At 43.5% G+C, this 72,089-nt stretch overlaps 2 protein-coding genes across 2 annotated transcripts; one reads left to right on the top strand and one right to left on the bottom strand.

Annotated features, from left to right (window-relative positions):
- Nucleotides 1–2,354: 2,354 nt before the first annotated feature.
- On the bottom strand, nt 2,355–5,783 carry LOC124688892 (lactoylglutathione lyase-like). Its single transcript, XM_047222510.1, has 9 exons — nt 5,651–5,783; nt 4,894–5,014; nt 4,677–4,801; nt 4,385–4,449; nt 4,090–4,305; nt 3,929–3,976; nt 3,691–3,798; nt 3,460–3,612; nt 2,355–2,609 (listed from the first exon to the last, which is right to left on the bottom strand). The coding sequence occupies exons 2-9, from the start codon at nt 5,010–5,012 to the stop codon at nt 2,568–2,570; spliced, it is 876 nt and encodes a 291-aa protein (XP_047078466.1). The 5' UTR covers nt 5,013–5,014; nt 5,651–5,783; the 3' UTR covers nt 2,355–2,567.
- A 34,696-nt stretch (nt 5,784–40,479) lies between these two features.
- LOC124688880 (pentatricopeptide repeat-containing protein At3g59040-like) lies at nt 40,480–47,094 on the top strand. The gene is made up of 7 exons (XM_047222499.1): nt 40,480–40,636; nt 41,365–41,680; nt 41,811–42,101; nt 45,097–45,345; nt 45,450–45,574; nt 46,009–46,107; nt 46,188–47,094. Exons 1-7 carry the CDS (start codon nt 40,575–40,577, stop codon nt 46,870–46,872), a joined length of 1,827 nt encoding a protein of 608 aa, XP_047078455.1. The 5' UTR covers nt 40,480–40,574; the 3' UTR covers nt 46,873–47,094.
- Nucleotides 47,095–72,089: the final 24,995 nt, after the last annotated feature.

The following is a 72,089-nucleotide window of genomic DNA, read 5'->3' as shown; positions in this document are numbered from 1 at the left end:
GCTGCTGCCAAGCTTTTACTTTGTCTGCTACAAGCACCATATTGCAGGATAGATTAGTAGCGATCATCAATGGAATGTTAGATTATTAGGCAATTTCCGTGTGAGTTTAATTACCGAAAACAACATTACAGATGCACAAACATACTTAACCACACACATCAGACTAAGCACATGCATCAGATCTGAACATGGAACAAGTAGCAGTGCAAGGTAGGAGAGGAAAAGCACGTACATCGCGACCGGAAAGGTCGCACCAACAGCATCACCACCACCATGGAAATTGTTGATGTCGCCCATGGTGTAGTCGGAGTCATCGATGAAGCAGTCGAACCGGAGAAGAAGAGCATGAACAACAACGAGTAGTCGCGCCGAGACGCTCCCCAAAAACCTTATCGCCCGTCTCCCGGTGCAGGATCTCAACGGACGGGGTTTCGGAGGCCTGCTCTCCCGGACGGCTGTGCACGCAGTCGCCGGGATGGGGAAGACTAGAGAGTAGCGCAGCAAAAGGAACTTCGTGAGAGAGACGGACTAGAGAGTTCTGAGAGCAGGCTTCCTAGAGTGTGTCTCGAACTCGAACTCGAGTCACGAAACGCAACGTGCGTGCCGTGCCGAGCCAAGCCAAGGCGGGGCGGGCGGAGGAGGAGGAGTGCGCGAGGGCTCCTTCTATTCTCACTCACTTGGAAGGACTAGAAGAGCAACCCTTATATACCACTCCAACTTACTCCCAATTAGCAATGTGGGACTAAACTTTGTCCCCTAAAGCTGTCCCAAGCTGCCAACTTGATGGGCCTTGAGATTTCAGGAATTGTAGACTACATAGGCTGCCTTACTGGGCTGCAGCACATCTACATTCAACATGGAACATCATCATCATAAGAGTTCATAAACATAGCACATGGTAATTTAGCAGGGGCGAAGGACGGCTGTCCTATCTATTTTGCCCGGCAGTGTATGCTCGATATCGAGTATCTGCCAGCAGGTTTTCTGATGGTGCGAGGGTGGCCTCTTTCACGTCTCCTTTTGTTGCGTTGATGCTGTTGTTTCAAACGACTTTGTATTTTCGTTATGTCGCAGTAATGGAAAGGGGTAGCCCGTCTGGAAAATAATTCTAGGTTCAATGTGAATAAAATTGCTTGTCTTGGAGCTATTATCATGGATCTTACTACATACTACAAGATACATTAAGCTATTCATGATTCATAGGTGGGGAATTAGAAATTTAGAGATTTCTTGGTATCTAAAAGACACTTTCGACGATATTATCACCTCGCGTTGCTTTTAAATGTGGCGGTGACAATAATTGAAAAGGATTTCCTGCTGATAAAAATCATCAACACCGAGGTGCGCATCGAGCGACGGATATTCAAGTCTTAATCCATAGAATTATAAAAGATCTAAATCTTGATCGATAGAACTATAGAACATTTTCATTAAAAAAGGGCCAAGCCTTACCATTGAGGTGACATTATTGGTATGTTTTTATGTTCTACTCATGACCAAATATATTTCTATTTTTATTTTACTAAGTGATTGTGTTAGAACTATATGTAGAACATTAATGTTTCAAGGCTATTTTGATTTTTTATAATTTTTTTACATTTCGTCCTAGCTCAAGTTATTTTCGTCCTCCACCACTACGCAAAAGTGAAACAAGATAACAGTAAGGCTACTAACAGAGAGTGCTTATTTTTAGAGCACGGGCGAGATGAAGCTTGTTTTCTTAGCAATTCTGGCGTTTTGAAGTTTTTTATAAAATTTGAGGAAAAAATATAGATGTAGAAAAAAATGTAATTTACTAACCCGAAAAAATAGCACCTCAAAAATTATTTTAGGCGGTGCGGAAAGAACAGTATCTATGATTACTGCAAATTTTCAATCATGATTTTGTCATTTGTTAAGCCAGAATTTAAGGTACTTCGTGCTGAGCTTTTGGATTTATAGGGTACAATATCATCTATGTCTAGATTGTTTTTAGAATTTCTCTTAGAACTTTTTGAAACTTTGAAATCATGTTTCCAAATTTTCACCAAACTCCATGACACCCGCGCTCCAGTGAACCCTCAGAAAAATATCATTTCTTTTCATAAATAGTTGGTGTCAAGTGTGCTGGTCTACAGTTGAAAAGTTTCATCAACTGACTTGACTGTTAATCCATGCCTTTCAGCTCAAAAGGTAAACGAGATGGAATGGCATTGGCAAAAATCTGACGAGAAGCTGGGAGCGTCTAAATTGCCAGCCATAGCATCAGCTGAACGCGTAGTATGTGCAGTCTCAAATAAGCACCCACACACAACAAAATCAGCAAGACCAACTCATCTCAATAGCGAGAACATATCAGAAGAAACCACTCAGACTGCGCAAACTGATACACTTAATACTCACGTTCGGCGATCATAGCACATACATACCAAGTCCCAAACACTCGATTCTAACCAGGCCAAACTCGGCATCGGTACTACGACTTTTATTTTGCCTGTCCAGCGGAAGAGAACCGCTGTTTTATTACATCACAGGCCTGCACTGCTACGTAAGGCTGGCCTCCTCACAACACTCTGACCTGCTGATATTCAGTGGAGCTCCTTGAGGAAGTCCGCGTGATCCACCAGAACCTACAGCACCAAGAATAAGCATCAATCACATCCTGATACTGTGGTTAGCTAATTGCCAAAAATAATTGATAACCTTTAGGAAATCATGCTCAGTATGACACCGATGCTGCACACAAAATCTGAGGTAAAGTTCTATCTCATTTCCTTACTTTGCTAACCTAGGATGCCAACTTTCTTCCACTGTGTTGTGCCAATTAAGTACGCCATGCCTCAAAGTTTATGCAAATAGAGGAACTATAGTTTAGGGCTTGTTTGGCAACACAGTTTAGTTTTTTGCATTTGCAAGATACCAGTTTCTCAAAATACCATATTTTGGAATACTCTGAGTTGTTTGGCTACAATAAAATACCGCAATTTTGAAACCGTGGTATTCTAAAAACTGAGGTATTTTTAGGCTATAAAAGAAAGAGGTTTAGACCTCTTTCCAAACACTGTAGTATCCCTTGTCAGGCAGTGAAATACAATGGTTTTGTATACTTTGGTTTTTACAAAAACCAAGCTGCCAAACATAGCCTTAGAATATTATTAAACCTCCTTAAGATGATCCCGCTTTATAATATTCTTTACAACATACTGTATTTGTAGGTGCTAATCCAAGAGTACACTTTGTATACATGTACCAACTGGCAATAATTGGTTTCTACAAATGAACAAGGAATACTCGAACTTTGTGAAGCCAATTGATTTTTTTGTATTGTTTGGAATTGATTCATTTAACTACCAATAGCTCTTCAAATTTAAACAAATAATTGTTTACAGTAAACCTATTTCTTTTGTTGTTCACCATTAGTTAATAGTCCCCTAGATTGAAATAAAGTAGTGTTATGCACAAGATAGTCAGAAGGCATACCACTTTCCAGCCATCTGGGTCAAGGAAAGAGGTGATTTTCGTGTTCAGCCCCGGTAGTGGCCCCGGCTGCCTTAGAATCTTCCCCCCTAGTTCTTTGGTAACCAGCTCGACAGCCTCAGCACTCTTGTACACATCGTCGGTGCCAATAGCAATCTGCACTTAGGTAACACAATCATCGGGAAATGCCATAACTTCACAAGGAAATAGGTGCAGAAATCAACTTGTCAAAACCTGAGCGTATGCACTGCCCGTGCTATATTGTGTGACACCATAGTTGTATGTCAACTCCAGAACAGTGGTCTTATCCTCATCGGCATAGCCCAACATGGCGATAGTGTACTGCACAAATTATAAACATGCTCGGTCTATCAAAATTCAAAGGACAGAAAGCATCGAAACAATAATGGCCATGTCTCTCAGTAGTTCCGATCTAGGAAAATGCGTCTAGTTCCAATTAGGTCCATGTTACCTTATACTGAGGCACATCCTTCTTCCTTAGAACCTTCATCCCGAGGGCCTGCATAACATACGAAACATCAGAATATCACACATATGAACTGCAGAATATGCAGAAAAGGTACTTTAGTGTTTCTAAAATTTCAAACAATCTTCCATTTTACAAGGAAATACCTTCTCATAGAACGAGATAGAACGATCAAGATCACCAACACGAAGCATAACTTGACAGAGAGGCTCGGGCGTTGGACCTCTCTGGATAAGCTCGAACATGTAACCATCTGGGTCTTGTGCAAAGGCAATCACAGTGGATCCTCCCTTTACAGGACCAGGTTCACGAGTGATCTTACAGTCAGAAGATGATTTAATTTTCTCAGCCAGCTTGTACACCTGCATTGCATCCATGACATCATATAAACACGAGTCTGCAAAATGAACGGTAAGACGTTGCACACAAAACAACACATACGTCCTCAGTTGCGATGGCAAAATGTCCAAAGCCCTCTCCAAGGTCATACTTGTCAACACCATAATCTATTAAACAAGGAAAAACATATTAGGACTGTAGGAAGTATAAAGAATGACACTATTATAGTTCAACAAAAGAATTTGCCAGTTCAGATGTAGAGAAGAATAACGCCCCATCAGTTTTGTCAGTTTTCTTACTGAGGCTGACAGACATGTTATGTCACCAAAACATTAACTGGAATATCAAATCTGTTGCGTTACAAAAAAGTGAGTGAGTGGGCCAGTGAACATACTGTAAGTCAGTTCAAGTGCAAAATTAGTGTCCTCAGGTCCAAACCCAAGGAACGCGTTGGTGTACTTCTCTTCAGGAACATCTCTCTTCCTCAACAGCTTCATGCCAAAGCATTCTGTGTAACACCTACGAGAATTAAATCAACCGCATTAGCACAAACATAGTAGCAACGATATTCTCAATATCACCATTTAACAAAAGTATAGCTAGGCACATACTTAATGGTCTTCTCCAGATCTCCCACACGGTACACAGCATGCAGCATCCTCTTCTTGTCCTGCTTAGGCCACTCCAGCACGGCCTCGGCAGACTTTCCAGCTTCGCTACCGGTCGCCATCCCTGTCAACAGAGTTATACATTTGATGGTTAGAAGAAAGAGGTAAACATACTGCTAATCATGAGAAAAAACAATGAACAAACAAAGCATGAAAACCTGGAGCCCCCAACACGAAAGTAAGCCATTCACGCCGTCAGAATTATGGTAAAATATCAGAATGCTTCCAAAGCATAACAGAGCATGTCTCTATCCACGGCCTACCATACAAATTGCAATCGTTTCGAGAACAAAATAATGTCAAAACAGTCACTCATCGGAAACATTACTTCGCAGCTACAAAATAAATCAGCGCTTTCCCAACGGAGTTCAAGATCTGAAAGCATCTCATCCTCTTGCCCCCTGATATAGATTCCTACTAAGTGTACGGAATCTTTCTCTCTAGGTACGCAGCAAGGGTCTCTGCTAAATCAAACTAAAAGAAAAATACCTCCAGCAAACTACATACACATAGTTGGACTTGGGGGTGGTTCCCGAAAGGCTGTAATGGGAGTTTCCCACGATTTCTACCGTATTTGCGAAAATCCTGCCCATCCGCAGTGCTTGAACCAGATCAAATTACACAGATCTGGTCTAGACCGGCGCGTAATCGGAAGCAAGCGGAGGTGTTAAAGAAGGGGATTTGGTTTGGTGATGCTTACCTTGGAGATTCGATCGGGCCGAGTCGACTCGATTAGGTTTGGTTCTGATTCCGCGCTGAGGAGCTCACACTCTCGAGGCTTCTTTGTTCCACTTCAATTTTCCAAGGGGACGAGACGACGGGGACCTATCTATATAGTACAAATACTCACATCACGTGTCACGTTGTGTAGCGGTGCCAGGTAGTGGAGTGGATTTCGTGCACGTACATGTTCTCTTGAAAATGCCGAAGAAGAGTTAGCTGTTGTGCACCTAGTTCTTTTTAAGAAGAGTACATTTCACTTTTCATTCAAACAGGAAGAATATATTTCACTTTGTACATCTAAAGATGACTCAAATGATAATGAGTACCCAACTATAAACTCGGTCACCAACCCATACGTTTAAAGAAAATAGCGACAAAACACATCTGGTGCCGCAAGAGCTACAAAAAAAATGTACTTGTCATATTCTAGATCGACTTCTCTTATGCTTAAATAATCGATGAGACAAATCGGTTGCCTTTGCTTTTTTTAAAAATAGATCCAATTTCCGCATACCTGCCTTTAGTAATCACCAAAGCTGTGGGGCGGAGAGGCGGAAGAGACTCTTTACTACCGTAGAGTGCATAAAAAGATATTTTTTATTTGGTTAGTGTAGCGGCATCATTGTTCGGATAGTAATAACAGTGTTGTCACAAATAAAAATTCATCGGCACCAATCAGATCTAGGTGATGCTTGGTAAAGCTTATGAGTTTATTCCATGTTAGAATTCATGAGCGACTGGTTGGTTGTTGTTGTGTGTTGATGTTGCTCTATGGTCATCTTTGACGACATACTCTTCATTTTTAAATACCCTTTCTTTCGAGCATTTGTGAGGAAGATCGACATCCTAATCTACTGATGTGGGCCTTTGTACCTGATCTAGGTGGTGCAATCATTGATATGGTTGGCACGATTGGTAATCTCCATCGTTGCGGTGATTTACTATCCTATTTAGATGTCTGTGTGTACGTTGGTGGCTAAATTATCATCCTTCAGTGAGGTTTGTTCCTCGTTTTTGGCGAAAACGTAAAAGCCTTGCGTTTAGATGCATTGATAGAAAAACAAGGTTATATGTATAAGTCCAAGGGAGGATCAATACCACGCCGTACAAACTCAACCCATAAAACCTAATCTAAGGGAGAAGTTGGCTTGTTCCTCGTTGAATGTCTGCACAAACTTCACTAGCTTAATTTATCGCCAGTGAGCGCCATTGTGGCGTGACCGCTAAGTGTTCGTGTTGGGCCTTCGATGATTCTTGATCACATTTGTTTAAATTTTATTTGGTATATGGGTCTAGTTACCATTATCTGATTGTATACAAACTCTCTTTTATCTATATAAGCTAGATTTACTTAAAAAATTAGTGACCAAGCAACTACGTTATGATTACATCAAAACTGGTTAGACGGCCAAGTATGTGCATTGGATTAACGTGTATGTTGGAGTGATGCACACATGCATGTTAGTTAGGGAAAGGTCGTAGTGCAGGTCTAAGATGAACCCCAACCTCCTAATCCCTGAAAATAGGACCCTGATCTTTCTTATCCCGGTTAATCCCGACCAATTCTCGCTATGTGCTTGTTTGCCCCGTGTGTTTACTCACATGGCGCTGGTCAACCAGGATTAAACACCACGGTGGGCTGGTCAATGGACTGGATATTTTAGGCCCATAACTTTGGCATGCAAAACCCTTGGTCCCCGACGTGCTCTGTGCTATAACATACTCCTCCTCCTTCTCCCCAACGCGACGGCTGATCGCTAATTCGGCGGCGACGGCGACAATGGCATTCGGCGACTGATCGCTAATTGTGGAGGACAGAATGCATCCTCTTCCCATTGGGGTTTGAGAAGAAAGCCATCTTTCATTCCTCACGGTAGGGGACGATCACCAGTATACTAGGCAGATTGGATCAGGCATAGCTAGGCAGCTAGCTACCTTTGTAATGAGAAAATGGTAGGTAATCAGATTGGATCAGGCATAGCTATGCACCTAGCTACCTTTGTAATGAGAAAATCGTGAGTTGAGTAAACAAATCACCAAGGCACTCGTGAAGTGCCTTTCGTCAAGCGCTATTAGCCAATCATCAGTAGGTAGGAGATTATCCTTTTATTGCAAAGTTGGTATATATCTTTTCAAAGCTGTATAATGCATGAAAAAAAATCTTACTTGCTTATCCTAGGTATGACATATTGATGCGGCAGTACATAATATATTTTTCGGGTGGTTTTTTTTGCTGCAGAAGTACCGACTGATTGTGCATGATGCTTTAGTTTTATGGCTATGATAATTTGACATCACTAACTGAATTTTGTTCGCAATGTAGGGGATTTTCTTACCATCATGGATCCGGCTGAAATGGTTAACCTGCATTTTCACTTTGGCGGGGAGTTCATTACTGGCCCTCGATTAGAGTACATCGGGGGAGATGAGGCAAAATCTGTTGTGGAAAGGGATAGACTTTCTTTGGCAGAGATCAAAGGCTATCTCAATGAGCACACTGTTGTGAAGAATTCGATGAAATATTATTTTCTTCTTCCTGGTAAAGAGCTAAAGAATGGACTCATATTTTTATATGAGGGCAGTGGTTGCACGAAAATTTCAGATCACATCAATGTTGGAGGAGTGGCTGAGGTGTTTGGGAATGGTTTTTAGGACCAAGAATCAGATGAGAAAGGCAATTACAAAATATGGACTGAAAACTTATAGGAGTATCATCTTCACGAAGTCAGAGGATGATAGGATCAGGGCTAAGTGTGCATGGCCTGGATGTCCATGGCTTATCTATGATGCAAAGAGAAGTAGGTGTTCTAGGTTTCAGGTTATCACCTATGAAGATGATCACCATTGTGCACCTAATAGAGACAATAGACTTGTAACTGCCAAAGTCATCGCTAAGAGGTATGAGCACATTATATTAGCCAATCCCACATGGAAGATTGATAGCATTAAATCTACGGTGCTCAAAGATTTCTTTGCTGATGTGTCAACATCAAAGTGCAAGGCTGCAAAGAAAATAATCATGGATAAGTTGTTAGAAGGGATGAAAGCGGAGTACACAAAGGTGTTTGACTACCAGTTAGAACTTCTTAGGAGCAATCCAGGAAGTACCATTGCTGTTTGTTTGGATCCAACTAACATGGATCAAAATATCTTTCAAAGATTCTATGTTTGCTTTAATGCTATGAAGATGGGATTTAAAGCTGGATGTAGGAGGGTTATTGGGCTAGATGGTTGCTTCTTCAAAGGAGCATGCCAAGGTGAGCTTCTTTGTGCCATTGGAAGAGATGCTAATAATCAAATGTATCCAATAGCTTGGGCAGTAGTGGAGCAAGAGACAACAGAGAATTGGAAATGGTTTCTTGGCCTTCTTATCAAAGACTTGAACATAAATGATCAAGGAGCTGGTTGGGTCTTTATTTCTGACCAACAGAAGGTTAGAAATATTAATTATTTTCATCAATTATCATATCAATTATATCATCTCTATGTTTTTATAATAATAAAATCTCGTGTGTAGGGATTGATCAATAGCATGAGAGCATATCTGCCAAGGGCAGAACATAGGATGTGTGCTAGACACATCTATGCTAATTGGAGGAAGAAATACAGAGATCATGCTCTACAGAAAAAAAAATTGGGCCATTGCGAAGGCTTCAAACAGAGAAGAGTTCATGTACCATAAGGCTAAGCTAGCACAATTAACTACTGAAGGTGCCAAAGACATCATGAACACAGAGCCTAAGCATTGGGCCAGAGCGTTCTTTCCTATTGGATCCATGTATGAGTCAGTAGATAACAACTTATGTGAGTCATTTAATCATGCAATCATCGAGTTGAGATTTTATCCTATAATCTCTATGCTAGAAAAGATTAGATATAAAATGACAGTAAGAGTTCAAGAAAACAGGACCAAATGTGAGAAGTGGCATGGTACCATTTGCCCTAACATATTCAAGAAGCTCAAGGTTAGTATAAAAATGACACAATTTCATGATGCGCTCTGGAATGGCAAGGACGGGTTTGAGGTGAAATATGTAAGTGGTAGAGGGAGGCGTTACACTGTTGATGACGCATAAAGCACACGCCCGTTGGGAACCCCAAGTGGAAGGTGTGATGCGTACAGCAGCAAGTTTCTCTCAGTAAGAAACCAAGGTTTATCGAATCAGTAGGAGTCAAGAAGCACGTCGAAGATTGATGGCGGCGGGATGTAGTGCGGCGTAACACCAGGGATTCCGGCGCCAACGTGGAACCTGCACAACACAACCAAAGTACTTTGCCCCAACGAAACAGTGAGGTTGTCAATCTCACCGGCTTGCTGTAACAAAGGATTAGATGTAGTGTGGATGATGATTGTTTGCAGAAAACAGTAGAACAAGTATTGCAGTAGATTGTATTCGATGTAAAAGAATGGACCGGGGTCCACAGTTCACTAGAGGTGTCTCTCCCATAAGATAAATAGCATGTTGGGTGAACAAATTACAGTTGGGCAATTAACAAATAGAGAGGGCATGACCATGCACATACATGATATGATGAGTATTGTGAGATTTAATCGGGCATTACGACAAAGTACATAGACCGCTATCCAAGCATGCATCTATGCCTAAAAAGTCCACCTTCGAGGTTATCATCCGAACCCCTTCCAGTATTAAGTTGCAAACAACGGACAATTGCATTAAGTATGGTGCGTAATGTAATCAATAACTACATCCTCGGACATAGCATCAATGTTTTATCCCTAGTGGCAACAACACATCCACAACCTTAGAACTTTCCGTCACTCGTCCCAAATCTAATGGAGGCATGAACCCACTATCGAGCATAAATACTCCCTCTTGGAGTTAAGAGTAAAAACTTGGCCGAGCCTCTACTAATAACGGAGAGCATGCAAGATCATAAACAACACATAGGTAATAGATTGATAATCAACATAACATAGTATTCTCTATCCATCGGATCCCAACAAACACAACATATAGCATTACGGATAGATGATCTTGATCATGTTAGGCAGCTCACAAGATCCGACAATGAAGCACATAAGGAGAAGACGACCATCTAGCTACTGCTATGGACCCATAGTCCAGGGGTGAACTACTCACTCATCACTCCGGAGGCGACCATGGCGGTGAAGAGTCCTCCGGGAGATGATTCCCCTCTCCGGCGGGTGCCGGAGGCGATCTCCTGAATCCCCCGAGATGGGATTGGCGGCGGCGGCGTCTCCGGAAGGTTTTCCGTATCGTGGCTCTCGGTGCGGGGGTTTCGCGACGAAGACTATATGTAGGCGGAAGGGCAGGTAAAGGGGCGTCACGAGGGGCCCACACACCGGGGCCGCGCGGCCGGGGCCCGGGCCGCGCCGCCCTGTTGTGTCGCCACCTCGTGGCCCCACTTCGTAAGTCCTCCGGTCTTCCGGAAGCTTCGTGCAAAAATAGGACCACGGGCGTTGATTTCGTCCAATTTCGAGAATATTTCCTTACTAGAATTTCCGAAACCAAAAACAGCGAGAAAACAGACAATCGGCTCTTCGGCATCTCGTTAATAGGTTAGTGCCGGAAAATGCATAAATATGGCATAAACTATGCATAAAACATGTAGATATCATCAATAATGTGGCATGGAACATAAGAAATTATCGATACGTCGGAGACGTATCGGCATCCCCAAGCTTAGTTCTCGCTCGTCCCGAGCGAGTAAACGATAACAAAGATAATTTCTGGAGTGACATGCCATCATAACCTTGATCATACTATTGTAAGCATATGTAATGAATGCAGCGATCAAAACAATGGTAATGACATGAGTAAACAAATGAATCATAAAGCAAAGACTTTTCATGGATAGTACTTTCAAGACAAGCATCAATAAGTCTTGCATAAGAGTTAACTCATAAAGCAATAAAACAAAGTAAAGGTATTGAAGCAACACAAAGGAAGATTAAGTTTCAGCGGTTGCTTTCAACTTATAACATGTATATCTCATGGATATTGTCAATGTAAAGTAATATAACAAGTGCAATATGCAAGTATGTAAGAATCAATGCACAGTTCACACAAGTGTTTGCTTCTTGAGGTGGAGAGAGATAGGTGAACTGACTCAACATAAAAGTAAAAGAAGGGCCCTTCGCGAGAGGAAGCATTGATTGCTATATTTGTGCTAGAGCTTTGGTTTTGAAAACAAGAAACAATTTTGTCAACGGTAGTAATAAAGCATATGTGTTATGTAAATTATATCTTACAAGTTGCAAGCCTCATGCATAGTATACTAATAGTGCCCGCACCTTGTCCTAATTAGCTTGGATTACCGGGATTGTCATCGCAATACACATGTTTTAACCAAGTGTCACAAAGGGGTACCTCTATGCCGCCTGTACAAAGGTCTAAGGAGAAAGCTCGCATTGGATTTCTCGCTTTTGATTATTCTCAACTTAGACATCCATACAAGGGACAACATAGACAACAGATAATGGACTCCTCTTTAATGCATAAGCATTTAGCAACAATTAATGTTCTCATATGAGATTGAGGATATATGTCCAAAACTGAAACTTCCACCATGGATCATCGCTTTAGTTAGCGGCCCAATGTTCTTCTCTAACATTATGCATGCTCTAACCATTAAATGAGTGGTAAATCTCCCTTACTTCGGACAAGACGGACATGCATAGCAACTCACATGATATTCAACAAAGAGTAGTTGATGGCGTCCCCAGGAACATGGTTATCGCACAACAAGCAACTTAATAAGAGATAAAGTGCATAAGTACATATTCAATACCACAATAGTTTTTAAGCTATTTGTCCCATGAGCTATATATTGCAAAGGTAAAGAATGGAAATTTTAAAGGTAGCACTCAAGCAATTTACTTTGGAATGGCGGAGAAATACCATGTAGTAGGTAGGTATGATGGACACAAATGGCATAGTGGTTGGCTCAAGGATTTTGGATGCATGAGAAGTATTCCCTCTCGATACAAGGTTTAGGCTAGCAAGGTTATTTGAAACAAACACAAGGATGAACCGGTGCAGCAAAACTCACATAAAAGACATATTGTAAACATTATAAGACTCTACACCGTCTTCCTTGTTGTTCAAACCAATACTAGAAATTATCTAGACCTTAGAGAGACCAATTATGCAAACCAAATTTTAGCAAGCTCTATGTATTTCTTCATTAATGGGTGCAAAGTATATGATGCAAGAGCTTAAACATGAGCACAAAAATTGCCAAGTATCAAATTATTCAAGACATTTTAGAATTACTACATGTAGCATTTCCCGATTCCAACCATATAACAATTTAACGAAGAAGATTCAACCTTCGCCATGAATACTATGAGTAAAGCCTAAGGACATATTTGTCCATATGCAACAGCGGAGCGTGTCTCTCTCCCACACAATGAATGCTAGGATCCATTTTATTCAAACAAAAACAAAAACAAAAACAAACCGACGCTCCAAGCAAAGTACATAAGATGTGATGGAATAAAAATATAGTTTCAGGGGTGGAACCTGATAATGTTGTCGATGAAGAAGGGGATGCCTTGGGCATCCCCAAGCTTAGACGCTTGAGTCTTCTTGAAATATGCAGGGGTGAACCACCGGGGCATCCCCAAGCTTAGAGCTTTCACTCTCCTTGATCATATTGTATCATCTCCCTCTCTTGATCCTTGAAAACTTCCTCCACACCAAACTCAAAACAACTCATTAGAGGGTTAGTGCATAATCAAAAATTCACATATTCAGAGGTGACACAATCATTCTTAACACTTCTGGACATTGCACAAAGCTACTGGAAGTCAATGGAACAAAGGAATCCATCCAACACAGCGAAAGAAGCAATGCGAAATAAAAGGCAGAATCTGTCAAAACAGAACAGTTCGTAAAGACGAATTTTATTGAGGCACCAGACTTGCTCAGATGAAAATGCTCAAATTTAATGAAAGTTGCGTACATATCTGAGGATCACTCACGTAAATTGGCATAATTTTCTGAGTTACCTACAGAGAATTAGGCCCAGATTCGTCACAGCAAAGAAATCTGTTTCTGCGCAGTAATCCAAATCTAGTATGAATCTTAGTATCAATGACTTTACTTGGCACAACAATGCACAAAACTAAGATAAGGAGAGGTTGCTACAGTAGTAACAACTTCCAAGACTAAAATATAAAATAAAAGTACTGTAGTAAAAACATGGGTTGTCTCCCGTAAGCGCTTTTTTTTAACGCCTTTCAGCTAGACGCAGAAAGTGTATATCAAGTGTTATCAAGAGATGATGCATCGACAGCGGGGTTTGGAGTTTTCTCAACCATGCATAGTATTTTGGATACATAGGTTTCAGCGGCTCCCTTTTCATTAGTCTTGGGCTTGCTACTCTCATCAAATAAATTTTCAGGAACAAGCCAAGCATAATTATCATCTAGAGCTTCATGTATCGCTAGGAGCTTACATGGTATTGGTGCTTTAATCTCCCCACCATCATTAACACTATTAGTGTACTTAATTCTATCCATATCCATTTTTTCAAGTGTTCTTTTAAAATCGGTGATCGTACCAAGCCTCTCATGCTTACTAAAAACTTTTCTAGCTTCTTTAGCTATATCCGCAAATTCTCGCACTAAGACTTTTAGAACAAAATCTCTCTTCTCTCCCCGCTCCATATCGGAAAGTGTAAGAAATATGTGTTGTATCATGGGGTTGAGACTAATAAATCTAGCTTCCATCATGCGTACCAAACAAACGAGATGCATCTTCATAAGTAGGGACAGCTTTTACAAGGGGTATATCTTTAAGATCTTCATGCATACTAACATGGGTGAAAAATTCTTCTATATTATCTCTTCCAATTATAGACCCTTGTCCCACAGGTATATCTTTTACAGTAAAATTAAAAGGAAACATGTTGAAATAAGTAAAGCAAATGCAAGTAACTAATTTTTTTTTGTGTTTTTGATATAGAGAACAAGACAGTAAATAAAGTAAAGCTAGCAACTAATTTTTTGTGTTTTGATATAATGCAGCAAACAAGAAAGTAAATAAAATAAAGCAAGACAAAAACAAAGTAAAGAGATTGGATTGTGGAGACTCCCCTTGCAGCGTGTCTTGATCTCCCCGACAACGGCGCCAGAAATTTAGCTTGATGACGCGTAAAGCACACGCCCGTTGGGAACCCCAAGTGGAAGGTGTGATGCGTACAGCAACAAGTTTCCCTCAGTAAGAAACCAAGGTTTATCGAACCAGTAGGAGTCAAGAAGCACGTCGAAGGTTGATGGCGGCGGGATGTAGTGCGGCGCAATACCAGGGATTCCGGCGCCAACGTGGAACCTGCACAACACAACCAAAGTACTTTGCCCCAACGAAACGGTGAGGTTGTCAATCTCACCGGCTTGCTGTAACAAAGGATTAGATGTATAGTGTGGATGATGATTGTTTGCAGAAAACAGTAGAACAAGTATTGCAGTAGATTGTATTCGATGTAAAAGAATGGACCGGGTCCACAGTTCACTAGAGGTGTCTCTCCCATAAGATAAATAGCATGTTGGGTGAACAAATTACAGTTGGGCAATTGACAAATAGAGAGGGCATGACCATGCACATACATGATATGATGAGTATTGTGAGATTTAATTGGGCATTACGACAAAGTACATAGACCGCTATCCAAGCATGCATCTATGCCTAAAAAGTCCACCTTCGAGGTTATCATCCGAATCCCTTCCAGTATTAAGTTGCAAACAACAGACAATTGCATTAAGTATGGTGCGTAATGTAATCAATAACTACATCCTCGGACATAGCATCAATGTTTTATCCCTAGTGACAACAGCACATCCACAACCTTAGAACTTTCTGTCACTGTCCCGGATTTAATGGAGGCATGAACCCACTATCGAGCATAAATACTCCCTCTTGGAGTTAAGAGTAAAAACTTGGCCGAGCCTCTACTAATAACGGAGAGCATGCAAGATCATAAACAACACATAGGTAATAGATTGATAATCAACATAACATAGTATTCTCTATCCATCGGATCCCAACAAACACAACATATAGCATTACGGATAGATGATCTTGATCATGTTAGGCAGCTCACAAGATCCGACAATGAAGCACATAAGGAGAAGACGACCATCTAGCTACTCGCTATGGACCCATAGTCCAGGGGTGAACTACTCACTCATCACTCCGGAGGCGACCATGGCGGTGAAGAGTCCTCCGGGAGATGATTCCCCTCTCCGGCAGGGTGCCGGAGGCGATCTCCTGAATCCCCCGAGATGGGATTGGCGGCGGCGTCTCTGGAAGGTTTTCCGTATCGTGGCTCTCGGTACTGGGGGTTTCGCGACGAAGACTATATGTAGGCGGAAGGGCGGGTAAAGGGGCGTCACGAGGGCCCACACACCGGGCCGCGCGGCCGGGGCCCGGGCCGCGCCGCCCTGTTGTGTCGCCACCTCGTGGCCCCACTTCGTAAGTCCTCCGGTCTTCCGGAAGCTTCGTGCAAAAATAGGACCCCGGGCGTTGATTTCGTCCAATTCCGAGAATATTTCCTTACTAGGATTTCTGAAACCAAAAACAGCAGAAAACGAGCAATCGGCTCTTCGGCATCTCGTTAATAGGTTAGTGCCGGAAAATGCATAAATATGACATAAAGTATGCATAAAACATGTAGATATCATCAATAATGTGGCATGGAACATAAGAAATTATCGATACGTCGGAGACGTATCAACTGTCAACTTGGAGAAAAGAACATGTTCATGTGGATACTTTCAGCTGGCAGGACTGCCTTGTTGCCACGCTATTACTGCCATATATAAGTGTGGCAAAGTTATTGGTGATTTTATTGACAAGTGCTACTCCATTGAAGAATTCAAGAAAATATATGAACACTGCTTGGAATCAGTTGAGGGGGAGGAGAAGTGGCCTATTTCGCAGAATCCAAGGCCAGAAGCGCCAGGTTATGTTCGAATGCCTGGTAGGCCTAAGAAGAATGACCGAAAGAGGGAAGAGGGTGAAGCACCCAAATTAAAGAAAATGAGCAAGCATGGAATGAAAATAAAGTGTGGTCTCTGTAAGACGCTTGGCCACAACAAGACAACATGCAAAAAAAATCCCGAAAGAGGAAAGAAAAAGAATGCTTTCCTTGGTAAGACGGGGAGAAAAACAAAGGCCTCGGAAGTGAACTGAAATTTTTTATTTACATACTTTTTTTCACTTGTGTAAATTACTGAATATTCTGGGAGGTTTCCCCCTACATTCTCAACCTTATGCATTTTCTTTTGTTTATGATCTCTTGTTGTCCAGCAAGCACATACTGATGCCCATGCCAATGCAAGCCAGCAGGAGCAAAGACAAGGGAAGAGGAAGGGTGCCAAGGAGCAGAATATACAAGCCAAGAAGAAGAAGGCAAATGAGTGATCCTTTTGGTCCCTGTACTGGATGTATCGTCCTTTTGGTTCATGTTCTGAAATTATGTCCTTTTGGTTTGTGTCCTGATTGTGATGTATTCAACTTGGTGTAGTGAACAGTTTGTCCTCAGTTTGGATTATATATCAAATTCATGTACTAGTACTTTTGGTTGGCGGCATTTTGCTGGTTAGTGATTACTATCTGCTTTTGCTGATTACTGAACATATTTATTGCTATCAAATGCCTTGTTGTTTTACAAGTTGCTAACTTGTGTTAGAAACTTAGAATGAAATAATAGATAATAGTAAGAAACGGTCAATAATCATCATCATATTGGCTAGCAAATGCGTATCTCTGAAGAAATGTAGCTGCAGTGAGTGCTCACTGGTTGTTTGTTTTCTCTTTTGCTATTATGTCATTTTGAGCAAGCCGAAGCACTCAAATGCATGCCTGTAATCATCAAGAAATTAGCTCAACTCAGCAGATTGATGCAAATATTATTTTTGAAAATATACAACATCTAGATTACTTCAGAGCATTATCACACAACCAAGTCTTGAGAGATAAAAAAAAATTCAAATGCTACAACAGAGATTGCCTACAGTAGATTCTATAGCATCAAAAAATGCAACATCCAGATACAACTTCAGAAAAAGAACGCACTACATAGCCAAACTTCAGTGTCGCACTTCAGAACGTAAGATGGCTCGCGCGCCGCCATTGCATTGGGAAGCACCAGGACCGCCGAGTCGATGTCACGGGGGGCAGCGTCGAGGACGCTGGGATGTCGACCGACGCTGAGCCGCCGTCTCGTGGGGTAGGTGCGCAGCGCCGCCGAGCCGCCGTCGTACTGGACTAGGAGCCGTCGGGGACGAAGGGGCTTGGCTGCTGGAGTTATGGGCCGAGACAACCAGGTCCATCTTGGACCAGCCCACTGTGGCGTTAAATCCTGGTTCACCAGCAGGCAAACAAGCAGAACGCGATAGTTGGCCGGGATTAACCGGGATTAGAAAGGTCAGGGTCATGTTTTCAGGGATTAAGAGGTTGGGGTTTATCTTAGACCTACACTACAAAGTCAAGGTTTGTTTCAGACTTTTCTCTTAGGGAAACCAGTGATGGTGCAATTAATTTTCTCTGCAAACAACATTTTGCTTATATATGAATGGTGAGGAAATCGGCAATCGTTAACTACTCAGACGGCTTGGGAGTTCGATTAATCAAAATTTGGTTCACTTATTTATTTCATCGGTCGGGTATTAATCGGTACAATCTATATAAATTAACATTTAAAACATGTGTATGTAAGGAAGACAGAAATAGTGTATGTGCATCTATATGCATGTCCCTACTTCTTTAGAGCCTAAAAGAACATTAAAACATGTACGCTTATCTTACCTGACCTAATCTTTAAGGTCACAAGTGACTTAAGAACCACCAGCCGCCACCACGATCCTTCCTTCCCCTTCTCCTCCTCTGCAGTTTCTATTCTCCCACCACCTACCCAGGTATGACCCCTCTTGGATCTAAACCATCTACCGACTAATGGCAGCCTCAACCTCCTAGGCGAGCTCATCAAGACGGTTGAGCTCCTGTATCCAAGATCTGGAGGGCAACGGAGAGGAACTGTTCATCGATGGCAACATAGAGGAATTAAGCGGGAGCTTCGCAAACCTATTTGATTTGGGCGAGGTAGCGGCTGGAGGGGCAATCTGCGTTGAAAATTTTGCAAAAAAAAAAAAAAACCAAATGTTGCATTTAATTGCGATGTCAAAGCGATTAGTCGGGCTAAAATTAACACAAAGGAAATTAACACGGTTAGATCCCATGCCAAATAGCGATTAACTTATTAATCAATGATTCAGGTGATTTTTGAACAATGGTTATGATTACATCCAAACTAGTAAAACGGCCAAGTATGAGTATTAGATTGTGCACGTTGGAATGATGCACACATGTTATCCAGAAAATATTGTGACTTATTTTTCTCTGCAACTATCATGCCACTATTTTTTAGTTATTTTCGAAAATTTCACTCAACTGTTAGTTTTATTTACTTTCCTGCCAAGTGAGAGCCTTACCCTTAGGGTTGAAAGAATTAGTTTATCTGAGCGACAAACATCCGCTGCATTATTTGGATTGGACCATTTCTTTCATACATACTTTTCTTATGAAAATGAAGAATTGAATACTAATTTTTTTTACCGACTTATACAACCAAAAGAGAACTAGAAAGAGAGTGGTGCATCAATAATCATGCACATATCTTAGGGTTACTTAATCTACGAGTTTGAGAAAAATCATGGTAGTAATATAAATAGAGTATATGCACCAGCAGATCTCATCAAACAAACATAACCATTTTATCTAGAGTAAAAACAAATGATGTGTTTTTGCAGGTATTGATAAGTGCAGCTGTAGACGCTCCAACTCTACCTACCAATCAAATAAAAATATTAGGACCAACATCTTTTATTACTAGTGTACCTCTCACCCCCACCCTACCACCGGCTTTCTCTCTCATCCCCCGCTTTGAGAGTCGCCAGGTTGCCCCTCCTCTCCCTCTCATCTCCGATGGCTTTGCCAGCCAAAGGCGACGAGGAAGAGGAGGTCAGGCCCCTATGCAGCTTAGTCTAGGCCTGGCTTTATGTCAGTCTAGCGATATGCCATTTATAGCGATATGCCATTTATCTAGGGATTTGGTGGTCGACTCCCCTGTCTGTGGTGCTTCTGGTAAGATACGGAGGCGGAAGGTAGGGACGGAGCTGCGGTCGGTGCTACCGGCGCTGTAGCACCGAGTCCAGCTGACTAACTAACGGAAATATATACTAGATTCTGCTATCAGGTACTGAATTCGCAACATTGCATTGCCCGTACCACTTCAGCTAAGCTAGCACCGCTCTTCCTGTGGTTCTTTCTTCTAAGGGCATCTCCAAACATAAAGTGACTGATGGCATCCACATAGAAAAAAATGGGTCTACACCCCGGCCCAACGCAAACGGACCGACCCGTCCGTGGAGACACAACCATGGACCAAAGTTGGGGTCAAAATGCATCTGGGCGGACGCTACGACCAAGTCGCACGCTTCCTCCCCTACGTCCTACGTGCCCCGCCCGCTAGTGGCATAGAAGCCACTTCCACTCATGCCACTCTCAAAAATCGTATTCGGGTGGAGGCAAAAACCGTACCTAGCCATGGACGCCCTCGACGTCGTCGCCACCTTGGAAGCTGAGGAACCCACCACAGTCACCACCCCTGCCGTCGACGAGACCTTGATACGTCTCCGACGTATCGATAATTTTTTATGTTCCATGCCACATTATTGATGATATCTACATGTTTTAGGCACACTTTATGTCATATTCGTGCATTTTCTGGAACTAACCTATTAACAAGATGCCGAAGTGCCGATTCTGTGTTTCTCGCTGTTTTTGGTTTCAGAAATCCTAGTAACGAAATATTCTCGGAATTGGACGAAATCAACGCCCAGGTTCCTATTTTGCCCGGAAGCATCCAGAACACCCGAGAGTCGCCAGAGGGGGGCCACACAGGCCCCAGATGATAGGCCGGCGCGGCCCACCCCTTGGTCGCGCCCCCCTATGGTGGCGTCACCCCGTGGCCCCTCCGACTCCGACTCTCGGCCTATATAATCGTCCCTGACCTAAAAACATCGACCAACAAGACGGAAACAGAGAAAACCATCCAGAGCCGCCGCCATCGCGAAAGTCCAATTCGGGGGACAAAACTCTCTGTTCCGGCACCCTGTCGGGGCGGGGAATTGCCCCCGGAGCCATCTCCACCGCCGTCTCCACCGCCATCTTCACCGCCATCGCTGTCTCCATGATGAGGAGGGAGTAATCCACCCCTGGGGCTGAGGGCTCTACCGTAGCTATGTGGTTAATCTCTCTCTCTGTACTCCAATACAATGATCTCGTGAATTGCTTTGCATGACTGAGATCCATATGATGAGCTTTGTATCGCTACTAGTTTATGTGTTACTCATATGATGTTATTAAAGTAGTCTATTCCTCCTGCATGGTGTAAAGGTGACTAGTGTGTGCACCGTGTGGTTCTTGTCGTAGGCTATGATTATGATCTCTTGTAGATTGTGGAGTTAATTATCATTATGATAGTATTGATGTGATCTATTCCTCCTTCATAGTGTAATGTGGACGAGTGTGTGCACTATGTTAGTTCTTGGTTTATTTTGCAATGATCTATTATGCTCTAAGGTTATTTAAATATGAACATTGAATTGTGGAGCTTGTTAACTCCGGCATTGAGGGTTCGTGTAATCCTACGCAATGTGTTCATCATCCAACAAAAGAGTGTATGTAGCACATATGAGAAAGAGTTATTTATTATGCGATCAATGTTGAGAGTGTCCACTAGTGAAAGTATGATCCCTAGGCCTTGTTCCTAAATACTGCTATCGCTGCTTGTTTACTGTTTTACTGCATCTGTACTTCCTGCAATATTACCACCATCAAGCACACGCCAGCAAGCACTTTTCTGGCGCCGTTACTACTGCTTATATATATTCATACCACCTGTATTTCACTATCTCTTCGCCGAACTAGTGCACCTATTAGGTGTGCTGGGGACACAAGAGACTTCTTGCTTTGTGGTTGCAGGGTTGCTTGAGAGGGATATCTTTGACCTCTTCCTCCCTGAGATCGATAAACCCTGGGTGATCCACTTAAGGGAAACTAGCTGCTGTTCTACAAACCTCTGCTCTTGGAGGCCCAACACTGTCTACAAGAATAGAAGCTCCCGTAGATATCAAGCTATTTTACGGCGCCGTTGCTTGGGGAGGAAAGGTAAAAGGTACTCACACTCCGGATCTCGGCTACTAAGCTATTTTCGCCGTTGTAAGTACTCGAAGCTATTTCCTTTAGATCCTGCAATTGCATCTTTTTGTTTCTTGTTTACACTAGTTTGGCATAATGGATGACAATGAGCTTCTTATTCTATTTCCTGATTTAAGACATGGATGGTTTGATGTGAAAATTAAAAAACCCATGGAACATATTAGCATGAATACTTTGAATACCATTGTTGCTAATGATATGGAAAATTCTAAGCTTGGGGAAGCTGGTTTTGATGAGCATGATATTTTTAGTCCCCCAAGCATTGAGGAGAAAATTTACTTTGATGATACTTTGCCTCCTATTTATGATGATTATAATGATAGTAGTCTTTTAGTACCGCATGTTATGGAGGATAAATTTGATTATGATTACAATATGCCTCCTATATTTGATGATGAGAATAATAATGATAGCTAATTTGTTGAATTTGCTCCCACTTCAACTAATAAAATTGATTATGCCTATGTGGAGAGTAATAATTTTATGCATGAGACTCATGATAAGAATGCTTTATGTGATAGTTATATTGTTGAGTTTGCTCATGTTGCTACTGAAAGTTATTATGAGAGAGGAAAATATGGTTGTAGAAATTTTCATGTTACTAAAATGCCTCTCTATGTGCTGAAATTTTTGAAGCTACACTTGTTTTATCTTCCTATGCTTGTCACTTTGCTCTTCATGAACTTGTTTATTTACAAGACTCCTATGCATAGGAAGCATGTTAGGCTTAAATTTGTTTTGAATTTGCTTCTTGATGCTCTCTTTTGCCTCATACTCTATTTTTCATGTGAGCATCATTAAAACTGCTGAGCCCATCTTAATGGCTATAAAGAAAAAACTTCTTGGGAGATAACCCATGTGTTTATTTTGCTACAGTACCTCTATTTTATATTTGTGTCTTGGAAGTTGTTACTACTGTAGCAACCTCTCCTTATCTTAGTTTTATTGCATTGTTGTGCCAAGTAAAGTCTTTGATAGAAAGGTTGATACTAGATCTGGATTACTGCGCAGAAATAGATTTCTTTGCTGTCACGAATCTGGGCCTAATTCTCTGTAGGTAACTCAGAAAATTATGCCAATTTACGTGAGTGATCCTCAGATATGTACGCAACTTTCATTCAATTTGAGCATTTTCATTTGAGCAAGTCTGGTGCCCTTTTAAAATTCGTCTTTACAGACTGTTCTGTTTTGACAGATTCTGCCTTTTATTTCGCATTGCTTCTTTTTGCTATGTGGGATGGATTTCTTTGTTCCATTGACTTCCAGTAGCTTTGGGCAATGTCCAGAAGTGTTCAGAATGATTGTGTCACCTCTGAACATGTGAGTTTTTGATTATGCACTAACCCTCTAATGAGTTTGTTTTGAGTTTGGTGTGGAGGAAGTTTTCAAGGGTCAAGAGAGGAGGATGATATACTATGATCAAGAAGAGTGGAAGCTCTAAGCTTGGGGATGCCCCGGTGGTTCACCCCTGCATATTTCAAGAAGACTCAAGCGTCTAAGCTTGGGGATGCCCAAGGCATCCCCTTCTTCATCGACAAATTATCAGGTTTCTTCTCTTGAAACTATATTTTTATTCGGTCACATCTTATGTACTTTACTTGGAGCGTCGGTTTGTTTTTGTTTTTGTTTTGTTTGAATAAAATGGATCCTAGCATTCACTGTGTGGGAGAGAGACACGCTCCGCTGGTTCATATGAACACATGTGTTCTTAGCTTTTAGTATTCATGGCGAAGGTTGAATCTTCTTCGTTAAATTGTTATATGGTTGGAATCGGGAAATGCTACATGTAGTAACTCTAAAATGTCTTGAATAATTTGATACTTGGAAATTGTTGTTCTCATGTTTAAGCTCTTGCATCATATAATTTGCACCCATTAATGAAGAAACACTTAGAGCTTGCTAATTTGGTTTGCATATTTGGTCTCTCTAAAGTCTAGATAATATCTAGTATTGAGTTTTGAACAACAAGGAAGACGGTGTAGAGTCTTATAATGTTTACAATATGTCTTTTATGTGAGTTTTGCTGCACCGTTCATCCTTGTGTTTGTTTCAAATAACCTTGCTAGCCTAAACCTTGTATCGAGAGGGAATACTTCTCATGCATCCAAAATCCTTGAGCCAACCACTATGCCATTTGTGTCCACCATACCTACCTACTACATGGTATTTCTCCGCCATTCCAAAGTAAATTGCTTGAAGTGCTACCTTTAAATTTCTATCCTCTACCTTTACAATATATACCTCATGGGACAAATAGCTTAAAAACTATTGTGGTATTGAATATGTACTTATGCATTTTATTTCTTATAAGTTGCTTGTTGTGCGATAACCATGTTCCTGGGGACGCCATCAACTATTCTTTGTTGAATATCATGTGAGTTGCTATGCATGTCCGTCTTGTCTGAAGTAAGAGAGATCTACCACCTTAATGGTTGGAGCATGCATATTGTTAGAGAAGAACATTGGGTCGCTAACTAAAGCCATGATTCATAGTGGAAGTTTCAGTTTTGGACATATATCCTCAATCTCATATGAGAACACTAATTATTGCCACATGCTTATGCATTAAAGAGGAGTCCATTATCTGTTGTCCATGTTGTCCCGGTATGGATGTCTAAGTTGAGAATAATCAAAAGCGAGAAATCCAAAATGCGAGCTTTCTCCTTAGACCTTTGTACAGGCGGCATGGAGGTACCCCATTGTGACACTTGGTTTAAACATGTGTATTGCGATGATCCGGTAGTCCAAGCTAATTAGGACAAGGTGCGGGCACTATTAGTATACTATGCATGAGGCTTGCAACTTGTAGATATAATTTACATGATACATATGCTTTATTACTACCGTTGACAAAATTGTTTCTTGCTTTCAAAACCAAAGCTCTAGCACAAATATAGCAATCAATGCTTCCCTCTGCGAAGGGCCATTCTTTTACTTTTATGTTGAGTCAGTTTACCCATTTCTCTCTATCTTAGAAGCAAACACTTGTGATTAACTGTGCATTGATTCTTACATACTTGCATATTATACTTGTTATATTGCTTTGCATTGACAATTATCCATGAGATATACATGTTACAAGTTGAAAGCAACCGCTGAAACTTAATCTTCCATTGTGTTGCTTCAATGTCTTTACTTTGAATTTATTGCTTTATGAGTTAACTCTTATGCAAGACTTATTGATGCTTGTCTTGAAAGTGCTATTCATGAAAAGTCATTGCTTTATGATTCAGTTGTTTACTCATGTCATTACCATTGTTTTGATCGCTGCATTCATTACATATGTTTACTATATGATCAAGTTTATGATGGCATGTCACTCCAGAAATTATCTTTGTTTATCGTTTACCTGCTCGGGACGAGCAGAAACTAAGCTTGGGGATGCTGATACGTCTCCGACGTATCGATAATTTCTTATGTTCCATGCCACATTATTGATGACAACTACATGTTTTAGGCACACTTTATGTCATATTCGTGCATTTTCTGGAACTAACCTATTAACAAGATGCCAAAGTGCCAGTTGCTGTTTTCTGCTGTTTTTGGTTTCAGAAATCCTAGTAACGAAATATTCTCGGAATTGGACGAAATCAACGCCCAGGTTCCTATTTTGCCCGGAAGCATCCAAAACACCCGAGAGTCGCAAGAGGGGGGCCACACAGGCCCCAGATGATAGGCCGGCGCGGCCCACCCCCTGGCCGCGCCCCCCTATGGTGGCGTCACCCCGTGGCCCCTCCGACTCCGACTCTCGGCCTATATAATCGTCCCTGACCTAAAAACATCGACCAACAAGACGGAAACAGAGAAAACCATACAGAGCCGCCGCCATCGCGAAAGTCCAACTCGGGGACAGAACTCTCCGTTCGGCACCCTGCCGGGGCGGGGAATTGCCCCCGGAGCCATCTCCACCGCCGTCTCCACCGCCATCTTCACCGCCATCGCTGTCTCCATGATGAGGAGGGAGCAATCCACCCCTGGGGCTGAGGGCTCTACCGTAGCTATGTGGTTAATCTCTCTCTGTACTCCAATACAATGATCTCGTGAATTGCTTTGCATGATTGAGATCCATATGATGAGCTTTGTATCGCTACTAGTTTATGTGCTACTCATGTGATGTTATTAAAGTAGTCTATTCTTCCTGCATGGTGTAAAGGTGACTAGTGTGTGCACCGTGTGGTTCTTGTCGTAGGCTATGATTATGATCTCTTGTAGATTATGGAGTTAATTATCATTATGATAGTATTGATGTGATCTATTCCTCCTTCATAGTGTAATGTGGACAGTGTGTGCACTATGTTAGTTCTTGGTTTATTTTGCAATGATCTATTATGCTCTAAGGTTATTTAAATATGAACATTGAATTGTGGAGCTTGTTAACTCCGGCATTGAGGGTTCGTGTAATCCTACGCAATGTGTTCATCATCCAACAAAAGAGTGTATGTAGCACATATGAGAAAGAGTTATTTATTATGCGATCAATGTTGAGAGTGTCCACTAGTGAAAGTATGATCCCTAGGCCTTGTTCCTAAATACGCTATCGCTGCTTGTTTACTCGTTTTACTCGCATCTGTACTTCCTGCAATATTACCACCATCAATCGCACGCCGGCAAGCACTTTTACGGCGCCGTTACTACTGCTTATATATATTCATACCACCTGTATTTCACTATCTCTTCGCCGAACTAGTGCACCTATTAGGTGTGTTGGGGACACAAGAGACTTCTTGCTTTGTGGTTGCAGGGTTGCTTGAGAGGGATATCTTTGACCTCTTCCTCCATGAGATCGATAAACCTTGGGTGATCCACTTAAGGGAAACTAGCTGCTGTTCTACAAACCTCTGCTCTTGGAGGCCCAACACTGTCTACAAGAATAGAAGCTCACGTAGACATCAGACCTCCCCCATGGCAGGCTCAAAGCATGTCGCCTCCACTGGCCACGATAAGAAGGCGAAGGTGCCGAAGAAGTTGTTGATGCCGGAGGAGAATTACGTCTAGGCCGCCAAGTGACGAGACCGGTACATCAATTTCAAGCTGAAGCAAACCTAACAGGCGGCCGAACAAGCCGTGAGGGTGGCCACTTTTTCCGATAAAGGGAATATATTAATATCGAGAGATACCAATTACACCCAGCCTCTGCAACAACGCCCCACCCTAGTGGTAGTACGGATGCACACAGCCTAAAAAGAGAAAAGAAAACTAAGAAACAAAAGTCCCGCTACAGTATTCTAGGCCTAGCAACAGAAATACCTCCACCACCAATACAACACCTGAAATACAGACTCTCCAAAAGCGACGCCTCCAAGAAGGAAACAGTGCACCAACACCGTCGTCGCCCGACCAAAGATCTTAGGTTTTCACCGTGAAGATAGTCCCCGCTCTCAAAACAATGCCTCCAACAAGATCATTGCCAGGCACAACCAGTTAAGGCCAGACCTTGAATTTTCACCCTGAAAGGTAGGACTCTGAACTTCACATGTGTTGCCGCCCCGCTTTCATACCACTCGCTGCGAAGCCCGGAACACCAAGCCGGTCCCTCAACAGCGCGGAGACTTAAACCTCCATTAGCTAGTCCTCCGATCCGACCTTCATGATATTCTCTTCTTCCGACTTCACCATGGACCAAAATGTCACTTGATGTCAACACAGAATAGAGCTTCGCGTCGCTCCCTCCATAACCAAACGGCTGGAATAAAACATTGGGTGCGCACGACCGAATACCACCCGAACCAGCAAAACTCCAGGCAAAATGCATTGTTCCATTCACCGGCGGCGCCTTCCGGAACTCAACACTCCGGCCAGATCAACCAGTGCACGACCTCCAATTTTGACGCTCCCAACGCTTTCCCCCAGTATGCAGTCCACGCGTCGCCTCGTTACGCCGCCGGCCGATATAGCTAGAATTGATCTATTTGTGATGCATTTGGCTAGGATTGATCTATTTGTGAAATGGCTAAACATGACCGACATGGGTGAACAAAATGCGTCAGACCGCTGGAGTCACCCTCAGGCACAAACGGTTAATCATGGGTGGCGACCATTTCCGCACTTTTGCCTACCTAAATATGTCGAACCGCTGAAGATGGCCTAACAAATAAAACCCTCCGCTTAGAAATACTATGTTGAACTAAAGGTATACTCCACCTGTCACTGAAGGCACGATTTGGTTTCGGTGTGGGTGTGGCTGTGTGCGGCTCGCTCTGGGACAAATATCCGCTACCGAGAATCAGGAATGTATTTCTGATGAAGACAAATATCCTCTACCGAGAATCAGGAATGTATTTCTGACAAACTTGCACCCTTTTCTATGACAAATTCTCCTGACAAACTTGCACACTTTCCTATGACAAACTCTCCTGAGAGCAACTCCAATAGTATAGCCGGTTATTGAAGCAAGATGCCATGTTATCTATAGCCAACACATAGCCAACAAGTACAATAGTTGGCTATAAAGATGTACTACTTTTTCAATGGAGGATCCACCTTTCATTCACACAACTTGCTTGCAGTAGCGCGTCTTCGAAACCTATGCTCTATGCATAAGCGCACTTACATTCTTTCTCTTCCATTGAAACAAATGTCTTATTTTAATCGCTTGTATGTAGGTCGATTGGGACTTATTATGCTTGCTTTCGACATACTTGCACACTTTCTAATGCGCCACTGGAATAATGCACCAGAACTCACGAAGGTATATTCGGCAGCAAACATTTAATTTACCAAGAAACTCAAAGTACGATGATGTTTAAGAGGCGTCCAGGTGCAGTGAATATGTCCAACATCAAAGCCGTTCAGTTCTTCCGACATGTAGCAAAATGGTAATCACAAACCTCACCTGCCTGCTTAGCATCGACAGTCACCTTCACTCCTCGATCGGGTGACGCTGCAGGAAGGGCCCCGGATAGCTCTTCGGCCGCCAGAAACAACCACAAAATTGCATTGGCGAACGGGGTGCCACATATGCAGAGAAGTTTCCACTACAGACTACTCTTGCTTTCTGAAAGTTACAGGTTCTCAAAAGGTCACACATGAAACTGACACATATATATTACAAAGAGAAAATCAGGTCGAGTGATCCTTCCGAGAACATCAACCCTGCAGTACATATTTAATTAAGATGCGTATGTTGGAAGAGAAAATAACAGCACATTGATAAGTGGGCTCTGTGGACTGTGGCCATATACCGTTGACAAATGAGGGGCCTTTCAGCCATCTCTGTGATGGCACGGAGTAATTCACCCCAATGATTAAGCATCTTCCTCGGACTGGCGTGGTCGTTTGTACACTTTGTTGTAGGTCCCTTGCAAGGACAGATGCAGATTCAATGCATAAACAAACCTCGCTGGCAAAACAATGTATGAACAGCTATGGCAGAACAAAAATGCTGGATAAGTTAACCAGTATTTCCCCTTTATTTCTAAGGTATCCTTATTTCTGTATCAAAGTTTGAACAGCTTACAAACAATATACAGGTGCAAGGTGATCCAGGAATTAAAAACGTTACTGCGCTATGCAAGTAAATCGGTGGAAACCCCTTCGCAAAATGAAACCAAAGTAGAGCATATGCCATAGCGGGACAAGGGTCATCAAGAAAATCACTACAGTGAATGAATTTTGCTACATTCAAAAAGATGTGATAGAACAACCGGAGGCAGCAGGGAAGAAAAGCCTAGCTTCATTTCCCTATGGGAATCGAAGTGAACATATCAAATCTCGAAGTGAACATATCAAAACTGAGACCATGTCTAAATCACCTCGCATTCTTCAATAGGAGCAAACCACATTTGACCATCTAGGTATTGCAGGACCTTAACTTTCTAGTGTAAATGTAACATACAAAATCGCGACTGTCCTTGAGTTGCCTGGCTATATTTCCAAGGAAACGGAGGGGAAAATAGCGTGCTTGTCGACCAGCGTCTTTCATTGTGCTTCCCATCGTCACTACGTAGGCCAGACAAATCAACACCACCCTCATTAGGTGGATCAGGCCATCATCACCATGTGGGTCTTATAGGAAACACTTTTCTGCGATTATAAGCTACACTATGAATTCCTTTGAAAGAATGAAACACATTATAGGCCATGAGCCCATGATAATTGATATGATATATAATTAAAACCAGCTGTGAACGTAGAGTCCTTTGTTCTGGACTTTAGATGTACTTAATTGTTTTTTCCTGATTTGTGTGCCTATGATTCAGTTGAAAGCACGGACAAAATGTTTTGGCTTATTCAACTACCCATCAATTTACTTCATGAGGAACCATATATCTTATTTTTTTTCGAGAAAACGCAAAGGACTTTCGCGTTTCATTTCATTGACAAGATTACAGTCCTCCTTAGAGGCTGATTAAATCGAAATTTCAGCTAACTTAGTGCACATCCAGGTGGGTGGTAGGAACCATACACTAGTAGACAATAACTTATAGGGGACACGTGATTAGTGGCGCACCAACTTTTTACCACGCCACTGTTGGGCATTAATGGTGGCATTGAGTTTTACGCCACGCCACCACCTCTGACTCAGTTGGTAGCGTGCGCGTGGCTCCCCACGCTACCACTGGCGGTGATGCTATCTTCAATCTATTATTTTAGTTCAAATTTTATTCAAACTGGTCTAACATGTCCTAAAGTTGAATGAAATATAACCTTAAGTACTATCACTGACGCAATGATGTTAGTGGCGTGGCAACACGCCACTAATTTTGATTTCGCTGTGCCACGACTGACTAATCTGTATTAGTGATATATCTTTTCTGGTACCATTCACTTTGATAATCACAAATCTTCTAAAACCAGTGCTTCTTTTACCGGTCTAAGTTCCTTTGGATCATTCATTTTGATGCATCTAAAACTAGTATACTCAAAAGATTCAGATGAAGTAGCCGTATTGATTGTGCTGAGTTATGAGGTGTACCCATCTGTCCGCATGCTACACTTAACGCATAGGTCATTCCACTTATGAGATTTCAATTTCATGTGTTGCGATGCAAAGTTGAATAACTTCTGCAGTCTTACGAGCTGTTGTACAAAGAAATAACAAATTAAAAGCATCACAAGCAGAATATAACAACACTCTTCTATTGTGATATTGTACTAATTACTCAGAGTTTCAATTAGGTCATTGCGGTGATCTATTGTGCCTAGCAAGTCGAAAACTTGAAGACAAGGTTTTCAGGTGTTTGCAACTGATAGGTGCCAATAAAAAAATTATGTTGATTGGAGTGAAATAATGAAGAAAGTATTTATTATTAGTTATAGTCCCATATAAGGGCATGTATAGCAAGGTGCTTAGGAGATGCTTGGAAAATAAACCTCTCCTATAGAAATAAGCATCGTTGCTTAAGAGAAAGATTGGTTTATTTCTATAAGCACCTCTCTAAGGGCTTTCATTTGTACATGGCCTAAGGAGGCGCGGAACTGAAAGATTAGAGGAAATAATGCAGTCTTTTAAGCTCTGGATGATTCCAAACTAAGGATTCTCTATGGGTCAATTACAACAACAGATGCATGAAATCGGGTCAACTCGAGTACCCAGTCAGATACATGACTGACTGAAGATAAGCAAGTGGTGCTCAGGTATCACTTCGTCACGGTTGAGATGGAAGCGGGGAACAAGAATGAGATCAACGGCCTAGGTCCCTGGTCGGAAATGCCACAAGAACTAGTGGAGTTAATGTTGCTTATTACTTTCACTATCGCTTAATTACTATTGTAACAGAAACACTCGTTATATGCCGGCTTTGCGATGAATGAGAAGAAAGAGAATCACAACTTAGTCTTAGCATACCTAGGGTTCTAGTTCCTCTGCGTCTCGGCATGTGTATTCCCGATTCCCCACGACCTCGACTCCAAATCCACGAAATCATCCACCAGATCGAATCAAGATGTTTCAATTATATCAGAGCTGGTTTGATCCTAGGCGGGGATGGAGGCGAATCGATTCTGAGAGGAAGGAAGGTTGGGATCTCGGGATCTCGTAAAATCCCTTCCCACCTCCCAGTTTCGCGTCGCAGAGTGGACCCCCGGATACGGCGACGAACTCTTGAGGGCGACGAGGAAGGCACACATCTGAGGTAGTAAAGGTTGCTGATCTCGGGGACTGCAAAATCCATGAGCTACAAATCGAGCAACTTCGGAGGCAAACGATCTCGAAACACTTGTTTGGGTTAGGCTTGACTATAAAATACCCAATCAAAGTGTTCGTGTTCACGGCGGCGGCGGCGTGCTAGCATGTATATTGGATGGAATTCAGTAACTGGTGTTCTTCCACACATATCCTACTAGCAACATGGGGACCACCAGGAAACAAACTGGGGCCGCGACAGGGGCATTCATAGCCGAACAGGCAGTTGACCACTTGGAGACTGACATGGCAGAGATCCAGAAGGAACTCGCTACTCCGCAACAGTGGTTACTCTAGATGCCCTAATGCAAAAGTACTTGTCAGCTCCCTCTACATCCACCACAATCGTGTGAACCAGAAGGTAGCTCCTTGTTTGCGCTACTTTCCTGTTACTGCAACTACACTGGTGATTCCATGTAGCAGTTTGGCAGCAGTACCACAGCCAGTTAGCGCAGCAGAGAGACATGAGACGATGCCAATTGGTACATCCATTGTATACACCGATAGTGTTCACTGCACGACTATCAAACAAAACACATATACACCACAAACAGTCACACAGCCGAATGGCTTGCAGATTCCTTCACATTTTCAGAACCCACCCATACATAACCCTCCCCCATACTCCTTTGAACAACAACTTGCACCACAGCGAAGTATCTGGCCACCAAATACACAGTACACACCATTCCAAGCACCACCACCAAATACTAATGGTGACAGGACATTACCTTCCCTTTCACCACAATACACAACACCAAAAGCAACAGTTCAACATACATCAGTCTGATCTGGACGGAAATGAGGCAATGCAGCAGATGGGAGAAGTTCCATACTATGTAGATGTTGTTTTGAAAGGACCCAGACAAGACATGCCATTATCTGCTGGTGATGATCCAATTGGCTGTCTTCAGCAATTTGAAAAATTCTTTGAAATGTCAGGAACACCGTATGAGCAGTGGGTAAATATTACAACAGGTCACTTCTGTGGAAGAGCTAATGTCTAGTTAAAGAATATTTGTGTGCCCGGTGCTGGCTCTCTGGTAAATAATGACCCGTCTTGGAAGCTGGTGTTTGTGTGCCGGCTCGCGCTGAGTCATGCCACGACCAGTCCCTGTGTCGACCAGTTCAAAATTTAGGAATTTTCTTCATCTTTGGCTAAAACATGGCACATCCATGTCTTCGAGGTGGCGATCTCAAAGAAAGATACAGTAGAAAAAAGAGAAATGAATGGGGCTCGAGGAAGGGATGGACGCGCTTGTCTCGGGCCAGCTTCGATGACTTGGGCACATAAGGACAGGGGGAGAGGGAGCAAGGACAATAAGATTGATAGAATTTTATAGGGACTCGTCTCGGGCGAGCTACAAAGACTTGGAACATGCGGACAGAGGGAGAGGGACCAAGGACTATAAGATTAAAAGATAGAATTTTGTAGAGACTATTTTAAAAAATATTGCCTTGGTGGCATTGCTCAATGGCAGGTCAGATATGTGTAGGACTTCTGGTGAACCACATATCAACATTTAGGACTCAAATATGCATTTTCGAACAACTAGGACCCAATTGACACCCCCGGCCCTGTAACTTTGGGAGAAGGGGTGCACCCTCACAAAAGGGGGGTCGCATCAGGCCCAAGCGACTGTTTACCAAAAACACCCAAAAACACAGGTCTCCACAAAGTGCCAGAAGGTCAAGAAAGTTGGTGAACTGATGGCATGGAAGTCAACAACCGAAGGCGGTAACTAAAACGGTCCTAAGGTAGCGAAATTCTACGATGCATTTTACTCTTTTACTATATTCTTCCCCAAAATAGGTACTCGAAGCGGGTCTAAAAATAGAGATAATTTTTTTATTTTGATCCAAGATGAACTAATAGTCCAAGAAAATCACAAGGTAATAAATAATATAATTAGAAATGCATTAATTATTAAGACCAAATAAACCATGTTTAATAACCAATATATGAATTTACCATATTGCATTCTCAGTTTGTTATCCATTGCTATTAAACCAGCTACCAAACAACTCTGCCAGCCTAACAACATCCAGATTTTAATAACGCCTCGGGTCTCATGCATAGTGCGGCATCAACTAAAATAATAATAACAAGCAACATTAGTAGTCAAAATATAAATATGTGATTATGGTAACTTATACAGAAGTTCAGATCCATTTAACGAGCTGAAATGTCTCTAACAAGCTAGAGTTCGTGTCATGCTAGTATCCACACAACCATATTAAAGAAAACCTTATTCATCACTATTTAAGATGTTACTTGTTTGTCTCAAAATTAAAATAACATATAAAAATTAGACTCGTGACATTGTAACTAACATGACTCCAATTTCATAGGAGGGAATGGCTGAAAAGCTCTAATCCTTATCTATCATTTTAAAATTTGAGACAAATAAGTAACATCTTAAATATTGATGAACCAATGAATGTTGATTGCTTTAATGTAGCTGCGCGAATACTACCGTGCGACGACATCTAGCTTGTTAGAGGCATTCCAGCTCACTACATGGATCTGAAATTCTATGTAAGTTACTATAATCATATATTATTACATCTTGCCTCATACTACTAATATTTTTTCTTATTATTTAGCCGATATCAAAGTGTGCACGAGAACCAAGGGGTCATGAAAATATGGACGTTGCTAGGTTGGCTCAGTTGTTTGATAGTTGGCCTGATAGCAATGAGTACCAAATCTTGAAATGCATGCACTATGGTAAAATTTAATTCATAGATTTTTTTTACTAAATAGTGGTTTACTAATGGTTAATATATTTCTAAATATATGCATAGTTGCAGATTTTAATACTTTGGGACATTTTAGGGCTGTTTCTGTTGTTGTTCGTCTTAGATCAAAACAAAATAAAATTATCTCTAATTTAGACCCGCTTCCAGTGCCTACTTTGGAAAAGAATATATTTAGAACTATGGTAAAAAAATCCCCTCACTCGTATTACATGGAGGATTACCCGCAGTCAGATTCATTGATTCAAAGTGTGGCTCAAAATCCAAGGGACGCTTGCGAACCCGGACCGATTACATGGAGGATTACCTGCGCATGCGGCCGGCGGTGCTTGATCGGAGACGTAGTGGCAGACGCCGTGAGGCTTCTTCACCAGCAGCCGATGGAGATTGTTTTCGCAATCCACGCCGGAAGCCTACCAGCGACGCTAACTGCATCCTCTAACTCCAATTCGATGGTGTCCTCCCTCGCCATTCCCGACCCACGAAACCCTACTTTACCTCACGACGGGCGGCGGTAAACTTGAGTATTTTTCTCCGAGCGGAGGCAGCGGCGGTTTAGGGAAGCAATCCGTCGCAAGCCTTTTATTTCGGCTTCTGATATGGGCTCGTAGTAGAGCTGGCCCGGGGGCCTCGTCGTACATCTAAATGGGCCTACTCGTTACCCAGCCCACAAGAAAACGGCCCAGGAGTGCGCCCCTGAAAAGATCCTCCTGCTCTTCCTCATCCGGAGACAGGATGACAGAGATGGACCGTGGGGTTTAAGCAAGCAGAGGTTCTCCTCTGCCAATAAGGCTCCTCCTCCTGCTCCCCCGCTCTCGCTCCGTTCTTCACCAGCCTGGCCTGTGTGAACAGAAGCTGCACATTGCACATCGCTCCGTTCGTCACCGGCATGGGCCTGTGTGCGCCTCGATCGTTCCTCGAACGCCTTGAGCCTGCCCAACGCCTCCTCGAACGCCATATTCTCCATGTCGCCAAATCTTGGCTCCCGCGGAGTACAAGCGGTCGGGCACGGTGTCGAGGAGCTTCTTCTCCATGGCAGCGTCGCCGAGCGTAGAGTCAAGGCTCACATACCTCGCTGACATGCCGCTGATCTTGACGGCATAGTCGTCAAGCAGTTCCCCCTCCGCCATGTACAACTTGTCAAACTCGCCACGGAGTGGAGAGCCGCGTCACCTTGACGCTCTAGGCGCCGACGAACCTCGTCTTGAGGTTATTCCACACCGCCTTCGCCGTCTTCTTCGCCGACACCTGCATGAGGATGTCCTCTGACAGCTCACCGTCTTGTTCTTCTTCTCGTCCACCGTTGCGCCATCCGCAGATGACACCGCCTCCACCTTGATAGCCCCGATGGTGTAGTTCATCGGCGTGAGCATCGGACATGTCACCGATAACACCATACATGACCAACGCGGATGCCGCGACAGTGGACGAGAAGAACAAGACGGCGAGGGCACAACGATGTCAGAGGACATCCTCATGCAGGTGTCAGCGAAGAAGACAGCGAAGGAGTTGTGGGACAACCTCAAGACGAGGTTCGTCAGCGCTGATCGCGTCAAGGCGATGCAGCTCTCCACTCTCTGTGGCGAGTTCGACAAGGTGAACATGGCGGACGGGGAGCTGCTCCACGACTACGGCGGTAATATCAGCGACATGGCGGCGAGGTACGCGAGCCTTGGCTCGATGCTCGGCGACGCCGCCATGGTGAAGAAGCTCCTCGACACCGTGCTCGACCGCTTGTACTACACGATGGCCGAGATCGAGTAGTTCTGCGACGTGGAGTTGATGGCGTTCGAGGAGGCACTTCCCATTGGGCGGGCTCAAGGTGTTCGAGAAACACTCACGGTAGCGTGCATGCCCAGATTGACGGTGAATAGAGCGATGGGCGCTTCTGCTCACAGCAGCTCAATGGGACGGACATCAATGTCAGCACGACGGTGACAGTGGGAGCAGTGTGGCCTCGGGCGCGAGGGGGTGGCGCGGTAAGTGCCACAACTGTGGCATTCGTGGCCACTTCGCCCGTGACTGCCGGCAGCCGAGGAAGGAGAAGAGCTCCTCGTCGATGTCGGTGGTTTAGGGGGTGAATGTTAGCAAATAAATTGTGATGTGTGTCCTGTGCGTGCGTGTGAGTGTGTCGGTGACGCGTGAGTCTATGCTCGCGTTTGTGTTCAATGTCTAGGTGTAGGTCAAGGTAGGAGATAGAGAGGCCGATGTAGAGACCGTCCTCCTCGCCTCCTTCGAGACGACGCATCATGAGCGGCAGCTCGGCGTCAAACTCGAGGAGGCGAACGACACGTGCCCGCGCCACCGATATCTCCCGCAAGTTCGTGGCACGAGAGGCTTCGGCAAGGAGTTCATGGCCGCCGAGCGGCGAGTCAGGGTGGCGACACTAGCACAACGAGCTAGAGAAGCCGCCACGGGGGAGGCTACGGGCCTCACGATGGTGGAGACTGCCCGTCAAGCATGCCAAGCAGTTGAGGAGGAACCGGGATGAGGCGGAGGCGGCGAGAATGTGTCAAAAGAAGGGCAATGCGGCCATCATTGACCTCACTGACGATGGCAAAGACACCACCGGCAACGCCAACAGCAGCGGGTCAAACTGATAATATATCCTAAAGTTGAATGAAATATAGCCTTAACTACTATCACTGACACAATGCTAGTGGCATGGCAGCACACCACTAGTTTTGATTTCGCTATGCCACAACAGACTAATATGTACTAGTGATATATCTTTTCTGGTATTATTCACTTTGATAATCAGAAAGCTTCTAAAACCAGTGCTTCTTTTACAGGGCAAAGTTCTTTGGGATCATTCATTCTGATGCATCTAAAAAACTGGTATACTCAAAAGATTCAAATAAAGTGGCCATATTGATTGTGATGAGTTATGAGGTGTACCCATCTGTACGCATGCTGCACTTAACGCTTAGGTCGTTCCACTTATGAGATTTCAATTTCATGTGTTGCAATGCAAAGTTGAATTAATTCTGCAGTCCTACGAGCTGTTGTACAAAGAAATAACAAATTAAAAGCATCACAAGCAGAATAAACAAAACTCTTCTACACAAAAGATGGGATAGTTGTACTAATTACTCACAGTTTCAATGAGGTCATTGCGGTGACCTATTGTGCCTAGCAAGTCGAAAACTTGAAGACCTGGTTTTCAGGTGTTTACAACAGATAGGTGCCAATAAAAAAAATTATGTTAATTGGAGTTAATTCATAAAGAAGCATGTACAATGCAAGGTGCTTAGGGAGATGCAAAAATATTTCTGTGCCCTGTGATGGCTGTCTGATAAATATTGACCCTTCTTGGAAGCTGGTGTTTGTGTGTCGGCTCGCGCTAAGTCATGCCACGACCAGTTCCCTGTGTCCACCTATTCAAATTTAGGAATTTTCTCCATCTTTGGCTAAAACATGGCGCATCCATGTCTTCCAGGTGGCGATCTCGAAGAAAGATACAGTAGAAAAAGAAGCAGATGAATGGGGCTCGAGGAAGGGATGGACGGGCTCATCTCGGGCCAGCTTCGATGACTTGGGCACATGCGGACAGAGGTAGATGGAGCAAGGACAATAAGATTAAAAGATAGAATTTTGTAGGGACTCGTCTCAGGCGAGCTACGAAGACTTTGGCACATGCGGACAGAGGGAGAGGGAGCAAGGACTATAAGATTAAAAGATAGAATTTTGAAGGGGCTATTTAAAAAAATATTGCCTTGGTGGCATCGTTCAACGACAGGTCAGATATGTGTACGACTTGCGGTGAACCACATATCAACTTTTAGGACTCAAATATGCATTTTCAAACAACTAGGACCAATTGACACACCCGGCCCCGTAACTTTGGGAGAAGGGGTGCCTCCTCACAAAAGGGGGCCGCACCAGGCCCGAGCGAAGGTCTCCACAAAGTGCCAGAAGGTGAAGGAAGTTGGTGGTAACTATAACGGTCCTAAGGTAGCGAAATTCTAAGATGCATTTTACTCTTTTAAATATATTCTTCCCCAAAGTAGGTACTCGAAGTGGGTCTAAAATAGAGATATTATTTTATTTTGATCCAAGATGAACTATATAAATAGTCCAAGAAAATCCCAAGGTAATAAATAATATATTTAGAAATGAATTAATTATTAAGACCAAATAAACCACTTAATAACCAATATATGAATTTACCATATTGCATTCTTAGTTTGGTATCGCCAACCTAACAACATCCAGATTTTAATAATGCCTTGGGTCTCATGATAGTGCGGCATCAACTAAAATAATAATAACAAACAACACTACTAGTCAAAATATAAATATGTGATTGTGGTAACTTATACAAAAGTTCAGATCCATTTAGTGAGCTGAAATTTTCTCTAACAAGCTAGATGCCGTGCCATGGTAATATCCACACAACCATATTAAAGAAAGCAATATCTATTTATTCATCACTATAAGATGTTACTTATTTGTCTCAAAATTAAAATAACATATAAAGATTAGACTCGTGACATCGTAATTAACATAATTCCGATTTCATAGTAGGGGAATGGCTGAGAAGCTCTAATCCTTATCTATTATTTTAATTCTGAGACAAATAAGTAACATCTTAAATATTGATGAACAAATGAATGTTGATTGCTTTAATATGGCTGTACGGATACTACCATGCGACAACATCCAGCTTGTTAGAGGCATTCTAGTTCAGTACATTGATATGAAATTCTATGTAAGTTACTATAATCATATATTATTACATCTTGCCTCGTACTACTGGTATTTTCTTCTCATTATTTAGCCAATATCATCCTATGCACGAGAACCAAGGGGTCATGAAAATATGGACGTTGCTAGGTTGGCTCAATTGTTTGATAGCTGGGCCCGATAGCAATGAGTACCAAATCTCAAAATGCAATATGGTAAAATTTAATTCATAGATTTTTTTACTAAATAGTGGTTTACTTGATCTTAATGGTTAATATGTTTCTAAATATATTATGCATAGTTGCAGATTTTAATACTTTGGGACATTTTAGGGCTATTTCTATTGTTCCTCTTAGATCAAAAAATATCTCTAATTTAGACCCGCTTCTAATGCCTACTTTGGAAAAGAATATATTTCCTCCAATGCATATTACTTGATGTTTATATAGATACATGTAAACACATTTTAACTATAGATACATCCATTTTAGCATCAACTAATATGGTTTGGAGGAAGAGTGTTTAAAATTATGATAAAAAAAATCCCCTCAGCCGATTACATGTAGGATCACACGCAGTCAGATTCATGATCAAAGTGTTGCTCAAAATTCAAGGGAGGCTTGCGAGCCCGGACCGATTACCTGCTCATGCGGTCGGCGGTGCTCGATCGGAGACGTAGTGGCAGACGCCCGTGAGGCTTCTTCGCCATTCCCGACCCACGAAACCCTACTTTACCTCACGACGGGCGGCGGCGAACTTGAGTATTTTTCTCTGAGCGGAGGCGGCGGCGGTTTAGGGAAGCAATCCGTCGCGAGCCTTTTATTTCGGCTTCTGATATGGGCTCGTAGGTGGAGCTGGACTGGGGGCCTCGTCGTACATCTAAATGGGCCTACTCGTTACCCAGCCCACAAGAAAAGATCCTCCTCATCCGGAGACAGGGTGACAGAGATGGAGAGTGGGGTTTAAGCAAGCAGAGGTTCTCCTCTGCCGATAAGGCTCCTCCTGCTCCTGCTCCCCCGCTCCCGCTCTGGCTGCAGCTAGAAATTCGGACGGCGCCGGCGATGGAGGCGGCGATGGGGACGCTCGGCTCCCAGTCCCCGCTCTCCTTCTCCTCCAGCCTCTGGTACCGCGCCCCCTCTTCCCCCTCTCCTACCTCGCCTCGCCGACTCCGGTAACCGCGTGGTGCGCCCGCGTCCGTGGAGGGTCTCGGAAGAACTCGCTGTTAGTCTAGTTTAGTTTAATTTAGAGGGGGTTCTCGTGCTTGTGCGCGAGCGAAGGCGCTGTAAACCGGCCTTGTGTATTTCGTTCCTAATGCGCGCCTAACCTTGTGGTCGCACGTTTTACGGGCGACTCGAGAGTTGTTCGTTGAACAGAAGGTAGTTTATGCTGCAATTCGCCTCCGTAATTCCTCGATGAGAGAGAGTGTGGGATTAGAGGTTGTACATTCATTAAGAGGACTCCCATAGTTTGATTGGTGTAGCTATTGACCTTCGATTTCGTCAGACTGCCAGGTCTTTCTTTGCTGCCTCTTCTTTAAAAAACCATAAAAGTACACATGGAAGCGGATAACTTTACATTTATCAGTCAGATATCTCTCGTTTATAATAATGTCACATACATTTTGCCTGATATAAAGTGCGGGAATGGCATTACTGCCTGCAGTTCCGGGCATGTGGGTGCATCCAGGTTGCCATTGTACATGCATTTCTACTGTAAATCTACATCCTATATTAGTACGATTTTTGATGTAAAAAAAAACTGCTTGCACCTGGTGTATTGCAGCTTCCTTTTTCATGCCTGGGTGGTCGTTTCCTTGTTTTAATCTGTTTGAAACATGTTTCATGGTGCCAGCAATGCAAAGGTATCCTGTGGTTTGCTCGTCTATAATGTGAAGATCAAGAGCAACCGAAGACTCGAGGTGGTCTGCCAGGGGATGCTGGCACCCAGAAAGTTTGTGCGGAAGAAGAGGGAAGAGGTCTTCAAGGATGCTGCCGATGAGGCCAAGCAAAAGAACTGGAGGAAGATGATGAGCGAGATAGAGGAGTCGGGATCGGCTGTATCCATTCTCAAGACTCAGCGGAACACCAAGGAGCCGCTGCCAAGGGATGCGGTTCTTGGCACTCTCGTGCGGTTCAAACAGCTTAAAAGGTGGAATCTGGTCAGCGAGGTATATCCACTTGCAGCATGCTAGTCAAATCTGAAACTTTCCTGGTGGCTAAGCAGCTACCGGCGACTCATCAATCTACCAGCAATATGCTCTGAAGTATTTAAATGTCTGCACCTTTTTTTTCCTTCAGATTCTTCAATGGCTTAGAACGCAACATTGGTGGGACTTCGGCGAGATGGACTTTTTGATGCTCGTCACGGCTTATGGAAAGCTGGGAGAGTTTAGCAAGGCAGAAAGGGTCCTCAAGTACATGAGCAAGAAAGGTTACCGGCTGAGTGTGATATCTCAGACTGCTCTTATGGAAGCATACGGACGAGCTAAGCAGTACGAAAAGGCCGAGGCTGTATTTCATAAGATGCAGACATCAGGCCCTGAACCATCGCCTATTACATATCAAATAATTTTGAAATCGCTTGTTGAGGTGCGCATTTAATCAGACTCTTGCATTTATGTAGTCTAATGTTTCAGCTACTAGAGTTTATCAGGAACTAATTCCATATCGTACGAATACTGTTTTGTCGAATTCAGTTTATCACTTTTATTCAGCGTAATACATCATGATTCGGTAATAGAAAATTTGTGGAATTAGCCATAAAGATTCAGTTGCGTAAGTAATTTCTCAAAAATGAATATCCTTTTGCTGAACACTTTGTTGTGTGTATAACATCCCGATACCATATTCAGTTTCATGCACCAATCAGTAGAACCAAAAGTCCGAACTGATTGGGGAGGTTGGGCGATCCACATATATTTCAGCAGTTGGCATTAGCATTTAGCTGCACACAACGTGCCTTGTCTTGCAAAAACTCGATGATCTTAGTGATTTTTTTACGTAATGCTCTCAATATTACATGGTGTTGACCTACATGTGAAGTTTCCAAAGAAAACCAGACCCACTTGTACATCCTTGAAATCAATTAGATGTTGGACATCCTTGAAATCAATGAAATAGTATTGTGTGCCGACGTCGGTTGTGGCCATCATCTGACATCATCGCACTTCAACTGCCTCGGGAGGGAGGGGCAATAGTTTTCTAAGGCTATGTAGACAAGCTGTTCGGTTGCTAAATGCAGCAGCTGTGATACCCTATTTCCAATGGGCTTAGGGCATCTCCAACCGGGCGACCCATCCCGCGCCCGCGCGTCCGGATGGGTCGAAACGGACAAAACCGCGGCCCAGCGCGCGGACCCATCCCTAAAACGGATGGCCGCGGCGTCCGGGACGACCCAAACCCGGCCCAAATCTTGGACGAGTTTGCGTGGCCGCGGACGCGAAAGGCTGGTCGCTCGCGTCCTTCCCTTGTCCGCCCCTGGCCCGCCTGTCTGCCTCCGAAAACAGAAACACTCCACTGTACTCCCAAAACCTAGAGATGGCTGACGAAGCGACTGCCGCCGCCACCGCCACCACCGCCACCATCGGAGAGGAGGCACCCGTGGCCGTTGCCGCTCTTGCCGTGGAGGCCGAGCTCCCCCCCGGGCCGCCGACGAAGAAGGCGAAGGCCGACCTCACCCCGGAGAGCGAGGAAGCTCGAGAGCAAGAAGAGGGCCGACCGCCGCAGGGCGCTCGACCAACGGAAGAGGGAAACCGCTGCCGCGGAGGAGCGGCAGCGGGCGGCGGAGCAGCTTCTCCAACTCAAGACGGAGGCGAAGAGCACTGTCCTTCAAGAGCAGCAGGCGCAGGCCATCTGTTTATCGTTGTTGTCTCGCTTTGCTCTAGGTGTGGCGAGCTTTGGAATTCTACAAAGTCAACAATGGAGAGAAGACCTTTGCCTTCCCTCATTGTTGGAAGGAACTCCAAGGCACCCCCAAGTTCCAGGAGGGGTACGAGGGGTACATGGCGACCTTGACTGGCAACAATCCTGCCAAAGATGCCACGGTCATTGACCTTGATGGTGGGCAGCCTTGCGGTAGCTCCGCTTCTCGTGCAAGTCGTCCACGCGGCCACAAGTCAACCAAAGCCGACATGAAGCGTGATGTTTCGTCCATGCTATTGTATGGCACTTTGAAGGAGATGCATGCGGACAGAGAGCTGTCCACGGACAAGAGGGATGAGAGGAGGCGCCGGGAGAAAGAAGAGGACAGGAAGAAATTCTTTGATGTCCAGCGTAAGAAGCTTGAGATTGAAGAGGTCAAGGCCAAGACCAAAGCTAAAGAACTTGAGCTCAAAGAGAGAGAACTTGAGCTCATAGCAATGGCAAGGGCCAAAGAGGTGGAGCTGAAGGCGAAGGAAGTTGAGCTCAAACGCCAAGCCGAGGACAACCTCATCATGAACGCCGACTTGACCAACATGAGCGAGGCAAAGAGAGCTTGGTTCGAGAAGAGACGGAAGGAGATCCTCGAGCGCCCAAATTGAGTTAGACAATCTCAATTGTAATTTTTATATTTTTCTCAAACTATGGCACATTTTATTTGATTTATCATGGTACATTTGATAATATTTTATGGTATTTGATAATATTTTATGTTTATTATATATTATTCTATGTTTACGAGATATTATTCTATATTTGTTAAACATTGTTTAAGGATCTGTGGCCAGAGGACCTATTTTCCAAAGAAATAGGCCAAATGGCCAAATGGCCGAATGGGTGGCCGCTGCGTTGGGCGCAGCGTGCGACCCAAACGGACGCGCGGACGCGGGGCTCCGTCCGCGCGTCCGCTCGGGCACGCAAACGGCCCAAAACGGACGGCCCAGCGCGTCCGTTTGGGTCGCTCGGTTGGAGATGCCCTTAGGACCAATTATAAGGATCTTGTTAAATCCAAGGAAAAATTTAGCCTTCTATCAGATTTAGTGCTGGTCTCCTCCAGATGCTATATACGCTATTTAGCGTGGTTTAGCAGCGCTACAGCACTCTATTTCGTGATTAGCGCCGTAGCATGGACTCTCAAGATTCGCTATAGCGACGCTAAACCGACATTATATCATGCTATTTTTTCATTGGTTAAAGCACCTTTGGGATAGAGAGGACATAACTCACATGCTAGTGCAGGCTGAGCATGTGATTTGTTGATTTCAAACTTGCAATAAAATTGGCATGAGGCTTTGCATTATGGGAGCGTGATCCAAAATGGTTACTTGTCTAACAGAAGCAATAGCAGCCACGCAAGCAGAGACCAGAATTAGAGGATATGTTTATTTATTTGTGCATACTAATCCTCTTGCTTATACTTAGATTCAAATCACAGGTTTATTGAATCTTCTCTTTGTTACTCATTAATCATTGATATTTTCGGCATTCTGCACGTACTGTTCAACAGCCTGCTATTGAAAGTTACCACGGTCCCATCTCTTGTGCAACTCCTGCCCAAGTCTTTTGTGTTAGCCTATGCATCTATATAAAAGAATAGCATAATTATAGCAGTTCTGAAGTACTCTACTTTGGTCCCTAAAACAAATGTCTTGGCGGTTGCTGACAGGGTGACAAATATAAGGAAGCTGAAGCCGTATTCGAGGATCTTCTTAATGAAAAAAGAGCTTCTTTTAAGCCAGACCAGAAGATGTTTCATATGATGATCTATATGTACAAGAAGGCTGGTGACTATACCCAGGCACGTAAGCTATTCGCACAGATGCCCGAGAGAGGAATCCCACAGTCTGCAGTCACTTTTAATAGTTTGATGTCATTTGAAGCAGATTATAAGGAAGTTTCAAGTATTTATGATCAGGTGCTTCTCCAGCGTAACTAACTATCAGTATTTGGTCTGCTGCTACAGACTGGAAGATATAAACCTGTTTCGTTTTTTTTCTTAACAAATTCCATAACTTTTAGATGCAAAGAGCCGGACTAAAACCAGACGTTGTCAGCTATTCCCTGCTCATTAAAGCTTACGGGAAAGCCAGGAGGGAAGATGAAGCATTGGCGGTGTTTGAAGAGATGCTTGATGCTGGAATCAGGTTCGACTTCATTTCAATGCGTTGAGACTTAGAGGTCATTGCTGGCTTGTGAAATCATGAGTCCAGTTGGCAAAATTTGGTTAAAGCCATGAGCCTGTCATGTTTAAGCTGTGAGTGCACACTTCATCCAATGATGACTATTTTGGTATAGATTGCACATTTTACACAGTAGTACACACATCAAAGAGTTTTCATGTAGGCACAAACTTAATGTCAGGCGGCCTGACTCAGGCCATTTGATTGTGATAAAACGTGTCTTTCCAAATCGAGAATAAAAGGAAATAAATTCTGTGGTTCTGTTTATAGAAACCAATTCATACTCGGTTGCTTGCCCAATTCTTTAAATAATAAAAAATTCAAAGCACCACATTTTCACTGAAGAATAGCTAGAATATTTTATTTATTTGTGATTTAATACAATGTTGTTTTTCCAGGCCAACACGCAAATCGTATAACATCTTGCTTGATGCATTCGCAATATCTGGATTAGTAGAAGAGGCTCAAACAGTTTTCAAGACTATGAGAAGACACAGGTATGACTTCTATTGTTTTTTTTTCAGAAAGAAGGTGTAACTGCTGGTTTCTCACCTTATCACATTATTTGCTTTTGCAGGGTTGAGCCTGATCTCTGTTCTTACACAACAATGCTCTTAGCTTATGTAAATGCTTCGGATATGGATGGGGCTGAGAAGTTTTTCCGTCGGCTTAAAGAGGATGGTTTGAGGCCAAATGTTGTTGTTTATGGAACTCTGATGAAAGGCTACTCGAAATTGGATGATGTTGACAAAGTAATGCGAGTATATGAGAGAATGCGGGTGCAGGGTGTCGAACCCAATCAAACTATCTTTACTACCATTATGGATGTACATGGCAGGAACTCAGACTTTGGAAATGCTGTCATTTGGTTCAACGAAATGGAAACACGTGGATATCCACCAGACAAGAAAGCGAAAAACATCCTACTTTCTCTTGCCAAAACACCTGAAGAACAACAAGAAGCGAATGAGTTGACAGGGAATGGTGCATTTCAGCTTGAAGTAAAACCAAATGGGATGACCTCAGGTTTAGGTGTCGATAGTGCTGATCTGCATGAAGGTGGGCTGACTGATACTGGACATCACCATTCCTTAAATGGTGCGTCCACAACAAATGTTCTAAATGGTAGTAACGGGACTGGGAGCAGTGGTTTTGATGATGAAGACAACGAAGATGATGATGATGATTATGAGGAAGACGATGAAGACGACTTAAATTTTGTTTCTTTCAAAGATAAGCGGGAACTAAATTTTGCGACATAATATTTTGGACCTTTGGTGTATATTTTCTTGTAGCAAAACTTATGATAGCTTTTCCTACACAAAAGGACTAGTGATATTACCAAAATGTCATTACGGCTGACCTGGATGATGTTTATGCCTAGCCTTGTCTGTTAAGAGGGAAATGAGTCGAACTGATGGTAGATACCTGTGGCGTAATGGCCGATAGTTTATCAGATAAGTTTTACTTGTATTTTCTGTTGATTTCAGCTTGCATCCGATGCAGAGAAACGTTTACCACCTCATGTAATCAATTTCACATGTTCTGTTAGGATTGCAGCAATTCTTTTTATCAGTACATAAGGCTTCTACACGGAGGAGGTTTCGGTGACATCTCTATGCCTCATCAGAAAAGGGAAACTATATTGAGCACTTAAGTTTTTTTTTTATCAAACCCTTTTCTTCAGTTCAGAATATTGTATCTTATACAGGAGCGGCATTGAACATGCTGTGATGCTGAGTTTAGTTGTCTACATGCTGAAACTCCTTCCAACTTTAGGTTGAAACTTAAGCAATAACAGTTTTTCTTTGCCTCGCTAATTTTTTTATTCATAACTAATTACTATTGGCTTTGTGACAAAGCAACTCTTTTCTTGCATTGAACTATAGCTTTTACTGATTTCATTGGTCCGAGTGCAGCGTGTCGACCTTTGGTACGCCCACCCTGGTGTTTCTCTGAGATTTTATACACTGTTCTCCAAAGTGGTACATACTGTTTGCGATAAGTTCTGTTCATGAAATGATATACACTGTTGTGCTAACTGTTCTCTGCTTACTTTGTACGGCAACTGTTAAAAGTCATGGTGAAAAGGAAACATCAGAGCTCACAAAATCTATGATGATACGACTGGAATATCTGCCATCCAATCTGGAGCTGGTTTCAGATTTCCCTTCATAAACTTAGCCACAGCTACAAAACACATAAGGTAGGTGAGGAAGTTATGGTAAAATATGCATGAACAAGACAGATGAAAATATCTTTGTTTGTTTTGTTTGCACTCATTTCACTCAAATTGCTGATCATTGTATCTTTCATGTTTTATTCTCCTCCTCTGATGATTATTCCGTGATGATTCTGAATGCAGTCGGTTAAACTTTAACATCATATCCCCTTTCTCTTATGGTTAACCTCTAAAATTTCCTTACATGAGTACATCCTAAAAAAGAGGGGCGTGTCTATCGCTCTATGCATATATTTCGTACATCACCGGCTGAATCCTGTCCTCAGATCCTGCTAATCTGCTTGACAACAACGTGCAGCTCACTAACATGCCTCTTCGATTCTTATTGGGGCATGAACCGTATTATCTTCTGAGCTCACATTTCAGTTTTTTTGTCCCAAAATGTTGTCTTCCCTCCGTGAATCATCATCTCAATGGCATCTGAGTGTTTTTATATATAAAAAAATAAGGCTTCCCTTGCTAGTGATAATCGATCGTTCTTCTTTACTCCTATAAATTCGAGTTCGTGATGATAGAGGGCTCTCATGAGGGTTAATGGTGCTTTCATATTTATCCTATACCAATTGGAGTTTTGTTACTTGTAAATTGTCAGGTTTATGTATTGTGAACGTGGTAGTTGTGCGTAGACTGATGTGTTGCATGACGGCATGAGTGTATTTATTTTTACTGCACCTCCGCAATATTGCACAGGTATTCAGCTAATTGACAGGAAGATATCGCGGCACTGGCCAATCTAGGCCGATGCATCTTGGCTGGCCTGCTGCGCTGTCGACCGTGTGCTGACTGATGGTAACTTCCAACGGGTGGCTCTCATCGGCGGAGAGCTGGCACAATGAACGGCACACATCAGTGGTGGTGCCATTGGCATTGAAAGCAAAGCTTATTCTTGGTGACCGGTCACTATACCATGTTGTTCCGGTCAAATGTTTTCTATTTCATATTAGTTCTTTCTTTCTTTTTCTCTTGATTCTCTCGTACGGTTTTTGGCATTGTGTTGAACGGTTGAATCTAGTTAGAGGGATATATGTTGTTCTAGTGAGGTATTATTATCACATCCAAGTAAATGGTGATTTCAACTAACTACTACATCTGAAAGAGAGAAAAAAATCGATCACAATGCTAACCAAGGGTGCTTCACTCTAATGCAGTTTCTTATTTTTAAAATGCATCATATCTTAGTGATGCATAAAAGCAAAACAACGACCAATATGGCCCTACTTTTGATGTTCTACGACATAAATGTACATGGCAACATATCTCCCTATATAGAATTGTTGCACTAGCCAACTATCTTAAAAGTTTTAACTGATGGAAAGGTGTTCAACAACATATTTACTTTAACACATCCATCCCTCTCCTACGTTGAAACGAATTGATAAAGGCCTCACAATCTCGTTTGATTGCCTCATCGATCACTAAAAGGTGATGAAAACAACCTCTCGTGTCACCATGCGGCTGCCATCGCTGTGAGGATACTTGGTGTGTTTTGTATTTTGATGAATCCAATAATTAGCAACAACCTATAGTGTGTTATTTCCTAGTAAATCATATCTAATGTCCAAAATATGAAACAATCCAAGCACACCTATTTTCATAATTCCTCACTAAATCCATCATATCCTTCTTTGTTTGGAAACCATGGGTTCCTCCAAAGTATAAAGTCTTCACATGGTTGATTCTTCAAAATAGAGTTCGGACGAAGAATAGACTCGAACGGAGAGGATGGCAAAATTGTGGGGAGTCATGTTTTGGCTCATAGGAGCATATGTTCCCTTTATTTTGAAATGCATCTTAGACACATCTTGAAATAACAAAAGATTTGGAACAAAAAAAATGCATGTATATGTTCATGTGCTACGCTCACAAAGTCGTTTCATGAAAAGTCGATTTGTTATGAAAAAAGAAAAATTCGGTTCTGAAATAAGGCTTTTCGCAAGATCAAAATTCGCTTTTCTACTTAGACCATAAAACTATCCGTTTTCCGCTTTCTACTTGACAAACACACATCTATTGTGGAGATGTACATGTCAAAAAAATTGTCAAAATTTTTCTACACTTCGAAAAATGTTAATTTGGTAGAGGGAGCATATGGACCCAGGAGCTGAATAGAATTTCCGAAAATTGTGGTCTTTCCAAACTTTGTAGCCAAGTTCAAGAATCGGCTTCCCATCTTTTTTACAAATGTCGCTTCACGGACCACGTTAAAAAACGGGCTTGGCCTTATTGACATTGAGCCAACAAATTCGCAATTAAGGCATAAAAGTTCTATCAAAGAGTGGAGGGTTGAGAGCATACACAAGAATGCCCCCTCAAGGAAGGCAATGGCTTCTCTTACAATTTTGGTATCTTGGGAGATTTGGAAGGAAAAAAATGTCTGTTTTTAATTAGAATAAACGGGGCCTCCATATCAACCATGCTTGTGTGCAAAATTAACGAGGAGGCGGCTTTATTGTGCCTCGCCGGGGCAAAGGCGTGGAGTAATGTATTGTCATGAGAGTAGGCTTTTATTATTTATGTCTTCTTCCAGCTTGACCAATACTTGGTGATACGTCTCCAACGTATCTATAATTTCTTATGTTCCATGCTAGTTTTATGATAATACCTACATGTTTTATTCACACTTTATAATGTTTTTATGCATTTTCTGGGACTAACCTATTAATAAGATGCCACAGTGCCAGTTCCTGTTTTCTGCTGTTTTTGATTTCAGAAAAGTTGTTTTACAAATATTCTCGGAATTGGACGAAACAAAAGCCCACGGCCCTATTTTCCACGGAGTGTTCCAGAAGACCGAAGAGGAGTCGAGGAAGGCCAGCAGGGGGCCCTCCCCATATGGCGGCGCGGGGGGCCCCACTGCCGCGCCGTGACGTGGGGAGGGTTCCCCTGGCTCCCCCGACGCTGCCCCTTCGCCTATTTATTCTTTCATCCCCGAAAACCCTAGTACCGAGAGCCAAAATACCAGAACAGTTCCAGAGACGCCACCGCCGTCAACCCTAACTCGGGGGGTTCAGAAGATCTCCTCCGGCACCCTGCCGGAGAGGGGAATCATCACCGGAGGGCTCTACATCACCATGCCCGCCTCCGGACTGATGCGTGAGTAGTTCATCCTTGGACTACGGGTCCATAGCGAGTAGCTAGATGGTTGTCTTCTCCTATTGTGCCATCATGTTTAGATCTTGTGAGCTGCCTATCATGATCAAGATCATCTATTTGTAATGCTACATGTTGTGTTTGTTGGGATCCGATGAATATGGAATACTATGTCAAGTTGATTATAGATCTATCTTATATGTGTTGTTTATGATCTTGCATGCTCTCCGTTGCTAGTAGAGGCTCTGGCCAAGTTGATACTTGTGACTCCAATAGGGAGTATTTATGCTAGATAGTGGGTTCATGTCTCCATTGAATGCGGGGAGTGGCAGCAACCCCTAAGGTTGTGGATGTGGCTGTTGCCATTAGGGATAAAACATCAATGCTTTGTCTAAGGATATTTGTATTGTTTACATTACGCACAGTACTTAATGCAATTCTCTCTTGCTTGCAACTTAATACTGGAAGGGTGCGGATGCTAACCCGAAGGTGGACTTTTTAGGCATAGATGCATGCTGGATGGCGGTCTATGTTCTTTGTCGTAATGCCCTAAGTAAATCTCATAGTAGTCATCATGATATGTATGTGCATTGTTATGCCCTCTCTATTTGTCAATTGCCCAAGCTGTAATTTGTTTACCCAACATGTTATTTATCTTATTGGAGAGACACCACTAGTGAACTATGGACCCCGGTCCATTCTTTTACATCTGAAATACAACCTACTGCAATCATTGTTCTCTTTTGTTTTCACGCAAGCAAACATCATTTTCCACACCATACGTTTAATCCTTTGTTTTCAGCAAGCCGGTGAGATTGACAACCTCACTTCGTTAAGTTGGGGCAAAGTAGTTTGATTGTGTTGTGCGGGTTCCACGTTGGCACCGGAATCCCTGGTGTTGCGCCGCACTACACTCCTTCACCAACAACCTTCACGTGATCTTCATCTCCTACTGGTTCGATAACCTTGGTTTCTTACTGAGGGAAAACTCGTTGCTGTACTCATCATACCTTCCTCTTGGGGTTCCCAACGGACGTGTGCTTTACCGTCACAAGCAGCTACTTTCTGGCGCCGTTGCCGGGGAGATCAAGGCACGCTGCAAGGGGAGTCTCTCACACCTAATCTCTTTACTTTGTTTATTGTCTTGCTTTATTTTATTTTTTGTCTTGTTTGCTTTCTTTATATCAAAAACACAAAAAATTAGTTACTTGCATTTAATTTATTTTGTTATCATGTCTAGTCATGTACTTGTTACTCTGTCACCTGAGGAATTGATCTTTACTTTTAAACAAGGGGATGAGGAGAGTTTTAAAGAAGCTTGGTCTAGAATTTTTGATTCTTATGGTAAAGCTGAACCTAAAATGACTCTAAGCCTGGTTCTTAGTAACTTATATTTTGGGCTTATTCTTCGCTATAGATATGCTTTGGATGCTGTAGTGGGAGGAGATTTCCTTCACTGCGATGGGGATCAAGCTTTTAATGCCATAAAAAATTGGTTGCATCATCTAGCTCAGCTAATAAATTTGATTCATCTCTTGCTAGCATTCATGATAGATTAAACACTCTCGAGACAAATATATCTTGTTTAAAAGAAGGGTATAATCAGATTCATGAATATTATGATTATGTTCCGAGTAAACTTTGAACCTTCAATGTGGGTCCCTACTATTAAGGTTGCTATTTGTGGTGAAACTTTTTATGCCCGTTGTGATATTATGTCTGAGTTTTGCCTTATGCCTAAAAGTATTTATGAATCTTTGAAACTTTGGGGACTTACTGAAGGTGGAGAAGGAATAACTCTTGCTGATAATTCTGTTATAATTCCTAAGGGGATAGCTGAAGGTGTGTTCACAACCTTTCTTGGAAGAACGGTATCCACTGATTATCTCGTTATTGAATGTGTAGGGACAGGACAAATCACACTTGGAAGATCCCTGCTGAAACTCTTGGGAGCAACCGTAGATGTGGGAAAAGGCACTCTAAATTTTACCTCTACACCCGGATGCGGTCATGTATTCCCTAGACAAAATAGTAAGAATAAGAGTAAGAGGGGTAGGCGTAAAGCACTTGGTAATAATGTTAATGCTTCTTCTGTTGATGTTACTTGATTTTCACTTTCTGCGCCTAGCTGAAAGGCGTTAAAGAAAAAGCGCTTATGGGAGACAACCCATTATTCTATTTCTGCAATTTTTGTTTTATATTTAAGTCAAGGTGCTTGTTACTACTGTAGCAATACCTTTGTATCTTTATTTTCTTGCATTGTTGTGCCAAGTAAAGTCTTTGATAGAAAGTTGATACTAGATTTGGATTTCTGCGCAGAAACAGATTTTTAGCTGTCACGAATTTGAGCTTTTCTCTCTGTAGAAAAATCTAAAAATTCTGAAAAAATTCATGAGCAATCCTCAGATATTTACGAAACTTTCATTCAACTGGAGCTTTTCCATCTGAGCATATTAAGTGCCTCGAAAAAATTCGTCTTTACGGACTGTTCTGTTTTTGACAGATTCTGCCTTTTATTTCGCATTGCCTCTTTTACTGTGTTTGAGTGGATTTCTTTGCTCCATTAAATTTCAGTAGCCTTGGGTAATGTCCAGAAGTGTTGGGAATGATTGTGTCCTTGCTGAACATGTGAATTTTTGATTATGCACTAACCCTCTAATGAGATTGCTTTGAGTTTGGTGTGAAGGAAGTTTTCAAGGATCAAGAGAGGAGGATGATATAATATGATCAAGAAGAGTGAAAAGTCTAAGCTTGGGGATGCCCCCGTGGTTCATCCCTGCATATTTCAAGAAGACTCAAGCGTCTAAGCTTGGGGATGCCCAAGGCATCCCCTTTTTCATCAACAACTTATCAGGTCACCTCTAGTGAAACTATATTTTAATTCCGTCACATCTTATGTGCTTTACTTGGAGCATCCGTGTGCTTTTATTCTCGTTTGTTATTTTAGTTTTCTGAATAAATCGGATCCTAACATGCTTGTGTGGGAGAGAGACACGCTCCGCTTTTTCATTTGAACACTTGTGTTCTTCGTTTTACTTTTAATGTTCATGGCGAAAGCTGAAAGCCGCAACACTTATTGTTATTTGGTTGGAAACGAGAAAATGCTTCATGTGGTAGTTGGTATATTGTCTTGAATAATTTGATGCTTGGCAATTGTTTTGAGCTCTCAAGTAGATCATGTTTAAGCTCTTGCATCATGTAGTTTAAACCTATTAGTGGAGAACTACCGTAGAGCTTGTTGAAATTTGGTTTGCATGATTGGTCTCTCTAAGGTCTAGATATTTTCTCGGTAAAAGTGTTTGAGCAACAAGGAAGACAGTGTAGAGTCTTATAATGCTTGCAATATGTTCTTATGTAAGTTTTGTTGTACCGGTTTATACTTGTGTTTGCTTCAAACAACCTTGCTAGCCAAAGCCTTGTACTGAGGGGGAATGCTTCTCGTGCATCCAAAAACTTGAGCCAAAACCTATGCCATTTGTGTTCACCATAACTACCTACTATGTGGTATTTTTCTGCCATTCCAAGTAAATACTTCATGTGTTACCTTTAAACAATTCAAAATTTTATTACTCCTTATTTGTGTCAATGTTTTATAGCTCATGAGGAAGTATGTGGTGTTTTATCTTTCAATCTTGTTGGGCAGACTTTCACCAATGGACTAGTGGCATATACATCCGCTTATCCAATAATTTTGCAAAAAGAGCTGGCAACGGGGTGCCCAGCCCCAATTAATTAACTTTCATTAATAATTCTCTTCACAATTTTTGCCCTGATTTATCAGTAAGCAACTTAATTTTGCAATACACACTCCTCCATGGTATGTGAAATGTTGGAAGGCACCCGAGGATTCGGTTAGCCATGGCTTGTGAAAGCAAAAGGTTGGGAGGAGTGTCATCTATAAATAAAACTAAAATACATGTGTAAACAAAAGAGAAGAGGGATGATCTACCTTGCTGGTAGAGATAATGTCCTTCATGGGAGCCGCTCTTTGAAAGTTTGTTTGACAAGGGGGTTAGGGTGCCCACTACCATTCGTTGACAACAACAAACACCTCTATGCTCTCTATATGATTTCAAAACTTGAAAAGCTCTAGCACATGATTTAATCCCTGCTTCCCTCTACGAAGGGCCTTTTTTTTACCTTATGTTGAGTCAGTTTACCTACTTCTTTCTATCTTAGAAGGAAACACTTGTGTCAACTGTGTGCATTGATTCTTACATGCTTGCTTATTGCACTTATTATATTACTTTGTGTTGACAATTATCCATAAGATATGCATGTTGAAAGTTGAAGGCAATTGCTGAAACTTAAATCTTCCTTTGTGTTGCTTCAAAACCTTTTATTAAGAATCTATTGCTTTATGAGTTAACTCTTATGCAAGAATTTTTGATGCTTGTCTTGAAAGTATTATTCGTGAAAAGTTTTTGCTATATGATTCAGTTGTTTAGTCATTATCTTTTTGTTAGCAAACTATAGACCATTGCTTTGAGTCACTTCATTCATCTCATATGCTTTACAATAGTATTGATCAAGATTATGTTGGTAGCATGTCACTTCAGAAATTATTCTTTTTATCGTTTACCTACTCGAGGGCGAGTAGGAACTAAGCTTGGGGATGCTTGATACGTCTCCAACGTATCTATAATTTCTTATGTTCCATGCTAGTTTTATGACAATACCTACATGTTTTATTCACACTTTATAATGTTTTTATGCATTTTCTGGGACTAACCTATTAACAAGATGCCATAGTGCCAGTTCCTGTTTTCTGCTGTTTTTGATTTCAGAAAAGTTGTTTTACAAATATTCTTAGAATTGGACGAAACAAAAGCCCACGGCCCTATTTTCCACGGAGTGTTCCAGAAGACCGAAGAGGAGTCGAGGAAGGCCAGCAGGGGGCCCTCCCCATATGGCGGCGCGGGGGGGGCCACGCGCCGCGCGCGTGACGTGGGGAGGGAGCCCCCGGCTCCCCGACGCTGCCCCTTCGCCTATTTATTCTTTCGTCCCCGAAAACCCTAGTACCGAGAGCCAAAATACCGAACAGTTCCGGAGACGCCGCCGCCGTCAGCCCTAACTCGGGGGTTCGGAAGATCTCCTCCGACACCCTGCCGGAGAGGGGAATCATCACCGGAGGGCTCTACATCACCATGCCCGCCTCCGGACCGATGCGTGAGTAGTTCATCCTTGGACTACGGGTCCATAGCGATAGCTGGATGGTTGTCTTCTCCTATTGTGCCATCATGTTTAGATCTTGTGAGCTGCCTATCATGATCAAGATCATCTATTTGTAATGCTACATGTTGTGTTTGTTGGGATCCGATGAATATGGAATACTATGTCAAGTTGATTATAGATCTATCTTATATGTGTTGTTTATGATCTTGCATGCTCCCCGTTGCTAGTAGAGGCTCTGGCCAAGTTGATACTTGTGACTCCAAGAGGGAGTATTTATGCTAGATAGTGGTGTTATCACCAGAATTTAGCCAGAGCAGGAGATGGGCCATGATTGAGATGGGCTTAGAGGACATGTACATAAAGTGTCTCTGAGTCGGCCTCGTGCGAGAGTTTGGGCTAGATTGCCCGTGTATCTGTATATTATAGTAGATCAGTTTAGAATTAAGAGATAGAGTTTAGTCGTACACAGCTAGGTTTATTCCAAAGATAGAAAGTCTACGGACTATAAATCTATACCTAGGGTTATTGAGAAAGGAGGACGATCACGTTCACAACAAACCAATCTAGGCACATCGCCACCCCTTGTTTCAAGGGTTTCTTCCGGGTAAGCGACATGCTGCCTAGATCGCATCTTGCGATCTAGGCAGTATCAGTTTATTCGTTGTTTGGTATTGCTCGTACTGAAGCCTTGTTGATGGCGAGCAGTACCGTTATCGTAGATGTTTTGGGGCTGACGTCGATACTTTTATGAAATGCTTGCTTAGCTATGCTACCCCTCAATATCTAGCTGCATTTGCACCTATCTTGGGTGTAAGGGCAGCATCTTGCTTAATCTTTATTTAGTAGATCTGATCTGTTACAGTTGTTCCTTGTTCTCCAAGGATTAGTTTGATATCCGCATGGTTAGGCCTTGCAAACGGGTTGAACGATCCAGTAGTGCGTAAGGTATGGTTTGCTGATCCTAGAGGGATTGTTCCGGGAATCGACTTCATGTTGGTTTTTAGGCCTCGTTTAGGACTAGTTTTCTATTATCTTTCGTATCTGCCAGGCTCAACTACGCGTAGGATGTTCCGGTTATGCGGTGAAAACCCTAGACTATCGTAGATTGATTTAACTTGGTATTGATAAAGCAGGATCCCCATGCTATCGTAAATCCAACGTGAACCATGGGTCAATCGGCTCTTTGAGCCGATTCACAGGGTAACCTGAGAGCCGATCGGGGCTCGTATTTAATGTTTACGTGTCTGCCATGCAGGAAACTAATTGAAGCAATCCATCACCTTCCTGACCAGGTATAGGTCAGGTGGCACGCCCTCGCAATAGCCAGGACGTGTGCCGGAGTTTTGCGGGCCGTCGCCCGAGGGATCAGGGCCCACCAGCAGTCCTGGGAGCCTCCCGGCTCTCCGTGTTGACCGTCGCTACTCGCCGGTGGGTTTTGGCAGGCAACACATTCTGGCACGCCCGGTGGGACGCTCTACAGCAACTACGTCGACATCTACAGCTGAGATGGCGGACGAACCAGTCACGTACGAAGATCTGCCTGAGGAGCACAAGAAGAAATATGATGAGATTAAAGCCGTCTTCGAATCCGATCTCATCGGCTCTTTCGCGAAGACCCGTTCGCATGGCATTAGGTGGAAAGGGTTCTCACCCGAAGGCGCTCTCGATGAAGTAGATCTGTCTACCCCTTCAGAGGAACGCACCAGAGCTCTGCGCCAGGAAGTAAATTACATGGTGGCTCATTCTCTACACCGTCATTCTGAGAGCCTGGTGAACGCTTTCGAGCGCATTGCGGTTCGCGTGGTGCAGGAGATCATGAAGCATCAGTACTCTCCGTCAGGGCCTGCCCTAGGGACTCACCAAGGAGAAATACCGTTCCAGACCAGACCGCAGCTGCCATTCGCGCTTGCAGCTCCAGAGCCGCAGGGTTCACCGGCCTACGTCGTCTACAAGGTTGGAGGCGATCCTGGCGATTGCCAATTCCTGTATGAGCCGCCTAAAGAAATCCCACATGGATATGTGTGCACATACGTGCCGGACTGCAATAACTTGGCGCGCACGAACCAGATTGCAGCAGGAGGGATTTCTGGAGCGGACGCCGATAAGCATGCGTGGCTAGCTAAATATGCCACCGGAACTAGTCATGAAAGCTCAGCTCCTGCAGCTCATACCGTGGAACAAATCAGTACAATCTTGAGAGACCAGTTCGGCATCCTGCCGAAGAGGAGAACAATCAGCTATTCCAAGCCGTACCCCAACGAATATGATTTGATTCCGCTGCCGCCCAAGTATCGGCTCCCTGAATTCTCAAAATTCAATGGATCGGAAGGGTCTAGCTCAATTGAGCACGTGAGCCGATATTTGGCACAGTTGGGCATGATTTCAGCATCAGACCCGTTACGTGTAAGGTTTTTGCACAATCTCTCACGGGACCAGCTTTTGGGTGGTACACCTCGTTGCCACCAAACTCGGTCCGGACGTGGAAGCAAGCTCGGAAGAGCAGTTTCATGTTCAATATCACTCGAAGCTACCAAGGCTGGCATTGCCGATCTAGCGCGAGTGCGGCAGAAGCGGGGAGAAACGGTGTCGGAATACATTCAGCGTTTCAGGACTCGTCGAGAACCGATGTTATTCGGCTCGTTTAAGCGAGAAAGAAGCGGTCGATGCGGCAGCGTTGGGCCTCGCAGCGCCGATCAAGGATCTGGCTTTCCAAGTAGAATACAATTCACCGGCGCACATGGTCCAGAAATTAACATTGTATGAGCAGCGCCACCCAGAATTGTACCAAGACAAGTTCAAGCGTCCGATAGGCCTGGTCGAGACGGAAGAAGACTCTGCAGAGGATCAGGAAGTAGCCGTGGCTGAATGGGCTCGGGGGGAAATTCCCGTGTCCTGCAAATGGGTGAAACCACAAGGGCCTGCAAAAGGGTTTGACTTCGATGTAAGCAAAGCTGAGCAGATTTTCGATTTATTGCTTAAGGAAAAACAGCTGAAGTTACCCGAAGGCCATAAAATCCCTACGGCACAAGAAATGAACGGGAGACCGTACTGCAAGTGGCATCACTCGTTCACCCATACCACCAATGACTGCAAAGAGTTGCGTCGGCAGATCCAAACGGCGATAGAACAAGGCCGCTTGATCCTTGGTCAGTTTGCCATGAAAGTGGACACGCAACCATTTCCTGGCGTCAACATGGTGGAGATCAATCACTCCACGAGGCATCAGCTAGATTTCTCATTCGATGTGAACATGGCGGGGCCTGTATACCACCATGGCAAGGATAAAGAAGAAAACGGTCACTCCCGTCGCAAGGAAAAGGAGGAGGCCGGCCCACGCGACCGGCCCCGATATGATGACAGACGGTACATCACCGAGGAACAAGTGAGAAACGTGCGGTATCAACGTCCGCTCTCCGCGCATCTCCTTAACAAATATGAGCGTCAGTACGACCGACGTCGGTGGTACGACAGAGATGACGAAAGATATCGTCGGTCTGACATAGATAATGGAAGATATCGTCGGTATGATAGAGACGACGAAGGATATGAGAACCGCGCTAAGGGGAAGTCAATAGAGCAGGAAGACATGGATAGACACTGGGATTGTCCTTTCTTTAAGCACTGCTGGGATTCAGGAATGAGCCGATTGCCTACAATAGACAACTGCCCGGAGTGCAGACAGCAGAAGAAGGACACAAGTGAGGTTTCAGTGTTCAAGCGTCTAGGGCCTCTCCCATCTCAGAACAGACGAGCTGAGTCATCTCAAGAGGAAGATTTTGAGGAGTCAGAAGAGGAAGAAGAAGATAGATACCACCGGCCAAGGTGGTGCCCTGATGGACTCAGTCACTCCCAAAAGCATAGGGTTCAGCGGCTACGTAGCTTGGAGGAAGCCGAGGCGCAATACCTGCACACGTTGAGGAAAGCGCGACCCGATCTGGCCGTGAAAATTCAGCAAACTTTGGACGCGGAGAGTCGTCCACAGAAGAAAGAATGGCGCCCCAAACAAGTAAAAGCCGATGCGAATGCATCGGCTGGAACAAATATGGTGTTCATACTTCCGTCGGAGTTTTGTGCTCCGAGAACCGAAGAAGTGCCGATAGCACAGTTTGACTGCGGCCCGCGGCCAGTCATCTTTGAAAAACCACGAGAGAAGAGCTACAAACATTTGAAGGCCCTGTACCTGAGAGGTTATATCAACGGGCAGCCTGTCGGCAAGATGTTGGTTGACACGGGAGCGGCAGTCAATATAATGACATACTCCATGCTACGGCGTTTGGGACGCTCTAACTCAGATCTGATCAAAACCAACGTCACACTAAGCGACTTCAACGGCCAAGCATCAGAGACGCAAGGCGTTCTGAACGTGGATCTAACCGTAGGCCGAAAAACCATCCCTACATCATTCTTCATCGTCGACAGCAAAAGCACGTACGCTGTCCTGCTAGGGAGGGATTGGATTCACGCCAACTGCTGCATTCCATCCACAATGCACCAATGCCTGATACAATGGGATGGAGATGAAGTGGAGGTCGTTCATGCAGATGACTCGATCGAGATCTCAATAGCTGGCATGAATATTTGGGACGCGGAAAACCAAGGGCCGCTCTCTGGAGTCAGTTTGGACGGCTGTGAGCGTATCGAAGCTACAAAAAACGGGGCGAGGCTGGTCTTATCCACCGGCCTGACAGAGTAGCAACAACAAAGTCACTAGACGTACGTGGCAAGGCCGATACCTGCGATCGGCCCCAAAAAATAAAAAGCAATGATCTCACCTCAAGCATGTCAAGTAGTCGTAGTAGGGAGACTTCCTCCCGTAGTGGAGCACAAATAAGTTGTAAACCTTCATTGAGCAATGCAATCGAAATGGGGGCCGATTCCAGCAATCGGCCCAAATTATCCTCGCCATACGTTTTGCCTGTGTTCAACATCGATCTAGCAGGCGACGGAAAGCTAGGGTATGGGTTTACATCGGCTGATGAGCTAGAAGAGATCGACATTGGTCCTGGGGATAAGCCACGACCAACATTTATCAGCAAAAAGTTAGATCCGCATCTGAGGGGCCTGATGATAGCTTTGTTGAAAGAATACCGAGGCAAACGGTCTCGCACGGATGGTGTCAGGCTACAAGGACGTAGCAGGTGGAGCCGATGTTCAGGTACAGTTCCTGGAAGCCGATATCTTCAATTACTTGAAAGATTCGGCTCGGGGGCACCTAATATGGGATGACGGACAGTGAAATATGGGGGCCGATGCACGAAATCGGCCAGTAAAAAAAAATACAAAGCAACAGGACGCAAGCACAGCCGATGCATAGACATCGACTTTAGAATAAAACAGCCGATGCGCAGCCATCGACTTTAGAGGTACAAACTGTTACGAGCAGGTATCAGTACAAAAGCCGATGCACAGCCATCGACTCTAGAGGTACAAGCTGTTATGAGCAGGTATTGGGCTACAGGGATAAGCTCTACTGAAGGAATGCGTCGAAGGCACGAAGGGCGTCAGCACGGACACGATCCACCTCGGCGATCTCGGCCTCGTCATCTTCGTCCTCGCCCGTCACTAGCTGTTTGTTCACGGCCCGTATTTCTGCCAGATCAGTTTTCAGTTGAGCTTTAAGGCCTTCTGCTTCCTCTTGGGAGCGGGCAATAAGAACTTCCTTATCATGAATAAGCTGCTTGGTTGCCCGGACCCTCTCTTCAAGGTCCTCCAGTTCCTTTCGCAAGGTCTCAAGTTCGGCGGTGCTGACAGAGGTGTCAGTTTTGGCATCTAAGGCCGCCTTTTTCTCATTGAGCCGCCGACATTTGTCCGCAATGTCGGCTTTCAACGGAAGTTGGGCGTGGCGTAGATCGATTCTCACGATGAGCTAACTTCACCCTTGACTCGTAGGCGGACGAGTCACAGCCGGCCAAAGTTTCACCCGCAACGTTACCGGGAGGTGGTGCTGGATTTCTTCAAGAACACTCTTCACTTCCTCGGGGTCTTCGACCAACGTCTCGATCGGGGAGGAAAGCAGGGCCTTGAGACGCCGAAACCGATGCGAGGACATCGCCGGGTCGTGGTTCATCGCATGCCGTAGAAGGAGCTGGTTCGATGGATTCGGGGTCGAACGTTAGCAAGTCCAAGAGGCCACAACCACGACAAACGGAAACGGCGTCGGTATGCGGCGAAAGGAAGGGTGAGCTAGACGAAAGGAGTATACCTCTCCTGATACCAGGGGGACAGCCGATGATGAGGTAATTGGCTCTTGTGTTCCTGTTGGGGACTTGGCCAAATTGGCGACCTTGGCGACGACACCTTCATGGATCACTGGATCCAGGCTTGCGGAGGGCATCGGCACTTCCTCGACTTCCCCACTAGAAGTGTCATCAGTCTGCAGAGGAGGTGGTTAGCCGATGCGAGCAGCAATGGATTAGCATGAAAGATGAGATGGGGAGAGTATGGAGGGTAATTACATTTGAAGCCTCTTGGTTTGATGAAGGGGCTCGCGGTTCCTTTCGAGTCCTCTTAGTGCATCGGCTCTTTGTGCGTAGGCCGCCTTGCCCCGCTTTGATTGGAGCTTGGGGGACAACAGGTTCAGAACCGGCCTTTTCCTGGAAGCCGATGGTGGCAAGTCTGGCTGGCTCTGCGTGGTGATTTTCCCAGAGTTACCTGAGCTCGAATCCCCTCGACTGGATTGTGTTTCCTCGCTGGAGTTGTCTTCGGTGGAGGCCTATAAAAGGAGAGTTAGTAAGCACAAGCATGTTTACAGAAGCCCATAAGGATAGATGGAATCAGTTAAGGCATGGACCAACGTACGTGCAAGCTCTCTTGATTTGGAGAGGGGCTCCGGCGCTTCAAAGTCTTCCTGACGGCTACTTTCCTCACCGTCGTTCTCGCCTTGGTTGAGGCTCGGGGGGCAGCTGGCCCGGGAGAAGCTTTGCTCTTGGAAGCCGATTTTGAAGAGATCGGCTGGCTACCGCATCAAAACCTTTTTCAAGGGTGGCGAGCTTTTGCGAGAAAAGGACCACGGGAGCCGGTGGGAAGAATTCAAAAGGGGAGCCGTCATCATGTGTAGGTTACGGACCATCTTGTTGCTTGCAAGGAGACAGAGCAAGGTTATAAAAATCATTGTAAGCCACTTCAAGAAAATTTGCGAGTGGTAGTACACTGTTCTCCGGGGATGTTATAGTCGGCATCGAGTTGTTTCGGCAACGGTCCCGGAGCTCTCCCGAAGGCATGAGTTTTCCACATTGGCCACCATGTCTCAAAACCATCGGTTGACGAGGTGAAAGAGAGGTTGTTAGGAACTGGGATGGCTAGAGCATCAAAGAAAGAGTAGCACCTCTGACCAGTGAGGAGATCGGGCAAGTCAGCTCTGCTCTCTGTTAAGTGGTGGAGGAAGAAATGGGGAGACACTTGCCCAAGACCAAACTGCCGAGCTGCTACGACCGGCTGATATGACTCATAACCGGGTTTGATTATTCTGTTTGATGTGCTCATGCCAACTGGAAGGAAGCAGGGACGGATCATGGTGGAATATAATTGCCGGGTGCTAGTGTCATCGGCAAAGCTGTCTAGCCTGAAGGAGACTGGGTTTTCAAAATTTTCAGACTCCGTGTAAGGAAAGAAGAGAGGATTGTCCAGGCCTTGGAAGAAAATGCTGAACCACTCTGATGCTTCCTTGGGGATCAATTTACTACCTGGAAGGCTATACAAGGCTTGGCCGTAGCTGGTGCATCGGATTTGCTTCCCGTTAGCATCTGGAAAGGTGCAAGTAGCCAGAAGTGGGAAGTTTGGGATATGGTTACGGAAATACGAGTGAGCCCATAGCTGAATAAACCACCAGGGACCTCCTGTTTTGACTGTTTGTTGGGAGAATAATTTGACAGACATTAGTTGGAGATATCGACAGACCTCTCCAAGGAACAGTTTGCCAAGGCCAAGCTGGGTGCCTCTGGCAAGTTCATAAGCCAAGGAAAGATAATTTTTGGTCGGAGCGAGTGAAGGGCCATGATGTCTACGGGAGCTTCTATTCTTGTAGACAGTGTTGGGCCTCCAAGAGCAGAGGTTTGTAGAACAGCAGCAAGTTTCCCTTAAGTGGATCACCCAAGGTTTATCGAACTCAGGGAGGAAGAGGTCAAAGATATCCCTCTCATGCAACCACTGCAACCACAAAGCAAGAAGTCTCTTGTGTCCCCAACACACCTAATAGGTGCACTAGTTTGGCGAAGAGATAGTGAAATACGAGGTGGTATGAATAAGTAGTAGCAACGGCACCGGAAAAGTGCTTTGCCCGGGACGAGTAAACAAGCGGTAGTAACGCAGCGGTAGTAACGCGATAAAACGGTAAACAAGCGAGCGATAGCGATATTTAGGAACAAGGCCTAGGGATTAGACTTTCACTAGTGGACACTCTCAACATTGATCACATAACAGAACGAGATAAATGCATACTCTACACTCTTGTTGGATGATGAACACATTGCGTAGGATTACACGAACCCTCAATGCCGGAGTTAACAAGCTCCACAATAATGCTCATATTTTAGTAACCTTTAGTGTAAGATAGATCAAAAGACTAAACCAAGTACTAGCATAGCATGCACACTTGTCACCTTCATGCATATGTAGGAGGAATAGATCACATCAATATTATCATAGCAATAGTTAACTTCACAATCTACAAGAGATCATGATCATAGCATAAACCAAGTACTAACACGGTGCACACATCGTCACCTTTGCACACGTGCGGGAGGAATAAAACTACTTTAATAACATTGCTAGAGTAGCACATAGATAAATTGTGATACAAACACATTGCAATCATAAAGAGATATAAATAAGCACCTCACTATGCCATTCAACGGTGAATAAGTATTCACGTGAAATATAGCCTAAGAGACCCACACGGTGCACACACTTGTCACCTTTACACACGTGGGACAAGGAGTCTCCGGAGATCACATAAGTAAAATTCACTTGACTAGCATAACGACATCTAGATTACAAGCATCATCATATGAATCTCAATCATGTAAGGCAGCTCATGAGATTATTGTATTGAAGTACATAGGAGAGAGATGAACCACATAGCTACCGGTACAGCCCCGAGCCTCGATGGAGAACTACTCCCTCCTCATGGGAGCAGACAGCGGTGATGAAGATGGCGATGGAGATGGCAGCGGTGTCGATGGAGAAGCCTTCGGGGGCACTTCCCCGCTCCGGCGGGGTGCCGGAACGGAGACTCCTGTCCCCCGGATCTTGGCTTCGCGATGGCGGCGGCTGCGGAAGGTTTTCCGTATCGTGGTTCTTCGCATCGGGGTTTTCGCGACGGAGGCTTTATATAGGCGAAGAGGCGGCGCGGGGAGGGTCGAAGGGGTGGCCACACCATATGGCGGCGCGGCCGGGGCCTGGGCCGCGCCGGCCTATGGTGCAGGGGCCCGGTGCCCCCCTGCGGTCCTTCCCGGGTGTTCCGGATGCTTCCGGTGAAAATAGGGACACTGGGTCTTCGTTTCGTCCAATTCCGAGAATATTTCGTTACTAGGATTTCCGAAACCAAAAACAGCGAGAAAACGAGAGCTGGCACTACGGCATCTTGTTAATAGGTTAGTTCCGGAAAATGCACGAATATGACATAAAGTGTGCATAAAACATGTAGGTATCATCAATAATATGGCATGGAACATAAGAAATTATCGATACGTCGGAGACGTATCAAGCATCCCCAAGCTTAGTTCGCTCGTCCCGAGCGGAGTAAAACGATAACAAAGATAATTTTTGAAGTGACATGCCATCATAACCTTGATCATACTATTTGTAAACATATGTAGTGGATGCAGCGATCAAAACAATGGTAATGACATGAGTAAACAAGTGAATCATAAAGCAAAGACTTTTCATGAATAGTACTTCAAGACAAGCATCAATAAGTCTTGCATAAGAGTTAACTCATAAAGCAATAAATCAAAGTAAAGGCATTGAAGCAACACAAAGGAAGATTAAGTTTCAGCGGTTGCTTTCAACTTGTAACATGTATATCTCATGGATAATAGTCAACATAGAGTAATATAACAAGTACAATATGCAAGTATGTAGGAATCAATGCACAGTTCACACAAGTGTTTGCTTCTTGAGGTGGAGAGAGATAGGTGAAGCTGACTCAACATAAAAGTAAAGAGAATGGTCCTTCAAAGAGGAAAGCATCGATTGCTATATTTGTGCTAGAGCTTTTATTTTGAAAACATGAAACAATTTTGTCAACGGTAGTAATAAAGCATATGAGTTATGTACATTATATCTTACAAGTTGCAAGTCTCATGCATAGTATACTAATAGTGCCCGCACCTTGTCCTAATTAACTTGGACTACCGGATCTTTGCAATGCACATGTTTTGACCAAGTGTCACAATGGGGTACCTCCATGCCGCTCTGTACAAAGGTCTAAGGAGAAAGCTCGCATTTTGGATTTCTCGCTTTTGATTATTCTCAACTTAGACATCCATACCGGGACAACATGGACAACGAGATAATGGACTCCTCTTTAATGCATAAGCATGTGGCAACAATTATTATTCTCATATGAGATTGAGGATATATGTCCAAAGCTGAAACTTCCACCATGAATCATGGCTTTAGTTAGCGGCCCAAAGTTCTTCTCTAACGGTATGCATGCTCCAACCATAAAGGTGGTAGATCTCTCTTACTTCGGACAAGACGGACATGCATAGCAACTCACATGATATCCAACAAAGAATAGTTGATGGCGTCCCCGAAGCATGGTTATCGCACAACAAGCAACTTAATAAAAGATAAAGTGCATAAGTACATATTCAATACCACAATAGTTTTTAAGCTATTTGTCCCATGAGCTATATATTGCAAAGGTGAATGATGGAATTTTAAAGGTAGCACTCAAGCAATTTACTTTGGAATGGCGGATAAATACCATATAGTAGGTAGGTATGGTGTACACAAATGGCATAGTGGTTGGCTCAAGTATTTTGGATGCATGAGAAGTATTCCCTCTCGATACAAGGTTTAGGCTAGCAAGGTTATTTGAAACAAACACAAGGATGAACGGTACAGCAAAACTCACATAAAAGACATATGTTAAACATTATAAGACTCCATACCGTCTTCCTTGTTGTTCAAAACTCAATACTAGATGTTATCTAGACTCTAGAGAAACCAAATATGCAAACCAAATTAACAAGCTCTAAGTATTTCTTCATTAATGGGTGCAAAGTATATGATGCAAGAGCTTAAACATGAGCACAACAATTGCCAAGTATCAAATTATCCAAGACATTTTAGAGTTACTACATGTAGCATTTTCCAATTCCAACCATATAACAATTTAACGAAGAAGAAACTTCGCCATGAATACTATGAGTAGAGCCTAAGGACATATTTGTCCATATGCTACAGCGGAGCGTGTCTCTCTCCCACAAAGTGAATGCTAGGATCCATTTTATTCAAACAAAACAAAAAACAAAAACAAACCGACGCTCCAAGCAAAGTGCATAAGATGTGACGGAATAAAAATATAGTTTCGGGGGAGGAACCCGATAATGTTGTCGATGAAGAAGGGGATGCCTTGGGCATCCCCAAGCTTAGACGCTTGAGTCTTCTTATAATATGCAGGGGTGAACCACCGGGGCATCCCCAAGCTTAGAAGCTTTCACTCTCCTTGATCATATTGCATCATACTCCTCTCTTGATCCTTGAAAACTTCCTCCACACCAAACTCGAAACAACTCATTAGAGGGTTAGTGCATAATAAAAATTCACATGTTCAGAGGTGACACAATCATTCTTAACACTTCTGGACATTGCATAAAGCTACTGGACATTAATGGATCAAAGAAATTCATCCAACATAGCAAAAGAGGCAATGCGAAATAAAAGACAGAATCTGTCAAAACAGAACAGTCCGTAAAGATGGATTTTATTAGGCCACCAGACTTGCTCAAACGAAAATGCTCAAATTGAATGAAAGTTGCGTACATATCTGAGGATCATGCTCGTAAATTGTCTTAATTTTCTGAGCTACCTACGGGGAGATAGACCCAGATTCGTGACGGCAAAGAAATGCGGAACTACGCGATAATCCAAATCTAGTACTTACTTTTCTATCAAAGACTTTACTTGGCACAACAAAACATAAAACTAAGATAAGGAGAGGTTGCTACAGTAGTAAACAACTTCCAAGACTCAAAATAAAAACCAAGTACTGTAGCAAAATAACACATGGGTTATCTTCCAAGAAGTTCTTTCTTTATAGCCATTAAGATGGGCTCAGCAGTTTTTATGATGCACTCGCAAGAAATAGTGGTTGAAGCAAAAGAGAGCATCAAGAGGTAAATTCAAAACACATTTAAGCCTAACATGCTTCCTATGCACAGGAATCTTGTAAATAAACAAGTTCATGAAGAGCAAAGTAACAAGCATAGGAAGATAAAACAAGTGTAGCTTCAAAAATTTCAGCACATAGAGAGGTGTTTTAGTAACATGAAAATTTCTACAACCATATTTTCCTCTCTCATAATAACTTTCAGTAGCAACATGAGCAAACTTAACAATATAACTATCACATAAAGCATTCTTATCATGAGTCTCATGCATAAAATTATTACTCTCCACATAAGCATAATCAATTTTATTAGTTGTAGTGGGAGCAAATTCAACAAAGTAGCTATCATTATTATTCTCATCATCAAATATAGGAGGCATATTGTAATCATAATCAAATTTATCCTCCATAGTAGGTTGTACCAAAAGACCACTATTATAATCATCATAAATAAGTGGCAAAGTATCATCAAAGAAAATTTTCTCCTTAATGCTTGGGGGACTAAAAAGATCATGAAAACCAGCTTCCCCAAGCTTAGAACTTTCTATATTATTATCAACAATGGTGTTCAAAGCGTTCATACTAATATTACTACCAGCATGCAAATAAGATTTCATAGGTTTTTTAATTTTCGCATCAAACAATCCATGTTTTAAATCAGGAAATAGAATAAGAAGCTCATTGTTGTCCATTATGCCAAACTAGTGTAAACAAGAAACAAAAAGATGCAATTGTAGGATCTAAAGGAAATAGCTTCGAGCACACACACAACGGCGCCAGAAAAATACTTTACCTGGGACCGTAGTATGAGTGCCTTTTACCTTTCCTCCCGGCAACGGCGCCGAGAAAAGTGCTTGATGTCTACGGGAGCTTCTATTCTTGTAGACAGTGTTGGGCCTCCAAGAGCGAGAGGTTTGTAGAACAGCAGCAAGTTTCCCTTAAGTGGATCACCCAAGGTTTATCGAACTCGGGGAGGAAGAGGTCAAAGATATCCCTCTCATGCAACCACTGCAACCACAAAGCAAGAAGTCTCTTGTGTCCCCAACACACCTAATAGGTGCACTAGTTTGGCGAAGAGATAGTGAAATACGGGTGGTATGAATAAGTAGTAGCAACGGCACCGGAAAAGTGCTTTGCCCGGGACGGTAAACAAGCGAGTAGTAACGCAGTAGTAGTAACGCGATAAAACGAGTAAACAAGCAGCGATAGCGATATTTAGGAACAAGGCCTAGGGATTAGACTCTCACTAGTGGACACTCTCAACATTGATCACATAACGAGAACAAATAAATGCATACTCTACACTCTTGTTGGATGATGAACACATTGCGTAGGATTACACGAACCCTCAATGCCGGAGTTAACAAGCTCCACAATAATGCTCATATTTTAGTAACCTTTAGTGTAAGATAGATCAAAAGACTAAACCAAGTACTAGCATAGCATGCACACTTTGTCACCTTCATGCATATGTAGGAGGAATAGATCACATCAATATTATCATAGCAATAGTTAACTTCGCAATCTACAAGAGATCATGATCATAGCATAAACCAAGTACTAACACGGTGCACACGCTTGTCACCTTTGCACACGTGCGGGAGGAATAAAACTACTTTAATAACATTGCTAGAGTAGCACATAGATAAATTGTGATACAAACACATTGCAATCATAAAGAGATATAAATAAGCACCTCACTATGCCATTCAACGGTGAATAAGTATTACGTGAAATATAGCCTAAGAGACCCACACGGTGCACACACTTGTCACCTTTACACACGTGGGACAAGGAGTCTCCAGGAGATCACATAAGTAAAATTCACTTGACTAGCATAACGACATCTAGATTACAAGCATCATCATATGAATCTCAATCATGTAAGGCAGCTCATGAGATTATTGTATTGAAGTACATAGGAGAGAGATGAACCACATAGCTACCGGTACAGCCCAGAGCCTCGATGGAGAACTACTCCTCCTCATGGGAGCAGCGGCGGTGATGAAGATGGCGATGGAGATGGCAGCGGTGTCGATGGAGAAGCCTTCCGGGGGCACTTCCCCGCTCCGGCGGGGTGCCGGAACGGAGACTCATGTCCCCCGGATCTTGGCTTCGCGATGGCGGCGGCTGCGGAAGGTTTTCCGTATCGTGGTTCTTCGCATCGGGGTTTTCGCGACGGAGGCTTTATATAGGCGAAGAGGCGGCGCGGGAGGGTCGAAGGGGTGGCCACACCATATGGCGGCGCGGCCGGGGCCTGGGCCGCGCCGGCCTATGGTGCAGGGGCCCGATGCCCCCCTCGCGGTCCTTCCGGGTGTTCTGGATGCTTCCGGTGAAAATAGGGACACGGGTCTTCGTTTCGTCCAATTCGAGAATATTTCGTTACTAGGATTTACTGAAACCAAAAACGGCAGAAAACGGAAGCGGCACTACGGCATCTTGTTAATAGGTTAGTTCCAGAAAATGCACGAATATGACATAAAGTGTGCATAAAACATGTAGGTATCATCAATAATATGGCATGGAACATAAGAAATTATCGATACGTCGGAGACGTATCAGGCCACAAAATATGAAGTGTTCCAACCAGAAATTTAGGAAGGCCGTGTGTTCTTTCTCTGTTACAGGGCCTTTATTTTTCATGTGGCGTCGAAGGTAAGCACCCCAGTTTGTGCACTCTGTTTTGGAAGAGAGTTTGAAAGGAACCCTTGGCAGCATAAAAGCAGAGGGGCTGGGAGATGTAATGTCTAGGCCAGTGATCATTGCCACATCTAGCAGAGTTGGCGTCATGGGGCCGTGGACAAACATGAAGCAGTTTAGAGCGTCAGACCAGAAGTAGCCGATGGTTTTTAGAAGGTTTTCATGCCTCTCAAGGGGAGACAGTGATAAGGACAGAGCATCGGCTATTCCTGTGGTTTCCCATGTGGATTGGTAAGTTTTGGATACTCTACTATACCAGGAAACCCAATCTTCGGGAGGGTTAGGCCAGGCTCGTAAGAAGTCGGCCCAAGAAGTTAGATCTAAATTTTGGCTCACGAAAGGGATCCTATTGGCCTCGCAAGAAATCAGATGGGCGGGACTCTCGACGAACGGGGGCCAAGACAAAGGGAGTTTGGAAGAGAAGGATGCGGCAACGAGAATGTCGATACCTAAAATTAATGGTGGAATAAAGCATTAATTCAGATGTTTGCTATTAGTTCTAACACTATGCTCGGAGGGCGAGGGCGATTAAGGATTACCTTCAGGCCAGAGACCGTTGCGTTGGCGTTGGACGACTCCGCCATCTGATTCGCCGGCGGAGATGAATCTGCGCGGTTGGGGATCTGGGATTCGCGTTGCCGCGAGTTGAATCTGCTCGATGGGATATTGGGGATCTGAGTTTGTTCCTCGCTGGAAGGTCGCAGGTGATGGCGTGTAACTCACACGTTCGTTGGGAACCCCAAGAGGAAGGTATGATGCGCACAGCAGCAAGTTTCCCTCAGAAAGAAACCAAGGTTTATCGAACCAGGAGGAGCCAAGAAGCACGTTGAAGGTTGATGGCGGTGGGATGTAGTGCGGCGCAACACCGGGGATTCGGCGCCAACGTGGAACCTGCACAACACAACCAAAGTACTTTGCCCCAACGAAACGGTGAG

The sequence above is a fragment of the Lolium rigidum genome, chromosome 1 (assembly GCF_022539505.1).
Source record: "Lolium rigidum isolate FL_2022 chromosome 1, APGP_CSIRO_Lrig_0.1, whole genome shotgun sequence".
In the NCBI taxonomy this organism is placed as follows: Eukaryota; Viridiplantae; Streptophyta; class Magnoliopsida; order Poales; family Poaceae; genus Lolium; species Lolium rigidum.
This window is presented reverse-complemented; position numbering and strand designations above follow the sequence as displayed.

Coding starts and splice junctions, on each gene's coding strand:
- LOC124688892 (XM_047222510.1), bottom strand. CDS start 5,012: ATGGCGACCGGTAGCGAAGCTGGAAAGTCTGCCGAGGCCGTGCTGGAG. Junction 4,306..4,384: donor TTGCCATCGCAACTGAGGAC/GTATGTGTTGTT, acceptor GATGCAATGCAG/GTGTACAAGCTGGCTGAGAA. Junction 3,799..3,928: donor AGGATGTGCCTCAGTATAAG/GTAACATGGACC, acceptor TAATTTGTGCAG/TACACTATCGCCATGTTGGG.
- LOC124688880 (XM_047222499.1), top strand. CDS start 40,575: ATGGAGGCGGCGATGGGGACGCTCGGCTCCCAGTCCCCGCTCTCCTTC. Junction 40,637..41,364: donor TCCTTCTCCTCCAGCCTCTG/GTACCGCGCCCC, acceptor TCATGGTGCCAG/CAATGCAAAGGTATCCTGTG. Junction 45,346..45,449: donor TTTCAAGTATTTATGATCAG/GTGCTTCTCCAG, acceptor CATAACTTTTAG/ATGCAAAGAGCCGGACTAAA.